This window comes from Apium graveolens, chromosome 4, assembly GCF_009905375.1.
Source record: "Apium graveolens cultivar Ventura chromosome 4, ASM990537v1, whole genome shotgun sequence".
NCBI classification, from domain to species: domain Eukaryota; kingdom Viridiplantae; phylum Streptophyta; class Magnoliopsida; order Apiales; family Apiaceae; genus Apium; species Apium graveolens.
Genome location: NC_133650.1, coordinates 301,043,583 through 301,115,088, shown reverse-complemented (window position 1 = coordinate 301,115,088; position 71,506 = coordinate 301,043,583). Strand labels below are relative to the sequence as shown.

The window sequence follows — 71,506 nt, the reverse complement described above, 5'->3', positions numbered from 1 at the left end:
ATCTTCTAACATAGCATTTCTATTACTTAAAAACAGATTGTTCTCTTTAATCCTACTATTTTCTTTAGCAAGAGATTTAAGAGACACACGCAAATGATACAATTCAGTAGACATGTCATTAAACGCATCATTGCACTCTTCTTTAGTAAGTTGTGTTACATCAGTAGTGATTACCTGAGTTGTTACCTGATTGCTTGATGAACTAACTTCATTTTCCTCAGAATCAGCCATGAGAGCTAAGTTGACATACTCCACATCTTCATTCTCTTCCTCTCCATCAGCTGCCCAATCTTTTTCTTGAGTAATGAAAGCCCTTTCCTTTTGCTTGAGCAGATCAAAATATTTCTTCTTGTAATCTACTTGGTCAAATTTCTTCTTTTCAGAAGTTGGCTTTCTGCACTCACTTGCAAAGTGTCCACTTATACCACAATTGAAACACTTGAACTTTGATTTGTCCACCATGTTCTTATGAGGTTTAGTGGCTCTAGTGTTTTTCTTAAACTTCATCTTTGCAAATCTCCTGGACAGAAATGCAAGATGCTCATCAACACTATCAGAGTCATCTTGACTGGAGTTGTCTTCATTCTCAGCAACTTGCTCTTTTCCTTTGCTTGATTCCTGATATCTTGTACCATCTTTGGAGTTTGATGTAGATCTCACAGTTTCTTGTCTGCATTCCCTCTCATTTTCAGCTACCAATGCAACTGAACTTCCTTTCTTTCTCCCCTTCTCCAATACCTCATCCTGTTCCAACTCTAGTTCATAAGTCTTCAAGATTCCATATAATCTTTCAAGAGTGAAGTCCTTATAATCCTGAGAGTTTCTTAAGGAGACAGTCATGGGTTTCCATTCCTTTGGCAAGGATCTTAAGAATTTAAGATTTGAATCCTTCACCTGGTACACTCTACCATACAGCTTCAATCCATTCAACAGCTTTTGGAATCTGTTAAATGTGTATTTAAAGATTCATTTTCTTCAAAATGAAAATACTCATACTGTTGAATGAGAAGCTGCATCTTGTTCTCTTTTACTTGTTCTGTACCTTCACACAGCAGCTGAACTGTGTCCCAAACCTCTTTGGCAGTTGAGCAATTTATCACATTATCAAACATATCCTTGTCAAGACCATTAAACAAAATGTTCATAGCCTTCTTATCCTTGTGGACTTCTTCTGTGTCTTCTATTGTCCATTCTGCTCTAGGTTTTGGAATGGATTGACCAACAGCAATTGTGGCCGTAGCAACTGTGGCTACTTTGTGGGGAATGTGAGGACCATTCTCAATACAGTTTACATAACCTTCATCTTGGGAGAGTAGATGAAGGTGCATTTTCACCTTCCAGTGGTGATAACTGTATCTGTCAAGAACTGGGATTTTTACTCCAATATCCTTCTTACTCATCTTTGTTAGATTCCAAGATCTTTAAACTCTTTGTTTGTCAAGAGCCTGCTCTGATACCAATTGTTATTTCTAGAGAACTAACAATGAGATTTACAGAAGGGGGGTTGAATGTAAATCTCAAAACTTTTTCAAGTTTTGAGCAGTTTATAAAGACTGTGTGTTCAAGATGAACAAGTGTGTGAATTGCTTTAAGCTGATACAGACAGATATATATTCAAACACAAATGTAAAGAACACAATAAACCTTTAAAAACTTTTCTGGTGGATTTGTTGTTCCACCAGAGATGGTATTTCAGAAATTCTGTGATCTAAGAATTTGATCACAGCTGCATCCTAGTACAAACTAGATAATTTTTCTCTCAAGATTTTTCTAAACAGCTCTGGAAAAATTCTTTTCTAATTACTAGCTACTACTTGGTTTATATATTACCAAGTTTACAAGTGAAGACAAGGATATATAAAATAATAAAGTAAGATCTCCACTTGTTTCTTCTCCAGTTCACTCCAGTACTTTGTTGACTTAATGTCTCTTTATACTAGAGTAGAACGGCTGCTTTTTCTGATGTTCCTGAAATTAGGCTGCCATATTTCAGTTATCTCTGTTCACCCACGTGCCTCTGTTTGTAGGTACAACTACCACTTATCAACGGTTAATCAACAGAACATCCGTTGAAGCTTTCATCCGTTGATGCACTCATCCGTTGAAGGATGTTATCCGTTGAAGCTTTAGAGACATCCGTTGAAGCTTAGCTTCTCATCCGTTGAAGGTCTTTAAGTCATCCGTTGATACCACTTCATTTATACAAAATTACAAGGCATGAAATATTTACAATTGGCCTTCCTATCTGCATATCTTCTAGTAGTCAACATGACTCATAGTTTCTCTCAACTTCTAAGAATTACATCTTAAATACAGAGACTGAAATATGCTACAACACTAGACTTATTTCTAAGTAAAGCTACACCATCAACGGATAGCCAAAGTGGTCTTATCCGTTGAGGCTACAGACACTGAATTTCTACTTAAGTGTTTTGTTAAACATATCATCAAACTAATGCACATATATTCCTAACACAAACTTCTTTAAAAGATCATATATATATTTGGTTTGACTAATGAATATTCCATCACTAACTTGCTTAACTTGTAAACCAAGAAAGTAAGTTAGTTCTCCCATCATGCTCATTTCATACTTACTTTGCATCAATTTGGCAAACTTTTTGCAAAGTTTTTCATCTGTAGAGCCAAATATAATATCATCTACATAAATTTGAACAAGTATACTAAAGCCATTAACATTTCTAAAGAATAAATTTTTGTCAACAGTACCTCTTGTGAAGTGATTTTCTAAGAGAAACTTTGACAAAGTATCATACCAAGCTCTAGGTGATTGCTTCAATCCATAAAGTGCTTTCAAAAGATAGTAGACATATTCTGGAAAATTTGGATCTACAAAACCAGGAGGCTGAGTGACATAGACTTCCTCCTCCAAATCCCCATTCAGAAAGGCACTTTTGACATCCATTTGATAGACCTTGAAATTGGCATGGGCTGCATAGGCTAAGAAAATTATGATGGCTTCAAGTCTTGTAACAGGAGCAAAAGTTTCATCAAAATCTATTCCTTCTTGTTCACAGTAGCCCTTAGCAACCAATCTGGCTTTGTTCCTGACAAATATGCCATTTTCATCCATCTTGTTTCTGAATACCCACTTGGTGTCAATTGGATTCTTTCATTTAGGCTTGGGTACCAGCTTCAATACCTTGTTCCTTTCAAATTGGTTTAGCTCCTCTTACATAGCTAGAACCCAATCAGGATCCAACAGAGCTTCTTCTACCTTATTTGGTTCGTCCTTTTAGAGAAAGCTGTTATACAGACATTCTTCTTGAGTAGCTTTCCTTGTTTGAACTCTAGAAGATGCATCACCAATAATGAGCTCAAAAGGGTGATCTCTAGTCCATTTTCTCTGTTGAGGTATATTAGCTCTGGATGAAGAGGCCTCATCATTGTCTTGATGTGTGACTGAGTTTTGATTTGAAGAAACTCCCCCTGATTTTAAGAATCTTTGATTTGAAGAAGGAGTTCTTTCTGTAAGTGATCTGTTTTGACTCTCAGATTCTCTCATTGTTCCGACGGATGATGCACTTTGTATCTCAACGGATGAAGCTGATTGTCTACCAACAAATGATGCATTATGTAACTCAATTGATGATGAATTATGTGCATCATTGGGGTAGTCTTTTCTGCATTATCCTTAGTCACTGTTTCTTGATCACTATCATTATCACTGTCTTCACAAATCATCTCCACATTATCAAATTTGAGGCTCTCATGGAAATCTCCATCTTGCAGTCCTTCAATCTTTTTATCATCAAACACAATATGTACAGAATCCATAACAATGTTTGTTCTAAGATTGTAGACTCTGTATGCTTTCCCAACATCATATCCAACAAAAATTCCTTCATCTGCTTTAGCATCAAACTTTTCATGCTGTTCAATTTGATTCCTTAGAATGTAGCATTTGGATCCAAAGACATGAAGAAAATTTAGAGTTGGCTTCCTATTCTTGAACAATTGGTAGGGAGTCATGCATTTTCTTGATTGATCAAAGAAATATTCTGAGTGTAGCATGCAGTATTCACAGCTTCAGCCCAAAACTATGTTGGTAACTTTGATTCTTCCAGCACTGTCCTTGCAGCTTCAATAAGAGATCTGTTTTTCCTTTCCACCACTCCATTTTGTTGTGGAGTTCTAGCTGCAGAAAACTCATGCATAATCCCATTCTCTTCACAAAATAATCTCATCTCAGAATTCTTGAACTCGGTTCCATTATCACTCCTGATTCTTCTTACTTTGAAGTCAGGATGATTGTTGACTTACCTTATGTGATTGATGATGATTTCACTAGCTTCATCTTTGGATTTTAGAAAATATGTCTAGGAGAACTTTGAGAAATCATCTACAATTGCTAGGCAATATCTTTTCCTTGAGATGGACAACACATTGACTGGTCCAAACAAATCCATGTGTAACAATTACAAAGGTTCTTCAATTTTTGAATCAAGCATCTTTTTGAATGATGATTTAATCTGCTTTCCTTTCTAGCATGAATCACATAATCCATCCTTTGTAAACTCCACTTGAGGGATACCTCTAACCAATTCTTTCTTGACTAGCTCATTCATGGTCTTTAAGTTTAGATGGGACAACTTCTTGTGCCATAGCCAACTTTCATCTTGACTTGCTTTACAGAGAAGACAAGTTACTAATTATGCATTTGTTGAGTTGAAGTCAGCTAGATACACATTGCCTTTTCTCACTCCAGTGAGAACCACTTTGTTACTCTTCTTGTTAGTCACAACACAGGCTTCTACATCAAAAGTAATTGAGTTGCCCCTATCACAAAGTTGGTTGATACTCAACAGATTGTGCTTGAGTCCATCCACCAGGGCAACCTCTTTAATCATGACATTATCTTTTGAAATCAAGCCATATCCCACAGTATAACCCTTACTATTATTTCCAAAGGTTATACTTGGGCCAGCTCTTTCCTTGAACTCAATGAGCAAGGTAGAATCTCAAGTCATGTGCCTTGAGCAACCACTATCCAGATACCAAAGATTTTTTCTGTTTCCCTGCATACATCAAAATCAAATCAAGTTGATTTTGGTACCCAAGTTTCCTTGGGTCCTGCCTTTTTAGCCTTTTTCTTTGGTTTCTTAGGTTTGATCTCATTTGACTTGGATATATCAGATTCATCCTTTGTCATTTGAGTTGGACCTTTGAAACCATTCATTGAAGCAGAATTATCATGCACATTTTGATTAACATGAAAAGGCATGCTTTGTGCAAACATGTTATTTCAGTAAGGCATGCTAAATGGAATTTGAGGCATACTAAATGCAGCATAATAAGGATTAAGTGCAAATGGCATGTTAGCATATTGTGCATTCAAATTTTATGCAGGCATAACATTAACAGACATTGTAGGCATGCTGGGAAATGAAGGAGGTGCAGACATAGGGGTAGGCATAGCAAGTTTGCAATTAACAGATAAATGATTAAAACTACCACACTTAACACATATTTTTCTTGGAGCATATTTAGCAGGTGTGTAGTTGTTATATTTGTCAATTACTACCTTCATATTTCTGTTGTTTTTTCTTTTTTATTCTGATATCACTTCAATTTTCTCCAATCTATCATTTAATTGCTTGATAGACAAATGACATACATTCACTCTTTTTTTCTTATTCACTTGACTTGTTTCTCTTGGAACAAAGTTCTTAGAAACTGATCCATACTTATCATTTAACTTAGCTAGTTTAGCTTTGCTAACAGGTTTTCTTATACTCGACGGATGTGGCTCATTGTCTCTCGACGGATAATCCTTTTGATTATTCGACGGATAATTTTCATCATCCGTCGAGTCCACATCAGTTAACAGTCCTTCAACCAAATTAAAATCAAGCTTCTCCTTGTTCTTTTTCCAGGCTGCATCATAGAAAGATTATATACCTTGAACTTTAGTGATTTGAGCATGGACGTCTCTAGATGATTTCCATGCCTTAATCACTTCCTGTTCTCGTTCAAGTTACTTTCTTAAAATCTCCTCTTTCTTTAAGGATTCAGTTAGTTCATCCTTAGAAACCTTGCATTCTAATTTCAATTTTTCAAACTCAATGAATTGAGTCTCTAGCACATTATTCCTCTCACTTAAAAACACATTGTTCTCCTTAATTTTACTGTTTTCTTTGGTGAGAGACTTAAGTGTAACACGCAGGTGATATAATTCAGTAGACATGTCATTTATGGCATCATTATACTCAGCTTTAGATAAATGATCTAGGTTTGTTGTGATTACCTGATTGCTTGATGAACTGGTTTCTGTTTCCTCTGATTTGGCCATAAGTGCTAGATTGACATAGTTTGTTTCTTCATCTTCATACAATCCATCTGCAGTCCAGTCATTTTCTTGTGTAATGAAAGCCCTTTCCTTTTGCTTGAGCAACTCAAAGTATTTTTGCTTGTAATCAACAGGCTCAAACTTCTTTTTACCAGAATCAGGCTTCCTGCCTTCACTTGCAAAATGACCTGCCAAGCCACACTTGAAACACTTGAAATACTTGAATTTAGACTTATCAACCATGTTTCCGTTTGATTTAGCTGCTCCAAAATTCTTCTTGAATTTGAGCTTGGAAAATCTCCTGGATAGAAAAGCAAGAGGCTCATCTATGTCATCCATGTCATCTTGGTTCAACTGTTCTTCATTTTCAGCTACCAGCCCTTTACCCTTGCTTTCACAGACCCTTGAATTTGATGTAAATTCAACAACTTCAACCTTCATCTCCTTTTCCTTTTCTTGTTCAGCAACTAGTGCAATGGATCCTCCTTTCTACCTTCCTTTCTCCATCTTTTCATCTTGCTCTATTTCAAGCTCATAGGTTTTTAGAATTCCATACAGTCTTTTCAACGTGAATTCCTTGTAATCTTGAGAGTTTCTTAAAGAGACTGTCATGGGCTTCCATTCCTTTGGTAGAGATCTAAGGATTTTAAGATTTGAGTCTTTTGTTTGATAGACTCTTCCATGCAACTTGAGAGCATTTAGTAGCTTTTGAAACCTACTAAATATATCAGTAAGTGACTCACTTTCTTCACAGTGAAAATGCTCATATTGCTGAATTAAGAGCTGCATTTTGTTCTCTCTTACTTGCTCAGTACCATCACAGATAATTTGAATTGTATCCCAAACCTCTTTTATTATTTTGCAGTTAATGATGTTGTCAAACATATCACCATCAACACCATTAAACAATATGTTATGGCCTTTTTATCTTTCCTGACTTGTTCAATGTCTGGATCAGACCATTCATGTTTGGGCTTTGGTACTGAAGGCTCATTTCCTGTAGCAGCTCTCATAGGAACATGAGGACCTCTCTCAATGCAGTCCACATAAGCTTCATCTTGAAAAAGAAGATGTATGTGCATTTTCACCTTCCAATGGTGATAGTTGTCTTTGTCCAAAAATGGAATTTTCACACCAACATCCTTTTTGTTCATCTTGTTGATTGTTGTGATCTTTACACTCTTTGTACTTCAAGAGCTTGCTCTGATACCAATTGTTAGTCCCAAACAATGCAACAAGAATTACAGAAGGGGGTTGAATGTAATTCTGGCTACTTTTTCTGATTTTAAGAATGTTCTTACTTAGTATATAACTGTGTTTGATTTGCAGTAGTGCGGAATGAAAGAATAATAGAAATCAAAACAGAAAGCAATAAAACACAAGGCTTTAAAACTTTCTGGTGGATTTGAACTTATCCACCAGAGATATATATAAAGATGAGAACTATGTGATGCTTGAATAGCACACATCTGCTTACAAGAGAACTTACAAACTTACAAATAGATTCTTAACAGATACAGCTTTTTTTATCTCTCTGAAAATTATGCTTGCTCAGTTATTGTTCTACTTGCTACACTTGGTTTATATATTACCAAGTTACATGATAGTAAGACAAGACAATAAGACAAACTAAATCTAGTCTAACTTCATGCTGCTACATTACTCTATCCAGTATCTTTAAATATCTTCATAATAGCATGGAAATGGTGATGCTTCTTTGTTCTCTAAATCATGCAATTAGGCTGCCACATTCCATTTGCAAACACCCGACGCATATGACTGTGTTGTCACTATCAACGACTATTTTGAATATCATCATCCTTCGGGACTATGTTGGTCATCAGTCGGGAGCCTTGTTGATTATCCGTCGGGAGCCTTTGTAGATCATCCGTCGGGAGTCTTTCTGTCACTTGATTATATTTCACTTATGCAGAATTACAAGACATCTTATATTTACAATTAGCCAACTTATTCTGCATATCAATCTAGTAGTCAACATGACTTAAAGAATCCTACAGTGTCTACTCAACTAATAAATTGTTGTTTGCAGAAATGTGTTGCAATACTTATTGTTACATAAGCTACACTCTCGATAGATGTTAAATTGTCATCCGTCGGGACTATAAAGTTCATCCGTCGGGACTATATTAAGACATCCGTCGAGTGCTACAAAAACACTAAGTTAAATCTACTTTGGTATTTTGTTCAACTTATCATCAAGTTCACAACATATTTCTAACATAATATTATCATTACCCCCACTAGATCTACCTATCATCTTTATCATTTATACCCAAACTAGATCCAAGTTTATAGTTAATTCGCGTCGTCCATCACATCTCCTCTGTTATCTGCTTTTTGCTCCTACTCTATAGTTATTCAATTTAATTCAATATTCTGATTTGACTAATACTTACTCCATATCCTTTGTTAATTTATAGTTGTAGAGATGACAAAAAGAGAAACAAAAAGAAAGTAACTGAAATCAAACAAAAGCAACGGAAGTTGTGGAAAAGATAAATAAAGAGGAGGAACAAAAAAAGAGTAAGGTCAGTTGGTTGTTAAAGTTGCATGTTAATTAGTATTAGATAAGTTTTTGGTTTTTTTTATTAATAAATGATAGTTGCACTTGTTTTAGATTTATATGTTTCGATTTGTGCATATTTGTGCAATGGATTATACAATTTTAAGTAAATTATATTTGTGTCACACAAGTAATCAAAATTATTTTATTCTTCCTCCTTTTCACATCTTATGAAGATGGACTAATGGACCAGAACTCTGATATATATTGTCTCATCAATATTTAGATTAATTTTTATCACAACATCGATTTTGTATAATATTGACACATAATTAGAACATTGACCTATGTGTACCTCGTGCTTAGTTGAGCTTTATTTACATTTTATAGACAGAAATGTTCATAATAGGAGCTACTTGAAGACACGAAAGATAATAGGATCACCCCCAAATTCTATATTACATCCAATATTGCAGCAGCGAAAGAGGACTAGGTTGATTAACATGATCATATGTTGATGGTCCGAAGAACGTCTTCCCTTTGTGTATTTGAATGGTCGGCCCTATGACTAGCTATCTTTTCTCTGTGGTTCAAGGTGAGTTTTGACTCTGATAATCTTGGTTTAAGGACTTAACCATCACGCTCCGAGATAATAGTTGGGCTTTGGGCCCACGATGAATACTTAAGGCGGTGATCTCAGTCCTATGAGCCTTTGGAGAAGAAAACCTAGCCCATCTAGATTTTTTACTCCCCAAGCACTAAGTTTAGCTTGATTCCCCATAAATAGGGGTACATAGGCACATTGTATGGGAAGAAGCAACCTATGCGAAAAAGAGAGAATTTAACATTCAATCTTAATTGCAAATTCGATCATCCATATGATCTCAGCCATCCCTAAACACAAAACTCTAACCACTAATCTACGTAGCCTACACTCTCAATCATCATCAATCACCACCATAATTCCAGCAACCATCTGAATTTGTTATCAACCAAATTCCTCTGTTAACATGTTAAAATATGATAATTTGTGTGCAGATGTACCTAAGAAGAGCAGATGAACAAAGGTTGTTCACAGATGTGTTGAGTACAATAGCCCTTTCATGAGTGAATAACTTTAACAAAAGAAATTGGCTATGCATTGATATTTGGACTATCATGACTGATGAATACAACAGGCCGGGGCAGGAGTAGGTAAACCAACATTTTAATATGCATTTCCTTGTAATAGATTGGAACTTAGAGAAATACCCGAAAACTGAAAACTATTTACTCTTTAATATTTTCAGATATGTCGTTGCATAATTTTCAATATGCAGTTAAAAAATCTTGTCACTGTAACTAATAAGAGTTTGTGTCGGTAAACATTTTGATCATGTAACTTATAAACTTATGGCTTGTAATTAAATCTTGATAACCCGGTTTTGTTGTCTAAATATCGTGGGAGTTTTTGTGTTTGATGTTGTAAGCCTGAGATTTGTCATGACATTTATATGTATGGTTTAGTTTTAAAGTTTTGGGATGTTACAAACATAATTTGTTTAAATAGTAATATTATCTAGTTTCAAACTACTGTCAGATGTTAAATTTGAATTCCATCAACAAAATATTACAAGTAAATATTTTAGTTATTTATTTCCAAAACAGATATGAAAGGATCATGATTCAAAAAATAGTAAAATATGAATAATAAGATAAAAAACAATTAAAAATGAGTTGTGTATTATACAAATTATAAGCTAATAATATTGTGTAATAAAGTGTAAATTTTAATACCTTTTCAATTAATTAGGTCATGTTTTTTTATAAAACAGATAATAATATTAATAAATGATGATACAGCTTCATAGTACAAGAATAATTGCAAACAAAAGAGCGATCATTACTGGAGACTTAGAATAAAATATTGGCAGAGAATTTCCAAACATTACAAGACGAACAAGACTAGACCATGTGACAACTAGCAACTAGAAACTTAAAAAATAGGACCAAAACTGAATAAAAATTCATTAGATAAGATTTCCATTCATCATACAGAGGTAATTTCATTTTCATATTAATTTTGATCAAACTGATAGTATCCTTAGTCTTGATGTAAGCCATCAAAGAGTACAAAATGTCCAATACTGCGCTCTCAGGTACATTTTTTTACTTAAATTTCATCACAAATGTCTCCTCCAAATCAATAGGCTCTTTGTTAAAGCATGGAAACAAGTTTCATAAAATTTAACTGTCTAAGATTTCAAAGTCTTTATGATTTTAGAGGGCATCACAGTTGAAGCGTTGAACGAATAAGTGTTGAGTCCTTTACCGTTCGACTTGACCTCTGACAAGCCCTCCCTTGTAAGTGTAATATCTAACCTTCACTTTAGTTTCTTGGAGATGATATAGGCTTATTGCTCCAAAGCATAGGCTTATTGCTTCAAAGCATTAAGGGTATGAATAGCAGCATGATCAATTTCAACAGTGCAAATAGGAGTAAAGATATAATTATCTAGTGTTGTGGGAGCCCTTATTAAGTCCTTGTCACGAGGTTCATTAAGAAAAGGAACAATTTCCTATTACAAGTAAAACAACGCCATCTCTTTCATATTTAAATTCCGAGGATCGGTTTCATGAGAGACTAGAGTAGGAACATTTATTACTTCTCCCAAACCAAAATCCTGAAGTACATCGAAAAGAACATATCGTCCAAGATCCATGTCAAAAAACTCTTGAAGGTCTCTGAAAATACCCGGGGTTTCAACGAACGATGGCAAGTTGTTCAAACTATATTACATCATGCACTCTGCAGTTCAATTAATCTCTATCGAGATGCGACCCTGCGTACAATAACATCTTCATCAAAGTAAATGGAAAAGAAGGATCCAAACTATTGCATTACCTCCCTAAGGTCATCATCTATAGTGATATGATCACTAAAGCGAATTTTTTGAAAAACCTGTGCAACCACTATTTCAATATGTGTACGTTATTCATACATCCTCAAGGATTGAATCACTCAAGATTAAATGGCCCACAAAAGAGCTTGAGACTCTAATCTCCCCGGCATAGGCCTGCATCACCCCAAATCTTATGTCAATAAACATCCTTAATGATAACAACAACTCCATTTTGATTACCATTTGGAATAGGAGCATCCACTTGGACATGATGGAAATTAATTTTCACAAAATCTTCATTTGTAGGAAACCATATTTCTGCCATTGAAAAGAAGAAGAGTTTTCTTTTCTTTTGTAGAATCAGAGAGAACTGAGACTAATGGATGAATAGATATATAAGTACTCTCTATGTAATGAATCTGAATGACATCGTTACAGTAAACGTTCAGTATCCCCCATGAGAAATACATCAGAGGTATCGACAAGGTAAAAACAAATATTGTCAGTCCATGTTCTGCTTCCGGAACGAAATAGTACAGTAATATCGATGAGAAATACACCTATCTAGCGTGTAGTTCGGGGGATAGTGTCAAAAATGAATAAAAGGTCAACATATATCTTTAAAAGATATATATCAATATGTAGTGGAAAAATTAAATAATTTAGAAATCCTAACTGTGTTAACTAGCCTAGTTTTGTAAGGGCCCAATTAAATAAAATCAAGAGAAAATCTAGAGATGAATTTTTTCATAAGTGCAAATATATTAGATTAGGAGTGGCCCAATAATTCACTATACAGGGCCTAGAAAGCCCAGTTTTAGCCAACAATTATGCATCTGAATTTAAATCTCTTGGGACATAATAAAGAAAAAAATAATGTAGCATAAGTTCATGTAGACCGACTCCACCAATTAAACTTTTTGCCATGAAGTGTTGAACTCTGTTGATGTTATCTATTGCCTTCATATAATTAGAACAAATACTTATTTTACAGTTCATGCAGTCATCTATCTATTCTATATATAATAGGAGAATAAGGGGATAAAATAATGAGATTAAAAAGTCTCATTGAAATGACTAATTTAACCCTGTATTTTAAATTTATATAAAATAGTTAGTTGGAGGAATTGAACTCAAGTCTTCACATTCACAAGCACATCACCTTACCACTACACCACACTATTACTTAAGTTTTTTATCATACACATAATATGTGAGTGTCATAAATAACGATAATTTATTTAACTTTAAACATGATTACTAATATATTTGTAGAGTTGGTTTTGAACAATTGAATTTGAGATATAAAGTTAAGTACAGTATATAAACGGATCATTATCTTATTTTTTAAATAATTTAGGTTGAAAAGTATGTCTCATATATTTTTAATATATATTTTTAATAAAAAAAAATAAATTGTACATATAATAAATTGTTTTATATGTTAAAAAGAGATACACTTATAAAAATAATATATATATGTACTACATATTTAGATAAGTTATAATTAGCGTATTTCGATTTATTTCGAATTCAAAATTAGAATTTGACCCATTTTTCAAAAAATACTCGAAATCTGACTAAATGGCATGCCCGTAAATACCATGTCACTACATAGGTTTAATTTGAATTACGAGTTTGACGAAAATATCTTACCAACAAAATTAATATCTTTGGGATCTTTATAGAATCAAGTAAATTGATTTATGTATCAAAATTACTAGCTTCAAAATCAGAATTTTACCCATTTTAAAAAATACTCGCAATTTGAATACATGACCCGGCCGAAAATACATCATCACTATCTACATTTAATAAATTTAAATTACGAACTCGACAAGAATATCTTACCAATAAGGATAAATTTTATAATATCTTATATTAATAAAAATTAATATTTTTGAGCTCTTTATACGATCAAGTCAATTGATATTATGTATCAAAATTACTATTTTTATACTATTTTACTTGCAGAACATATATGGACTCCCGTGCTGAACTAAAAACAAGGACTCCCATATATATATATATATAAGTAATTTGTAAAATTATATAATTCAATATTTTGAAAAATAAAATTAAATTAGCAAAAATAAATTTACAAAAAAAAAATTTAGTGTTGGAAAATATTGTACAACTATTTTAAATTATTTGAAAAAAAAGGTTAAAACTATAATGTATTGTACTGTTTGATTTAATCCATGTTATGTTATCTAAATAAAATAATTAATATTAGTCGATATTTTGAAAGGATTAACAAGTTCAACTAATATTTTAAAAAACATCGAATTGAAAATATTTAATTTTAGAAAATAGTATACAATGTTATAAAGTTACCATAAAATAAATATTAGTATCATAAATGAAATAAACTTTAAAATGATTTGAATGATGATATTAGTACAAATTTATCTTCACATCCATGGAAAAAAAATTTTCTGAATATCAATGGTTAGTCTTGACGATATATGAATTATTTTTATGTCAGATCCATGACTAATGCTCTGTTGAGTAAAAATAGATATTGTTTGATTTTCAGTGCTACCATGACTACGATATATAAATAATTGTAATTTATTTATTAGATAATTATAATTTTTGAATAATCATAAATACATGTTATTTGAGTAATTTACTGAATAACAATTAGATATATACACGACCAAGATATCTAGAATATAAATAAACGGGACCAACATAATTTACTCAAAAATATAATAAATAATAATTTACATACATACACACACATGTGGACTTTATCTTAACCAATATTAAAAGATTTAATTTTGATGTTGTATTTCAGAATTATTGATATATATACTATAAGAAAATAACAAAAGTCTTTTATATTCCGAAAATAAGAATGATCAATTAAATTTAAGTTTTTTTTCAATGTGTTAAAAACTAAATAGATTATGTCAATTTTAATTTATGAATTGACAATAATCTGACATCTTATAAAATTAACTTTATATAATGGAGATGATTAAAGCTAAATACATGGTCGAGCTCAACTGTAGTTAATGAATTAAGACATTAGCAATTAGCAATTATATTAAATTAGCATAAACGTTGAATTAAAGAAATAATATTTTTCTTAAAAAATAAACTTATATTAGTTGAATTGTAAATTCTACTTTGTTGAATATTACGATTGCAGCTCTTGACCACTTTAATTATGCATTACTGATCCTTTTAAATTAAGCAAGATAATTGTAAATTAGTAATGACTTTAGTAATAAAATACCTCATTACTCCGGGTTTATTTGACCAAAACTCAAAAAATTTACTCGACTCTGTAATATATATATATATATATATATATATATATATGTTAAATTTTAGTTTCTCTTTATATAAATATTGACAATATTTAATGGATTAATTATAATTTTTTTCTTTTACACGTACAGTACGGTGACTATCCTATTTGTATTTATTTAATAAATACAAATTACACGAAAAATATGTATCATAATTAATGAGATATATTTAAAAACGTTATGAATGTTATTAATGTTTTACATGAAATCATACATATTGATAGATACTCAACTTGTATTTGATATTTTTAGACGTTATACAATATTTATCAATATGATGTACAAAAAATCTAGAAAATTAACGTGAGGGTTATTTAACACACAACTCATATGATGAATAGATTTTAATTCTTATTCAAGGCCATTAAATGTTTGAACAACACTTGAGAATGTCTGTTTAAGGGAATCATTTTGGATTTCATCCCACCTCCAATCCCTCCATTAAAATAATCTTGATCATTTCGCCCCCACACTCCAGCTGCAGCTACCGGACATATGAAGTCATATAAAGTCAGTTTATATTTCCTGGAAACTTGATTGCACTTGTATAAATAAATAGTGATTGCTTCTGCCGGGTTAATTTTTCACAAGTCAACACTGTCAAAGTTCAGCAACCTGGATACTTTACCCATCGTTATTCGAAAAAAAAATAATATTCTCCGGGATTTGTTTAGAAATATGTTTATTTTGAAACACAACTTCATTCCTCGATAATCAAATTAATCAATTTGTGGTTGCCCGCTACTTTCCAAATTTATCATAATTTAACTTTTTTCAGCTAACAAAACAATCTCATACAGTGTTTATTTCCATTTTAATAACATATATCACTTCAAACCCTATCACTTTGCTATATAATCCGAGGCCCATTTTTTCTAACTGGAATTTCCAAAACATGTGATGTTTAGACTTATTTGGAATGTAACACCAAATTCAAGATATACTAATTATTCAAGAGATTTTTTTTGTTGAGATTATGTTCGTCGATAATATTTTATCTGGAGTTTTTAGATAAATAATACAAATTCAAGATATCCTAATTCTTCAAGACATTTTTTTTGTTGATATTATGTTCGTCGATAATACTTTATCCGGAGTTTTTAGATGAATAATATAATTTTTGGTGTGATTTTGCTTAGATCTTCATCTATATTTTTTTTAATTAAGCTGTGTTGAGATCAATTTCAATTATTTTTTCTCACCGACTCGAATTACGAACAGAGCCAGGTTTAAGTGAAATTAATTATCTATCTACACATCCGACCAAAAAAAAATCTATTTACACAAACTACTTTAAAATAACAAAACACAATCCAAACAATATTATTGCATAAAATAATTAATATCAATACATATAAAAATATAACTAAAACATGACATTAATTGAAAATTTAAAAAACAATTATTACAATAAAAACAAAAACATAAATTATCAAAGCAAGTAAATAAATAATAATAACATTAATAAAAATATCAAAGCAAACCCGACCCTTTTACATTGAAGTGGGCAAACGTTACGCCATACAGAACCCTCATATCCATCTTCATCATCATCAATCTTTCTTGTTTTAAAACCCCCAATCGTTCTTGTTTTAATTTAAACACTTTTAAACTCAATTGAGTTCTTTGTTAACATACATATATTTATATAAAGATGGGTGCAGCGGGTTATGGGCAGCTTAATTTGGAGGAATCGCCATCATGGGGTTCTCGAAACATCGATTGTTTCGAAAAATTGGAACAGATCGGTGAAGGCACTTATGGGTATTTTTCCTTTTTTCCCCCTTTTGCCCTTTCTTGATTTTCTTGTTTTTCTATATTTATTTGTTTGCTTTTGTTCTTAATTTGTGTCCCAAGATTTGATTTTTATTTAAAGGATGTTCAATTAAGAGTAGTTTAGTATATATTACTCATGTTTTTGATAGTTTTATAGTGATTGAAGTATGTATGATGTTGAATTCTCGAAGAATCTTTAGAACCAGTGATGGTTCTTTCTAGTTTAGGAGAGCAGTACTAGGTTTTAGATATTCTACAGACCTTAGGTCTTGGTCTTGGTGGTTCAATATGATAATTTCGCTGGATTATTAGTCTACCATTCTGGATTCAAGTTTACCCTTTGTTTAACCCTATACCTTCTTTTTTAAAATTAGGCAAATGCCAAAATGTATTTATTTCAAAACCAAAAGGGGTCATTTTGAAAAGAACGATAAACTTAGTGGCTGATGATGGTCGTAATGAAGTATGAAGTGTATACACGTGAGGAGCTTGGCGATTTGATAAGATAACGGGCCATATCTTAGGAAAATTTAAGAAATCTAAGGTTTAGGAAAGACAGTTAATGACTTGGGGGAAAACAATAAATGAGGAAAATTCCTAACGGAATGACGTGATTTTAGGGAAAGCAACTTTAATTCAAATATTGGTTGGCAGAAGAAAACTTAAATTCGGATATTTTGGCTGAAACGCTTGTCTTGCTAGATATTTTTTTAATGCAAGGGCTATAATTGCAGGGCACCAAAACAAATGCACTGTATTCATTTCAAGTTTCATTGTGCTGTACGATCCTTCTTTGATTATTCTGCAAAGACATGTGGTAGCTTATTGAATAGGCATGCCAATCGCACATATACATGACTGCATGTGTATTTCTATTTTGTAATTAGAATTCTACTAATGTTTCTAGACGTGTGATACTACAAACAATCTCAGCTCTGAATGCTTGCCACAGAAAATAAATGCCTGTGAAAATCACTTCTGTTGTATTGACGATAAAAAATTTGTTCTGTGTTTGTAATTTGTGTGATTCTGCTTCGCAGTCAAGTCTACATGGCCAGAGACATTAAAACAGGAGAAATTGTTGCTTTGAAGAAAATTCGAATGGACAACGAGAAGGAAGGGGTATTGTTATTTTTTAGCAATAGTTTGTTATCAGATAAATTATCTGGTAGTAGTTATATCTGCTGAAGCTGTCTGAATTAAAAATCTTACATTATTGCTCATTGCTGAAGTTTCCCATCACTGCAATCCGTGAAATTAAGATCCTGAAGAAGTTGCAACATGAAAATGTCATAAGGTTAAAAGAGATAGTGACATCCACAGGTACACACTTACTAATGATATATACAAATGCGATATTTACACTTGAGCTTGACTTTTTATTTGGTATTCTTCGTTAACAATATAATTGGATTCTTGTCAGGTCCTGAGGCGGATGAACAAGCAAAGCCAGGTTATTACAATTTTGCGTTCCATTTCCCTTTTTCGAGACTAAATCTTTTTTTTACCACTACCATCAATACTCCAGTTTTCAATTTTAGTGATATAAAATGATTAATTTTATATTGCCCTGATTGTTTTGTATTATTGTTCTTTTGACATGTGAATGCCTGACACTATTTATTAATGCATTTTAAAATATAGACGGTGACAACAAGTACAAAGGAAACATTTACATGGTTTTTGAGTACATGGACCATGACCTAACTGGGCTTGCTGATCGTCCTGGACTGAGGTTTACAATCCCCCAGATCAAGGTAATGTAAGATAGATATATTCAAATGGTGACATGTCTATATTTGTGACATTGAACTTGCTGGTAACTTGTGTCTGCAGTGCTATATGAAGCAATTACTAACAGGACTTCATTATTGTCACGTCAATCAAGTACTCCATAGGGATATTAAAGGTGATTGTTAGGCGAACATGTATTATCATTTTTCGAAGTTAATTATCTGTACAAAAAGTTCTGTGTCTAAGATCGGGTTTTCTAGGTTCGAACCTTCTTATTGACAACGAGGGAAATTTAAAGCTTGCCGATTTTGGACTCGCTCGGTCATTTTCCAATGATCACAATGGAAATCTCACAAATCGTGTCATAACTCTGTGGTATAGGTAAATCCTTGAACAAGATTTTTATATTCATTGGGGTTATGCTAACTCGTGATGTCTATTGTTGGTTTGAATCATTCGATTAAGTATTCTTTGTATGGAACAGACCTCCTGAGTTGCTTCTTGGTGTTACCAAGTATGGTCCTGCTGTTGACTTGTGGTCAGTTGGATGTATTTTTGCGGAGCTTCTACAAGGGAAACCAGTTTTACCTGGGAAAGCAGAGGTTAGCTTGTCATAACTTGGAGTGTATATCTATATGGTTGGTGGAAATATTCTCAATATTTGACTCGGTCTTTTACTACACCCTTGAAAGGTTAAATCTAATTCTTATGCATCTAAGGTAGTTGACGTCCAGAATAGGGAGTTTAAATTTTCTTCTATCTGTTATGTTGAGTTGTCCTAAGTGCCATAAAAGTATATAAATAATAACAATTGTAAATATCGTAGTCTGATTTCGTATAAAATTTATTAAATCTGCAAAAAAAAAAATGTTGAGAAAGTGAATATTATAAATGCAACAGAACTGGCTATAAATATTTCGTTAGTAATCATGGGTCAGTAACCAGTATAAATCTGCCAATGATTTACTTTGTTGGAAGATTAACTTAGTAACACAGGCAGAAATATCTCCCTGTCCTTTGTGGATAGGTGAATACTTATGATATATTTTTAATATAATATCTAGACCCATATAGTCCTATTAACAACCCTGCTCGGACCATTGTGGAAAGTGAACTAATTATGGTCTGAGACTTATTTTAAAGAGCTCTAAAATAAACTTATTTTAATCAAGGAGATTTTTGATTGTAGAGTACATGTAAATAGTTAGATTTTGATAGAGTTGCAACAGGGATATAACAATTTCAATTTTCGTCCAAGAGTTTGGAGACGATCTGGGAACTGAAGGACTTGAGATTCTTGTGAATAAGTAGCTGAGTTTCATAGCGTGAGAGGAAGCAATCAGCTTGGAAATCTTATGGCATAATTACAATACTTGCATTATTAAAAATCGTTTAGCTTTTAATTTATTTTTTAACTTTCAAAACTCTATTATTTCCATGTGGTTATAAGTTCTTTTTTAGATTAAATTTCCAATGTTTTCACTGATTTAAGTTAAGGTTAATTTTAAAAATCAAATACATGTTTCTACTAAAGTTAAAACACTTTTCTTGCATACTCCTAGTAGAAGATTAAAAAATAAGTTAAAATTAATATAAAAAAAAGTAACATTACCTATATAATATTTAATATATAAGTGAAAAGAAAGGACTGGATTGCACTTTGTTGGCCTCTAATTTTTTTTTTTGTACTTTAATGGCTAAATTAAAAAGTAGCCAATGTGATGGCTAGATTTACTTTTTTAAAGCATGTTAGTAGCTCTACCTGTTTGCCTTCAAAATTCAAATAAAAAAATTAGAATTATTGTAAATGTATTGACTAACGAGGATAATATAAGTTAAAAAAAATTAAGTAGCCCATGTGATCGCTAAATTTACTTTTTAATGCATGTTAGTGCACCTCCTGTTGTTAAAATACAACTATTGATGTTAAATATATTATAAATGTATGGACGATATGAGGATAATAAGGTATTTTTACATAAGTTTATTTAATTTAATAATTAGTAAAAAAACCATGCATCTTGTGGGATATAAGCTTGTCTGCTGGGCTGTTTCCCTCTCGACTTTGGATCGTAGCTTATGATGTTCAAACCTGCTTATGGAGATTACACTGTTGACTGTCCCTCATCTAATGGTGTTGCATTTGACTCTTATTATCCCATATCTATAGCTCTAGCTAGGCAATAATTCTATAATCTATTGTATCACACTGTTACATAAGGGCAATGAACATGTACATTTCACCTTGTTTGTCATGCACTTCATAGAGTTGATTTGTACATTTCCATGCAATTACTGTAGCCTGAACAATTGAACAAGATATTCGAGCTCTGCGGAACACCTGATGAGATCAACTGGCCCGGAGTGTCTCGGACTCCATGGTATAACAAATTTAAACCAGCAAGGCCTATAAAAAGACGAGTTCGGGAGGCTTTTCGGCAGTTAAGTGAATCTAATTACTGTATAATTGGTCTTATGGAGAATTTTCAGGTACTATAACATTCTATGTGTCTTGCAGTTTTGACCGACATGCTCTTGATTTACTGGAGAAAATGCTGACCCTGGATCCGAGTCAGGTATAGCCCTGTTTGGTTAATCTAATAGATATATTAAGCATATATTTATTATTTGTTCCTTATTGTCTCACCTTAACTTGTGTAGAGAATTTCTGCTAAAGATGCGCTTGATGCTGAATATTTCTGGACGGACCCCTTGCCCTGTGATCCTAAAAGGTAACCTTATGCATTAGTTAGATATTTTTACGAATCGTATATATAACATCTTCATATTTAGGTAAATGCTTTTTTTATAAGTTCAGCGTAGATGATTCTGGGAAGTTCAGTGTTGAAAGTATAGTTATTGACTTTGGGCCTTTTCTCCTTTTCTGGACTCTGACAATTTTTCTGATATGTTTTGTCAGTCTACCTAAATATGAGTCCTCACACGAGTTCCAGACAAAGAAAAAACGACAGCAGCAGCGACAAATTGACGAAAATGCCAAGAGGCAGAAATTGCAGCACCCACAGCAACATTCTCGGTTAGCTCCCCAAATGCAACCGGGACAAGCACATGCTCCGCAATGGAACGGTCCTAACCATCACATGAACAATTCCCAGCCTCCGCTGTCCACTGGACCTGGTCATCATCATTATGGAAAGCCTCGAGGTCCTCCTGGAGGGCCGAGTCGTTACCCTCCTGGTGGGAACCCTGCTGGAGGTTATTATGCGGATCGCGGGAGCCAAGGTGGTGGTTATGGTAGTGGGCCATATCCAACTCAAGGGAGAGGACCAGCAGGAGCTGCCTCTGGTTCTCGAGGAGCCTCTGGTGGCTATGGTGTCGGCCATCCAAACTATAATCAAGGTGGTCAATATGGAGGTTCCGGTTCAGGAAGAGGCTCAAATTCAATGCCAGGAAACAATCGCAATCAGCCATATGGCTGGCAATGAATATGTGTACTTGCGTAACTTGGTTAATGAGTACTTGTCCGAAAGAAAAGGAGGACAATCCTTTCTGAAATGAACGATATTATGAGGACATTTGGACATGTATAGTCGTTAAAGACTTCGAGCTTTTGTATTGAAGTGAAGATGGTTGTTCAGTAGCAATGTTATGTCTTGGTCTTGAGACACTTGCATTCTTTCCGAGATTTTTATGGCAACTTGTGTTTAAATTCCCTGTGGCTAAGACTTGGCCCGGATGCTTTCTTTGTGTTTAGAAACTTAGATGTCATCAGCTTCAATGGAGTGTGGTGGGAATGTTTGAAATTTATATATGTTAAATTGTTTCGCAATATAATTTTAGGTTGGTTCGTTATATTTTACAAATTAAATGTCTTGTTTATTCTGTTTTACAGTTTCTCTGACATTCTTTCTATGATAGCAGGTGCATTTCATTTTATTTTAAATTTTGTTGTAGTAGTATATTTGAATTGAAAAAATGTTTGAGGTCCATTTTTTTAACAAAATGGATCCGAAATGTCATGCGGAGTGTTAGAACAATTGAATAAGATGACTGTTTCATATTTCGTAAATATAACTGGCTTAAAGATCATCTCACCATTTACATAAATGTAAAAAATAAAATTGGTCTCAACTCTCATGTAATTTGAGAATTAATTTTGAGCGCCTTTGACATAGATATAAAAAATAAAATCTACAGTGGGCCTCGTGATTTGAGAAATAATGTTGGTATACTAGGCGCCAACTTTTACCAAGCACACTACTGACATTATCATTTTGTTTGGCTAGGATGAATGAAAATGAAATGAAATTTAAACCGTAATATGTATATTTGTTCATAATTTTCATTCTTTCATCAATTCCATTTGTATCATCCTAAACTAAAGTTCCAATACCCCATTTTGAAAAGCAATGCTCCATTCCTTACCATACCTATTTTGTTCACAATTTTTATCATAATAAATTTGCACCTTTTTTTTCTCAAATCATCCCTCCAACCTCTAATGTTCTCATTAAATCTATTTATTCCATTCCATTCTCCCCAACGAAACACAACATATTTCTTTCACGTCAATAGTTGAAGTAAATGGAGCTCAGAAAATATGAATCCTTCCTGTAACACAGGTGAACAAGCTTTCAGGATCAGGACAGTGACTTCTTAGAATTGGCTAAAATTGGTCCAGATACAAGGATAAATTGTGCATGCACTGCCAACTAAAGTTTGATATTTTAACTAGAGTCGGATTTTCCCAAAAACATTAGACACCTTTCAGCTGAGATTCATTTAAACCACACGTTAACCTAGATTAAATTACGTCTAATAAAATTCCTAAGATAGCCCATCTGAAAGCAAAAAGATTATGTTATGTTGAAAAGTTGATTTGTATAGAACCATGGATGACTGGACCAGGGCGCCTCACATCAAACAAGCTCAATCTTCATCACACTAATAAAATGTATGTTGACTATGACTCCACTTTAAGAACCACCTTCATGAACTCGTACACCAGGTAACTAATGGCAGCTGATGGTAAAACCTGTGCAAAAATTTTCAGAAAAAAAACATCAATATTCCCAATTTCTAGACAGAGGGAAAGGAAAATGAAAAAAAACAAAGCTTCTTTGATTGCCTTTCATACTGTGTTCACGGATATAATTAAAGGAGAAAAACATTTCCCTTCCAAACCTTTCCTTACAGAAGCAGGAAGCTTTGGAAAGAAGAAACCTACAGGCTTATAATTTTTTTACAATTCATTCCAAAATGTGCGTCGCTATCATTTCAACATATTCGTCAAACCATTTATATTCGTACTTCCATTTTCCCCGAATTACTTTCTTAACTTAAATTCGAAATTTTTAATATTGAAAAAAATCACTTCACTAAAATACAATTACATTTCAATCACATCCTTGTCTAAAATAACCGAATCCTAAACTACATTCTGGAATGTGCTAAATATTCGTCTTGTGTTACGTCCTCAAATCAAATAGAGTGCTACTGCAACCCCACGTGACATATTAGAATGGTTAAAGAGAAAAAACTTCACAAACATTTCATTTGATTATTTGGGATAAGTTTCTAGGGTATGCTGATTATAAAATTTTCCTTGGTATCTTATTGTATATTAAAGTCAATCTAGCTTTTTATAGCTCCTTTTTCTGCACTTTCTGTAAATAAACAATTTCGTACTTTTTCCAAGTTGCTAAGCTCAGTGTGCTTCTAGTGACATTCTTTATGAACTAAATCTTCATTGTCATTAGGAGGAAGAAAAAGTAGTCATCCTACAAGGGTGGTGATATTTCTTACTCAAGTAACCTGAGCCAACATTTCTTGTTCCTTCTAGTCATTTACCTAACCTGAACTTGTTTTATATCACAAGCAAATATAGGAGGTAATGTTTTATTTTAGCACATATAGTGGAAGAAGTACAGAGGGATACAGAGAGAACTTGGCTTAGGTGATTCGATACGAAACCAAGTAAACATTGACTTGATGCCTATACAAGAATACATTGTGATTCACGATGCTATTCATGCTAAATATAGCCACCTTAATTCTAAAAAGAGAACATCGAGAACTGGTGATTTTCATAGTTATACAAAATTTAATTTTTTTTGTTTTGCATAAAATCAGCAATTTTTTACCGAATTCAAAATTTCAACTTATCAAAAAATAACCAGTTTCAACTACAATATTCACCAGTTCTCACCCTTCTCATTTTAAGAAGTTCTCATTAGAGCGCGACCCTATATTTATATATATATATATATCAAATAAACTATATTAGTTTTCAATAAAGTTATACATGTAAGCAATTTTACAATCAAATATGCTACCATGATGTACTTAAAATCATCACAAGATTCATTTATTACCTGTAGTAAGCTGGGAGTCAATCCTGCATAAAGTGCAGGAATCCCGCCTTGCTCCATTATTTTGGCACAGGTAGCTACTGCACTCATCTTTGTTTCCCTGACTTGCATCTGAAGCTGTCTTCTCACAACTTCAAACGGGTATGTAGCAGCCTCCGCACATGCTCCAGCAATTGCCCCATACATTAGTGTCCTGATTGGACCCAACTCCAGTTGTTCAAAAGCATTTAGTTCCTGACCTGGTTGCTGCATATGTTGAATTCTTTGTCTCCCTTCAGGTGAACGTAGATAAGCCGACTTCAATATGTCATAAACTCCATAAAATACAGCACCTGACGGTGCCATGCTTACTATGGAAGGTCCTAGACCTTTGTATAAAGAGAAGAATCCTTCAGTCTGTATCATGTGGCGGAAAGCACCAATCACACCACCCAAGGCTTCGCCCCCAGGAGCTACCATCTTTGTTCTGATCTGAATGTTGTTAAGATTAGGAAGTCATGTCAAAAGATGATTAAATAGGAAATACATATAAAAAATATATCTAATTTAAAATAAAAATAGGGTATGCTTCCTGTATGATAATTGCAACATAAGGCAAACAGACTAAAACAATTCAGTAACTTAAAATATTAAACTTGACATCTATGGATAGAAAAAAATTCCTAAACATAACTGGCTAGGTGACAACCCCACTGGAACCTGGATACATTCTTATAATTCTAGCCTTTACAAGGTTTTACCAGAATTTGACAAACAATTTACCTCACTATAGTAATCCTAACTTCAAATTTTAGACTTTTATTAAGGATGCAAGCACTCCAAACTTTTTACCCCACTCCCGTCTAAAGCAGATTAATTTTCAAAGTTTTAATATAAACTTGAATATTAGAGACGTCATCGACTAATAATGAGTGAACTGCTAGACAGTGGCTGTAATTTACACTACTTTGGTGACTAAGTTTCAGTTGTTGCAAACCAGTCGCCAGAAATTGGCTATGCCTAATACTTCAGTGGCCACCAATCAAGCTTTTAATCACTAAATATTAATGTTTTGCTGAGAATTAGCACTTTCGAGTGCCACATGCAGAAAAATTATGCATGCCAATTTGATGTTTGAGTTCCTCCTAATATTGTATAAACAAGAAAAACTGGAAACCTATTTCATGTCTTAGCCTAAATTATCAACAGACTGGATGTACTTATTAGAAGGTAAGAAACAGGAGCCTAGTAGGCTAACGAGTAGGCAAGTGACTAGAAAGGAATTCCACTTAATGTCGTGAAGAAACTATAGACCTGACAAAATTATTATTGAAACTCCTCCTAGTGCATCCCTACATTCAAGGAGAAAATGAAAAGACAATTTCTATCTTCCATTTCTGTCCACACTACTCCAGTACCTCCCACGATAGCAATTTACGTTTGACAAAATAAAGGTAAAGTATAGTCACTGCATACAAAAATGAAAAGTTCTCCATTTTCTGTAAATTTGACATACTGTGTCCATGGGTATGCAGAGAACTGTTGCTGTAATTCCTGCAGCAGCGCCAGCAACAAACCTTTCAAAGTTTGTTGTTTCCTCGTTTCCTGTTATTCTGAGTAGTTCATTTCTGTATGTATCATAGGCGTAGAAGTTAATTGCCTTGAACGGAGCAGTGCGGAGGATATTGACAAAATTTCCTTTCCAAAATCCCCGCAAGCCTTGTGAAACTGCTATTGATTTGATAAGCTCAATAAGATTCTTCTGCTCACCCCGAACAATATACTCAAGCTTAAGTCTCTCAAGAGGAGCAACAAAAGTCCTAATACGACAATAATCAACGAATAAAGGTTATAGTGAGTCCATTGAAAAATCGAAAGTCGACAAAAACTAAATGAACCATTAATGGAATAACAATTGCGTCATAAACTAATTTGTCATAATGAGCAAAAGCAGTGACGAAAGATACAGATATAGGGATATCCGTACGCAATCATAGGTTCCCAAATATGTTTATTACTTTGTTTTTATATTAAATACTGAAAAAGAGAATGACAGACATGTTGAGCCTGTAGCATCCGCCTTACTCTTACACTCGTGTACGATAATCACTTAAAACAGTCTGGTCTGTCTGATAGTGATTCACAAAATCAAGCAAATTTCAACCTCTACTATAACTCTTTAAACAACAAGGTCATCTCGGGATGTAAAATTCATTGATCAAGCCATTTAACGAAAATACAACAGAATTTGCAACGAAAACTAAGTATTCCTGCAGGGCTCAAACACTCTTCAAAACACAACAAACTCCTCATATCGAAAAATAAACTACAGAAACATATAACAAACATTACAAAGTAATTGAAACATTACAGAAACATAAGCATTAGCGATTAGAATAAGTAATAACCTGGAAACCATAGCGGAAACAGCTCCAGACCAAAGATGCTTAGTAGTATTAAACGCACTCGCTCCCCCACTCAACTTAACCTTGTCTTTCTTCTTCTTGCTAACAATCTTATGCTCCTTATACTCCTCAACCACCTCAAACGACATCGTTTCATCCTCCGAATTACTATTAACATTATTATTATTATTGTTATTATCAGCGATATTCTTATATCTATTTCGACCAAACTCATCTTGATTACTATTCGCCTTGGAAGATGACAAAGTAACAGACATAAATCGGCCGGAGGAGAAAACCCGGTGATCTCTTCGGCGATCCCACGGAAACGAAACAACAGAATGTTCTAGAAACAATCCTCCTCCGGCGCTGCCATTTGTTTCGAAAACTGACGGTTCATCCGATGCGATCAAATCGTGAAACCAAATCTCCAGACCGCGCATACTGGACGTGCGTTACTGAGTGATCTAGGGTGAGTGATGAATGAAATGAAGTTAAATTGTTAAAACTAGTTGAGTTTGAGAGTAGGTTTAATAGAAACACAAAAGGTGTAATGAGAATAGTAAATTAAAAAAAAAAAAGAGGAATAATAATAAATTTAAGACATAAGTGAAGATGTGACAAGTAGTTAGGGATGCTTACATAAGATTAGCACATTGTAGGGGAAGGTGGTGGTGGTGAACACTCAAACACTTTGCTTGCACCGCCGCATTTCTTTATTTTGGAACAACCTAGACTACCTTGTTTGTGTTCGTGTTGTGTGTTGTTTATTTGTTTTTTTTTCTTTCTTTTTGTTTTGCTTTTTTTTGGGTGCGTGTGTTTGTTTTTTATTTCCTTACCTGGGTTTGTACCGGAAATTAATTACCTTCACTGATTTATCACCACCAATACAAATCACCTACTTCCTAGTTTGAAAAAAGAAAGAAAAATAGCACGGATTAGCGCGGTGCGGGTGGTACGGTTTTTTCCTCAAACCGTAAACCAAACCGCATATATGATTTGCTCAAATTTCCAAACCGCAACCGCACCGCGTACCCTCGAAAACCGCATAAACCACACCCCGAAAATGCGGTGCGGTGTGGTGCGGTTCACTGCGGTTTATACTTTACAAGTTAAAAAAATTAAATAAATACAAAACTTAAATTTAATCAAATTTCCGAAAATAGTTGTAGTCAATCAGGATGCAATATCTTAGTTCACTAGTATAAATACTTGGATTTTGGTTTTCCTAGTGAAGAAATACAAACAAGAGATTATTTAGTCTTCTTTTTATTTGTCAGAATATCGTGTGGTCCATTTGAATTACTTAATGAATTTAACATATAATTCTAACTCAATAAGAATGTTATGACCATCTGGTGAAATTCAGTTTAACTAAGAACATAAAATGGTTCTTTATATTACCCGATAGGAATATAAGTGTGTGCATATATATATATATATAATATATTAAATATTGCGGTGCGGTGCGATTTGAACCGCATTTCAAAAATTTAAAATCACAATCCGCACTGCACCGAGCGGTTTATTAAAAATTCAAACCGCAACCGCACCATGAAAATTAAAAATCGCATTTTGCATTGTGGTTTGGTGCGGTGCGGACGATTTTTGCGATCTGTGCGGTTTTCTGCTCACCCCTAAAAAATAGGGACAGATTTAAGTAAATTAATTTTATTTGCATCCATAATTACGATCTCAATCTTAAAAGAAACAAAATTAAGTGATAATAAATATAAATTTAACAAAATTTCATTTTAAAAATAGAACAAATATATTTTATTACCTTATCACTTACTTCTTTCCTTTTAACAAACTAAAACACAGTTCCCTTTCTTTAAATAATCGTATTAATTTGAGGTTATTAACAAAAATGCCAATAGTATACTGTGTTTGGTTAAGATTTATCGACTGAGAACGAATAAAATGAAATTTAAAATATAATATGTATGAATCTTAAAAACAATTATATTTGATCTATTTAATTCAAACAATTTAAATTATAATTCAACATTTTAATTTGGTGCAACAAAAATTCGGTGGTCCGGATTTTATTCTGATTTGAATATCATGGATTTTAAAGATCATGTCGGGTTTCATTATTTGAAAAATTGGACCGGCTCATACTTTTCTCTAAAATTTGAAGTTCTTTTTAAACAAGCGTGTCGGGCCAAAAAGGACTTTTGTTTTTATTTATATGTAAGTATATTTGATATTTATTAACAATATTATATATGTTTAAATTTAAATTAGAAAAAATCGAGTTTTATTCGATTTTACGAAAACTGTACTTTTATAGGGACTTTTAAAATCTGGGTTTAAATCGGGTGTTTTTCTGCTAAAAGCGGGGATGAATTTTCGAGAAAGTAGGAGCTATATTTAAAGTTAGGGTTGCACATGGGCTGGGTTGAGTCAGTTTCGACAATTTACTGACCCAACCCATTTAATTCGGGTTTAAAATTTTCAACTCACTAATATCAAAAAAAAAAATTATAACCCAACCATATTATATGAGTGATGGGTTGGGTTGAATGGATTGAATAAGAATAATAGTAGATAATAAAAAAATGCTACATACAAGAAATAAATGATCGTTCAAAATAAATATAAAGATATTTTATACCGCAAATATAAAATTAAAGACAAACGCAACTCTCGAAAAATAAGTGGAAAGTTAAAGATACGGTTTTAATTCAAGAAACATAAATTATTAATTTCACCACCTATCAAAATTTACTTTTAATCTGCATAAATATAGGATAAGCATAAATACTATGACCAATCAAATTGGTTTAATATAATAATTTGTGAAAGCACCTTGTTATAGTGCAATTCATTCTCCGCTTCATATTATCCACGTTCAATTTAAAAAGTTTAGTCCAAAATTATGATTAAATTTAAAATATATTATTGTTATTAGTTCATTTGTCTACTGCTTAGTGCATAGTAAGTTATTGGCAAAGACAAATATATCAATAGGTTAGGAGTCAGTAATATATACTGGAAATAAGTTGGAACTTAATAATTAGACCGAGTTGGGTTGGGTTAGGGTTTTAAAAAGTTAAAATCCGAACCAACCCAATATAATCGGCCCAACAAAAATCTAATTCAACTAACCCATGAGTTTGGATGGTTGGATTTGATCGACCCAGTTAAGAGTTGGTTTGAACGAATTTGCTAGCCCTATTTAAGGCTAGAACCGAAATAGACCCGATTTTCTCTTCAAATTGGACTTTTAGGACACTTTCCCGAATCAGATCAAATCAAATTTCAGGATTTAGCCTTTCTCAGCATCTCTCTTTATGTGCCCCATTTTATTCACATTTTTTATTATAACAAAATTACGTTACCTCTTTCTTCTTTAAAAAAAAAAAATTTCTCTTCGAACTCCACTTAACTTCTTTAATTTCATCAATTTTATTTCATTCATATAACCGAAGACAACTTTAAATTTTAAAACTGTGCAATTTCAAGTTCTTTGGCAATATTTTTTTCTGAAAACATTTTTAAAGTTCAGCATTTATTAATTTTAGAGCAATGCTACATTTCTAGTAATTAATCCCAAATTTTTTTCCAAATGACACGTGACCTATTTTTATTTATGAACTCATATTTATGCACAAGATGCTTATGACAATTTTTTTGAAACAACTAATAAAAATAATGATAACTAATTATTTGGGAACGGATTTGAAAACCATTTCGGGGATTATAGCATTTTTCTTAATTTTATCTAAACAAATAGGCTCTTGAAATTGAGAAGGAAATAAGATTTAGCAAACAACTAGAAATATCTTGAAAAGGGGCTCGTTAATTTTATTCCCTTATTCTTCATTTGATGTTGTTCCTGTTAGCAATGCACCAAGCCACAAACTGAATAAATGGACAACTTGTTAAACACGAACAAACAACAAAATTTACATGATCTCTATTCTCTACCGAATATGATTCGTAGATCAAACAGAGAATTCTCAGATAAGGAAATGTAAATAATGTTTGAGACATCAATAACATAACTAATGGTGTTAAGAAAAAAGCACAAACTTCTGATCAACTAAAATATGCCTATTGCCAATAACTTCAGTAGAATCAGTTATCAGACATAACTATTCTTGTAGCATCTGATTCCGAACATGGAACAGGGAACACCTTATTTGATCGTGTTGCGATAACATCAGATTCCAAGAGCTACGTTTGTATCGTTTACTTAATTTGTTCCTGGCCATTTGCAGGCGGTACAGAACAAGAGCATCTGTCCAGTGGTATTATGCTGTCTGTAAATTGGAATGATATGATACCAAAATTACTACCTTCCCGATATTTCTCGCAACCTGTTTCGACAAATTCTTGCTTTTATACCGATGGTTTACTTGACTGTGGTTAGAATATATTTAAGAGCAAAAACAAAGTTCAATGTAAATAGCTTATGTCATTAGCCATCCCATCAGGAGAGGTGCACTGCAATTTTCCAAGGTTTGCATCCCCGGACTTCTCCAATAGTTCCTTTATTAACGCTTGCTCCCGAATTTTTTAATGGGAATGAAGTAAGTGATTAGGAGGTAAAGTACTTTCACCCCATTTTTGGAGTGAAAGTTTTGGAGTGAAAGATTGTTATATTTGCATTCAATAACACTTGTTTTCGCTCCTTTTAAAAACTCGGGAGCACGATTACGGAGGAAAGTGAATCTATTTTATTTACCCTCCACTTGCTTTCCTTTCTTTTTAAAACTCGGGAGAAAGGCGTAAAAAATAATAAACCGTAACAAAATATATGATTCTCCACTCAAAAAATGAATAGAAAATGGATTTTCTAGTGGGGGATTTTAAAAAAATATATGATCCTCGTACGTTCAACTCTTAAAATCTTAATTTGAGGTTTTAGGAGAGCCGCTAAACGAAAACAACATAAGCTGATGTTCATGCTATTCTTAGCAAAGTGTTAAATTCTTAAATTATTATTGTCTTTTTTATTTCAAACCAAAAGCTTTAGGCCTGGAGAGACTGCAACTAGATTGGTGACTTGTGGTATTATTTAGTTCTGTATTGCTAGTTCTAGTTTCAATACAACAGTCTTCATATATTTTAAAGGCAAATTATTTACAGCCAACTTGGATGAGATACACCAGCAACAATGTTTTATTGCATCCCAGCAATGTTTTATTGCGGTCGCAATGAAATATTGCTGCTTGTGTATCCCATCTAACGATGACTTGAGATAAGTTCCTGTTTGAAGTTTGAATGAGGCGTGGGAGATGAAGTAAACCTTTGAATACATCTGAACATACTGATAGCATGACTGTTGGGCCACAGCCCAGCAGAAGGACAAGCCCAGTTAAATAAGCCTAACAATCAGGCCCAGAAGGAAAGCACCCGACTGAGTAACTGACAGGGCCAAGGAAACAATAGTACAACTCCAGGTGAGGTGTGTGTTTCAGGCTTTCAGCGAAGCATACGTATAACTGATATGAAGAACCCGTGAATGTGTTTTGTTGGTATATATCAAAAAAGACGGTGCCATGATAGGCTACCTTGCTAAAGCAGCTTCCGAATTTCACATGAAGCTACATGACAAACACATAGATCTCTGTCACCCCAACATCAATTATTTTTCTTCTTTACAATGCACTTTATTTTCTATGTTACTTACAAATAAATCAATTAATTCTTTGTGTTGAAAATTTTTAGATATCCAATTTTAAATTTTACTGATACAACTTTGAGATGCGATAGTGTACCACCCCCACTGGCACATTTAATGGTACCAAGTGTACTCTCAAAACGCAGCTCCCAAGTCCGGACCACGTTTTATATGGGAGTCGTTTATGAAGATTATTTACAACAAAAATTTATAACAGTTATTAGTAAAATTTTATATGAAAGTTTATGATTATTAGTGTAACGGAAGATTACAACAACCATAATAAAGGAAGTGTATGATGGCCGCTGCAATGGCGATGTCACCACGGTCGCTATAATAGAAGGCGATAACGAAGAACAAGTGTTGATAAGGAGTTAAAAATGGATGATTTTAAGTTAAGGGAGAAAGAGTGAAACAGTCAAGAAATAAAAAATGATCCGGGCTCCGGGAAAATAACCTGGGACGCGCCCCGCAAGGGTTGACTCAGTTGATTAAAGAGTGAATAACTATCTTCTTGGTCACAGGTTCGAATCCCGCAGTAGGAGAATTTATTTTTATGGCTCCTGAGTCCGAGCATGTCGCATAAATACGGTTTACCTTGGTTCACGTGATTTACAGGCTATTGCGTAATCTCGTGGGGTTTACCCAGTGCGCACCCGAAATTTAGTGGATGTGGGTTACCTATGATAAAAAATAAAATAAAAAAAATAACCCCGGACTCCCCTAGGGCGCGCCCCATGCTTTATGGTCGCACGAGGTAGCCGCTTCGCAACGCAAGTGAAATGATTAGAAATAATTAATAAGGAACTTGCTCCCACAACTAAATTGGGAAGTAAATGAAGCATGAGAATCATACAAGAAAATAATAGGAGCCCCGAATGAGCTCTTCATGCATGGGTCTCTCCCTATGCATAAAATATGCATCCGGAGGATTCCAATCCTTTCTATGGCACGCCCGAAGAAGGAAAAAGGCCCTCCGGGAGCCCGTTGTCGCGAAAAACATATTGAAGGTGTTGTTCTGTAGTCTTGCGAATTGTACTTGTACAGGAATGGTCATAAACACTTGGTGTGTGTTTTGGGAGTCATGTCTCTGCATTCGTCGGGTTGTCCTTGTCGGGAGACTTTGGGGTTATCTCGCATTTGACACTTATATGCTTGGGATCACTTATCTTATAGTCTAGTTGGTTATCCACATCGGGGGACAAGGATACGCTTGAGCATTTTGGGTAAGTCATGGCTATAGCTGCGGTTACGATCGACGAAAATAACAGTAGCGGATGAGATATCCTTGGGCACGGGAGTTTCCTTATCCGTGAAGTTCCGAAATCGTAACCGAGCCTTGGGCCTTTGTGACTAGGCTGCATCGCCGGGCACTCCTATAGCAAATCAATGGTCGAGTTATAATAAGAAGTCGGTTCGATAACTCCAATTAGGTCGTAGAATAAGAAACCAAGTCTATCTAGATTTTTTGTTCCCAAAAACTACGTCCGGTATGATCCCCTATAAAAAGAGGTACGTATGCACATTGTGAGAGGACGTGTTTGAGAGATCTGAGAAGACAAACATAAACCCTGATAATTTTAATTATTTCTTAAGCACAAATCAACGCACTCTATTGATATCTCTGATTACCGGTCACCGCTGTAGATCTTGATTCCGATCGTGAATCTCAAATCTTTATCGACCAAATTCCTCATTTGATAATAAATTTAAGCATGGTATATATATTTCGGGCAACACCGTGACAAAATAGCATACCATTTATAATATCATGATAATAATATGATAAATATCGGTTGTAAACTTGTCTCTATAAAGAATTCAAATATTTTGTTGATACGAGAGGTTAAATTTTTTTATTATAATTTTCTAAAGAATTACTTTATGTAAAAGATGAAGATTATTCTTTATGTATATTGTTGTACAAATCCGATATAAAAGAAAACAAATCAGGATGTAAAGATTTTCTTCTGAAGAAAATATTATCTTGAAAAACATGTTCCTAACACCAGAAGAGCTTTGGTTGGGGGCATGGAAAACATTTACTTAAATGTAAACATTTAATACTCGTTTAAATACTCATTTTAGTGCCACAGCAATTACCCCACAGCCCACTACTGATTTAGGTACATCATAAATGTAATACAATTGACTTTTCTTTCTACTCCAACATTTTATGATGCTACTTTTTTTATACTTCCTCGGTACCTATCGATTGTTATCTATCATCTGTCTCTATCAATTGTTATCTTCCATCCGTCCCTCTCAATTATAATTATTTATCGGAGAGTATCCGACACACATTTTAAGATGAATATAAAATATAATTTTATAATTTTTTTAAAAAAAATTCCTTTTCTGAATAAAAATAGAATGTTTTTACTTTTATTCAGGAAAATAAAAATTTTAAAAAATGTTAAAGAACTATATTTTCTGTTTATCTTAAAATACGTGTTAGACACTCTCCCAGAAATGATAATAATTAGGAGGAACGGAGGGATTATAAAATTAAACTACACACTTACACGCCACTTAAATTATGTTCAATACTCCCTCCGTCACTAAAAACTTTTAGACACGTTTGCCAATGCACACTTTTGATTGTTAATATCTTTAATTTTGTATTAATATTAAATATAAAAATTTTATTGTATTAAAGTATTTATAAATACGAATCAACAAGATCACTCGTGACTATATTTGATTTTATTGATTAGACGTAAATTAATTGTCAATCGCTTACGCTGAATAGTGTCAAAAATTAATATAGAAAATCTATTATGGGACGGAGGGAGTATAAGAATAGGAAACTTTTAAATTTTTTCACCAACCACTTCTGTGGTGTAACAAACAAATTGGTGGAGTGATTAAGGTTTTATCTAATACTTATTAAAAAAAAAGGTTTTATCTAATACGAGAAAAAGAAAAACTTCAAAAATTTCAACACCAAAAAAAGGAAAATTTAGAAATTTAAAACTTAAAGTGAGATTTTATTTATGACTAGTGTTATTGTATGCTAGTACAATTATGTTATTGGAAAATGCTCAACTATGAACTACCACAATATATAGAATTAAAGAAATTAAAAAAAAAATGTATACGAACATGTACATGTATAAATAGGTGGGAAAGTGAGTTGGAGGAGAGAGGGGGAGATAATTGTCGAAATGTTGTAATCAGAGTCTTTCGTGGAAAACAGTGCCCCACTGTAGCATTAGCATTATTATAATCCCCAACTCCTCCTTGTATGTCTTCGATCTACTCCCTGCTTTTACTAAATCTTTATTTCAACCTTCTCTCTCCCTCTTCTACCAACTCCAACTCTCTCTCTCTCTCTCTCTCTACATACATGGATACATCTTATGTACGCATTTGTCTGGAAGCGAGACTTTCATCTCTCTAACTTCAGCTTCTCTCTCGCCTCATTTTTACTGCAATGGCTGTATTTCTAAGCCAACAGGTGCTACTCAAATTTCTACTCTCCCTTTTACTTTTATCATTGCCTCCATTTTTATGCTATTATTTCATTCTATATTCCTTTTAATCTACATTTCCTTGTGTTTTAATACCACTGCTCTTCTACATTTCCTTGTATATTTTTATTTTTTATGAAATGGATTGCATACTGAATCTCAAGCATTGTGTGTGACTGTGTGTAGGTTTAGGAAATTTAAACCTCTCTTTTTTAACCAGTCTTAGTGAATACGCCCTGTCAATTACAAGTACAAATCTGTAACTTCAGTTTTTCTTATTTATTAAGTTGTTGTATAGCTCACATTGTTAATCATGTCTTAATATTGGCATTATTAGCTGTCATTGGTAATTATTTGCTAATTACAGCCTACCCCCTTTTGGATCAGTGTTCTCTGCCTTCAACTATTTGATTAAACTGATTAGTGTATTACCATAGAAATCGACATTTTATGTTGTGTTGTTCGGTTTAAAATCATTGAGGTTGATTGTCATCATAAGTTTGTCTCATCTTCAAAATCTTTTGGTCTACCCTTGTTGCTCTATATAGATTAAGTTAGCTTTTGGTATGAAAGTTATATTGATATTTTTCAGCTGCCTTCCCTTTGTGCAGGACCAAGATTGCGTCGCACTTCTGCCTGATCAAGCCCCTAATATGCCTCTATGTGAAACAAAAGTTCCGTTCGTAAAGGTTTTACAAGTTCCACGGCCATTGAAACATGCTCTATCTTTGGATGCTGTGTTAATCAGTCAAAACAAAGTAAACCAGTATATGGACGATGTAGATGTTATTTATCCATTCATTGCAGATGTAGATCTCGAGAAGGGAAACTCAGAGAAACCTAAAACCAAAACTGAACCTACTACAAATGTCAAGAATGATAATCCTTTCACAGTAAGCTTCATCAGGAACACTAAATATATATATCATGCTATCTCCTAAAGTAACATGCCAAGTTTTGATTTTAATTCATTAGAAAACCTTGGCGTGTCTTATCAAGTAACTCTTCGTAGTCTATATTTTGTTTTCAGGCTCCTTATGTTTGTTGATACTATAACAAGTATTTCAGTTAAATTCGACAGTTAAATTCATTTTGCAGAAGACAATCCAAAGACAAATGAGTGTACCAATGGGAGAAAAAATTATGCAGGTGTTAATGGACCACAGTCTTGTATCACCGAAGTTCAGTTCAAGAGGTGATTACTACTATCTTATACTGCGACCATGTGTCTGTTTTGTACATAAATATTCCTTTTTTGTTATCTAGTAATTTTGTGTTTGATTGCTTTGTTCTGGTATGATCTGACAAGTTATCACACACCAAGTAATTACTCGGGTTGAATTTAGCAAAAATAATAATAGTAATAACGTTTCAACCATGCAACCTGATGACAAGACCATTTCACATTCTTCTTTCTGATAGATTGTCATTATTCAAGTAGAATATATTTGCATCTTTTGTATCATGTAAGTATCTCAGTCATGCTCATCCAGTTTCACCTGAAATTATTTGAATAATAAGAGATCCGAGAAGATCATGAAACACTTCTAGAACAACTTGTAAACACTTCTAGAATGTGTATGCTTTTGTCTTTGAATTTTGACCTTTGAGCTTATATAATTCTGCAGAGAAAATTGTTCCCGAAAACATAGGTGACATGCCCAGTAACAGGCTGAGAAAATATAAGCGGTCTGCCTCTTTCAATTCAAGAAAAGTTGTTCTCCTGTTCTCAGTAATGTAAGATATGTATCTATCATGTCATGCATTATGCTAATTCTCTTAATTATCCTTTTTATCTAAATAACTATTGTTTCTGTTTATGCTAAATACAACTATTTCGATCATGTTCATATCGAAACTTGATAATATAATCCTTATTCCTTGGTTAAGTTTTTGATAGAGATAATGGACCGAGGAAGTGCAGGATAACTCTAATGATACCCAGAAAGGATTTTTTGAGATTTTTATCGTTTTAAATTGAATCAATTAGTCAATCCAATATATCTGAGTTCTTTACTCATCTCTACTCAGAGCCATGATGAACGTTACTGCTCTTTTACCGGTGACGGTTAAGCTGTCTCTTTCAATATGTTGTAAAACCAGATTTAGTAGTAAAGATAACATCAGAATGTGCCACAGAATTTGGGATTCTGTTCAGATAAAGCCATCTCATTGAAAATTAAAAAGCTTCTTAATAGAATTTAGTACCTTGTATAGGCCTATACTTGTAAACTTACCTGTGTTTTCCAGTAATGACATTGTTTATATTCCTTTCAGGTCATGTTTGGGAACAGTGATTCTGATAATGCTCACCTTGAGGGTTAGGCAGATGGCAGATGGATCTCACCATGGGTGAATAGGCTTCAGTTTGGATAGTCATTTAGTTTTTTTTTTTTACTTTTTGATTGTGCAATCATGGTCAATCTTTTGCTAGCCTCTTCAGGGATGATAGTGGTTTCTATTCTACTTTGTAAATTCAGTTGAAATCACTTTTTTCTGACTAGTCTTATATCCTTTTTTTATAAATATCTTTTGTTTAATTGCCACTGTTTAGCTAAGGTGGTTAAAGAACTCAGCAAAGTAAACGAAATACCAATAAGATGTCGATATCGTTCCCAACATAATAATGATGTCAAAATTTATAGATACAAATCCAAAAAAATCAAGACTGCATATAAAGAGGAAGCTAAATTACCTACAGTATTTTCATCTTACATTCTGAAATGAAACTGATATGAAAGTCATTGAGGAGACCTTGATTGGGGTTTATGTAATGCTATATTGCTCCTAACAGTTTTCTCTAGCACGGAAGTTATGTAATTCAAGATGCTTTCTTCTTGCACCATTGCTCCCAACTGCTTTCTCTAGCACGCACATCCTCCTCCGCCTTCCTGCTCTGACTTGGTAGTTTTGGTACTGGGCTTCAAACTCACGTCGACCATGCCATCCTGCTTTGCTGCTGAAATGCCCTCCATCCCTGGCAAAGCAGCAGCAACCTTCCGAAAGAGGGGCTGAATAAAAGTTTGCATCAGATCATCAATCTTACGATACACTAAGAGGACATAATCTTTGTTAGTAGGCCATAGAGATTTCAGACAGAGGACTGCTAAAGCATTCTTTCTCAAGCAACTGGAATTATGAATCTATATATAATAACTGAGATTGATGATCTCGACCTTGATATTGAATCCAGCTTTTGCACTCGTCTCCATGAACATAATGCCAGCCTCGCGACTTTTAGCATCTCCGTCTTCAATTGATACTTGCCTAATCGGTTTCCAGCAAAATCATCATTTGAATTCGTTAGGCAACTTATACAAAATCTCCACAAAGTATATAAATCTATTTCGCTCAAGGGAAGAGTAGAATATTTTGTAGGGCAGCTATTTTCCTACCTTTTCTCAGCAAGATCAGTTTTGTTTCCAACAAGGACAATGATAGCTTCAGATCCTCGTTCAGTACGTACTTCCTCGATCCACTTAGTCGTGTTCAAAAATGATTGTCGATCTGCACAGTGAGAACATAGCAAGCTAAATATGAACAATACAGAGCGAATCACATAGGCTTCACTTGGAAATATCTTTGTAACCTCAAAGCACAGAGAATTTAAAAAGAATGTGCATGCAACATAAACACCATGTACTAATAAATTTATCTCTGTTCAAGCTGCTACTCACTTGCAACATCATAGACAATCACTGCAACAGAAGAATCTCTGATGTAGCTCGGGATGAGACTCCTAAACCTTTCTTGCCCAGCCGTATCCCTACAATCTCAAAGCAATATACGTAAATCACTTGAGCATATTCTTTTCCAATGAGGGCGGTGTTGGTGCAGATAAGATATTGAAGAAGAAGAAGAAGAAGAAGAAGAAGAAATTGCGAATAATAAAGGCAAGAGAAGGAATAAGAACAGTGGATCAATACTCAAATTGATGGGTTTATCTCTAATTTGAACAGGTGGAAATGAAATAAATGGATGAAAGAATGAAATTTACAAATGCAGATATAATCGGGGCATGAAGATTTAGGAACACATGAACAAGCATCAAGGGAGACATACCAGAGCTGCAAGCGAACTGTTCGATCTTCAAGGTACATTGTTTTCGATAAGAAATCAATTCCAATTGTAGCCTGCATTCAACAGATTTCTGACTTAAGAATCAACACTACAAAATTAAACACATTATTGGTGTCTGATATGTGATCCATGCATCATGTCCATTACAACCTTGAAGTTTTGCAGAAATTATTTTGTTCTAAATTCAGATCATAAAACCGCAATGCATAACCTTCGGATCAAATCAATATGACCACACACATGCACTCACAAAGCGAAATGCAAAATAAATTTTGAGAATATTGACGACAAATATACATGTGTTATGAACAAAATGAGGATCACTGTGAGGATTAGTACCTGATAAGTGGTATCGAATTTATCGTACATGAAGCGAGTGATAATGCTGGTTTTACCCACGGATTGATCTCCCAAAAACACAAGCTTATACTTTGCCAATGCAGATACACCACTCGCCGAACCTGACATGTTTCTATGCTATTGGATTGTTGCTGATCAAATGTTCTCTTTCTTGTTTCTATTTTTTTATGCAGAGAGAGAATTGCAGAGAGAGAGTTTCGGAAGAGAGAAGGACATAATAGAGAACTTCTACATTTATATAGGATCAGCAATTGCAAACACCAATCATATCCCACGCTACAAAATTAAAAAGCATGTACGACCATTTTTTTTACGTCGTGTGTTTTTGATAAAATTCGAACTCTCAATATTATGTAACAAGTAATCATTTTTGTTTAGATATGAAAAAACACTCCTTAGAAGCATTTTAATATAACACTTTGACAACGGATACTTTCTAAAATTTATGTTTTTGTTAAAATAGAATTTTGTTAAAATTTATATTATGGAATTATAGGATGCTCACTTGATCATTTAAGCTAAGCGCATAACTTCAAGCTGTAAATAGCACAACAATTTACAAAGATGTGTAAAGTTAAAACTCTTTAAAGTAATAGGGTTGGAATCAAGAAAAAATATTACTTTAGCGAGTTTATTACTTTACCGAGAGTAAAAATACACTTTGTCCATTATGTTGGAACCGGAGAAAAATATTATTTTAGCGAGGTTATTACTTTATGGATTATTACTTCATCGAGGTTTAACTGTACAAGTTACTGCATACATTTACGGTTTTGCCAGAAGTAATGTGCAGAAAAATGCTTCAAAGGACTCCGGACATTGTTACTGCAATCTATGAAAATGAAGGCTGGTCATCAAGGCATTTCCGAACAATGCAGTGACTTGGCTACAAGTATAGAAGATTCTTTTAAAGCCACACATGATCAACTGGTTTATTCCGTTTTCAGTATCAACGTGGTCTGAACAAGGCTTGTCATTAACATAATTTCTTCGCTACACAGTGCTTGAAGTGATTTGGATGGCAATGATCAAGATCATAATCATAGTAATGATCATAATCATAATCAGTAGCGGTCAAAACACAAATGCATAAAAACAATCATAAATAGCGAACTAAATGTTCGAAATAAAGAATGCCGCTGTTTTGGCAAGTCAAAATGACTCAAAACTCAAAAGTGTATCGACTCATTCCATGAATCACTATAGTCACAGATCCCACATCCAGTTCTCCCATTTGCGAATCCTCAAAGGGAATGACGGAACGCGCATTAGTAACTAAGATCTCACCATCAGCCAACACCTCCACTTGGCCCTCACCTTCCAAGACCTCCTCAGTTTTGTCATCTTCACCCTCTTGTTCACATTCGTCCGCTGACTCCTCCTCCTCGGTAGGACTCTCCTCGCTAGGATCTTCATCCTCGCTAGGGTCCTCCTCCAAGCTAGCGTCTTTCTACTAGGCCCTCCGAGCTAGGATCATCAGCCACGAATGTTTCCTCGACATTCTCAAAATCCTCCTCCCACGAAGTCCAACACATGATAATCAACTGTGATCCATAGAAGTTCGACAAAGGAAACAAAAAGAGATTGGTCATAAATTCAGTCAAAACAATATGTCGAAGCACAACCCAAAACCTAGTCTGCAGGATCTTAAACCTAAGCTCTGAATACCATACACTGACCCTTTGAGAAGAAGTGTATGTAGTGCATGTATTTTGGCTTTGTTTTTTTTTTCTTTTTGGAAAATAAACAAGTGCAGCAAGATTTTGTGAAAATATTATTACTTTTAAAATTTAAATTTTATTTGCAAAAATATGTATTTTGGTTTATTGTTTTGTAAAAAATGATTCTTATGCAACTGCAGTAACCTCGAATGCAACCAAAAAATTAGCCGCCGTATGGATGGGAAACATATGTTTTTGTGTTTTTCAACGAACTGATATTGTTTCATCTGTTATAATAATTTTGTAAAATTTACTTCATATTTAATCATTCAAGCTAAGTAACTACTGTCTGAGTATGCCAGAAAATGTTCTACATTTGACAAGAACTCAGCACCACAATTCACAAAGATATGTACAGGTTACTGCATTATATCATTGTTAGCAAACAAAATTAACCATCTGAACAACTCCACAAGCTCACGTCAAAATGTTACATGGCGCATACATTTAACGCTTTGCCAGAAGTAATCTGCAGATAAAAAACACTTCAATAGGCTCCTGACATTATTACTGCAATCTATGAAAATGAGGGCTGGTCATCAAGGCATTTCCAAACAACGCAATGACTTCGCCACACATATAGCAGCTTCTTAAAGCCACACAAGATCATCTGGTTTATTCCGTATCAACGTGGTTTGAATAGACTTGTGTTAACATTCTCTTCGTATTTGTGGACAACTCCTGAGTTGTCTATATATCCAGAAATGAGGTATATGTGACGGTCAAGTGTCAACTCATATTGAAACATAAGAAGTAACTTCCTAACAACCCGGTTTATAACACTGCCTTTCTACCACAAACTCCCCTCTCACACATAACTGTACTTCTGCCCCACTCTTGCATACTAATATGTCAAAATTCTGCCTTATTAAACATTTGATCTAATGCAACAAGAGAGCATAGAATATAATCGCAATGTTTCAGTCCATTCCAATGACACAACAGCATGGTACTGGAAGTGATTCGGATGGCAATGATCAAGATCAGAATCATAGTAGTATTGTACTTCCTGCCCCTAAAGTTGTCGGGATCACGGATAGCCCTGAAATCAAAGATCACCCCTGGTAACAACACCAGACACCGCCTTTCCCTCCATCTTATTGCTAAGCAGATTCATAAGTTTGCAAATTAAAAACGTCGCCAAGTTTCTTGGGATTGAATATTTTCTTCAACAATAATCTGATCATATCAGTTTTTCGTCTAAAACTTGTACATTCCCTGTTGGATACAACTTGATTTTCTTACTACTTTGTGCACTTCACAGGTACATTAGTTCTCAAGTCCCAACTGATCTATTGGTTCAAGTCCAAGGAGTCACGTTTGCTGTTCACAAGGTAAACAACAGAGAAATAATTACACTTCTCTTTTTGTCTAAATCACATTGATCTGTTCAACATAGGGGAAATAAGCATTTCTGTTAATCTTAAATATAGTTAAGATATGAAGATTATAACTTTTCATTTCTGTCAATACACAAAGAAAGGCTCAAACAATCACTACAGCTCATCCAAATACAGATACAAACAACTAATATGTAATAATATATACAGTGGCGGAACCAGAATTTTACATGATCCGGTTCTAAAATGCATAAATGTAAGCAACACACTTTACTTTTCAAGATAGTGATGATAAAAAAATTATTAACTTTATTTTACGAGGTCAACCGGAACTTCACCTTGCCTTGTTGCTCTCGGTTCCTCTATCCTCGATTCCTCTATAGATTTTGTATGATTATATATAAGATTAATATCTAACAATCCTTTCCAATATAGATATAATTACTTTTATAGTACTATTCAAACTCATGATCAATAAATTTAAATATGACAATGACTGTTTTGCTTGCGTGTTCGTAATAAAACTATATTCCATCTGATCTATTTCTCCAAGTACAGCTTTCACTTATTTCAAAATGTGGCTACATTGGTCGAATCGAATTGAACCTTTCAAAGTCCGATTCAGGCTACAACATTAAGCTGGAAAACTTTCCAGGTGGATCGGAGACTTTTGAAACCGTTTTGAAATTTTGTTATGGGTTCCCAGTAGGTTTGAATCCAAGCAATGTAGCTGCACTTAGATGTGCAGCAGAATTTCTAGAGATGACAGAAGAATTAGAAGACGGAAACCTGATATATAAGACAGAAGCCTTTCTCACATTTGTAGTCCTTTCTTCTTGGAGAGATTCCATTATTGTCCTGAAATCATGTGAATCATTGTCTCCGTGGGCTCAAAACATCCAGCTAGTGCGAAGATGTCGTGACTCTATTGCTCAAAAGGCTTCGCGGGAAAATCCAAACAGAGGAGATATTGTGAACAACGAGAGCTGGTGGTTTGATGATGTGGCTACCCTATGCATTGATCATTTCATGAGGATCATAACTGCAGTTCGGGCTAATGGTACAAAACCAGAAACTATAGGTTCTTGTATCATGAAATATGCAGAGAAATGGCTGCCTAGCATGGATGAAGAGATTGGAGTACGAAGATATGGATCTGGAAAAAATGAGCTGAAATGGAACATTTCGAGTGGTGGGAAGCAAGGAGGCACTGCACATCATAAAGAACACAAACTAGTGATTGAAAGCCTAGTTAGCATACTGCCTATTCAAAATGAAGGCGTTTCCTGTAAGTTCTTACTGTGGATGCTAAAGATGGCGACGATTTATTTGGTATCACCTGCCCTAATTTTTGAGCTTGAGAAAAGAGTCGGAATGACACTTGAAAATGCCAATGTGGATGATCTCTTAATTCCAAGTTACACGATTGGTGATCAAGGGATGCCAGTGTAGTGAGTATTTCTGTCTTCAACTAGTATATGCCTTTGAATTAGTTCAGTGATAAGGTTTCATTTATATGATAACTCATTCCTGGCAACAGCAGCCCTGGCTTCACAGAGGAGTACACAGCGCACAACATAGGTGTGGTGCAAAGGATTTTGGAACACTTCTTGATGCATGAACATCAGCAGCAGAAACCGGTCAAATCAGGGATTAGTAAGCTCTTGGACAACTACCTCGCAGAGGTAGCGAGAGATCCCAATCTCTCTGTTTCCAAGTTTCAGGCTTTGGCCGAGACCTTGCCAGAAAATGCTCGAACATGTGATGATGGACTTTACAGAGCTATCGACATATATCTCAAGGTCTGCTGTAAATTTTTTTATTGCCTGCTGTCCCATATATCAAGTAGGCATGCCCAGGTATGGTTTTAAAGGATAATATTTCCAACGCTGTTACAGTCTCATCCTAAGCTGTTGGAGCACGAGCAAAGAAGGCTGTGCAAAGTCATGAACTGTGAGAAGCTGTCACTTGATGCATGCATGCATGCTGCACAAAATGATCGATTGCCTTTAAGAAGTGTGATCCAGGTAATGTTTTAAGTTTGCATACTTCTTAAAAACACACACATATCCTTATAAAATATGCCATATACTCATGGCATAGCAATGTCAAAGTATGTACAATTTCAAACCTTTACACTCTAATGTAACTTGAAGAGATATAAACAGGTACTGTTTGCTGAACAAGTCAAAATTAGGGCAGTAATGCAAGGAAAGGACCAGACTGGAAACGCTGAGAACATGGATCAAGAACACAGCTGGTTGTCTACATCCACAGAAATTACAACTCTCAGAGTAGAATTAGAGAAAGTAAAGCTGCAAATGGTAGAGCTGCAGAGGGATTACTCCGAACTGCAGATAGATTATGACAAGCTCCATAGCAAGCAGAGGAGTGTACCAACTTGGTCTTTTGGATGGAAGAAGATTAAAAAGTCATCTATCTTCCACAAAAGTAAAGATATAGAAGAAAGTGAAGATGTAGAACAAAGATCACCCCCTGATAACAGAGCCCGCTTCCGCAGAAGGAAATCCATCTCCTGAACTATCAAAATGTTACTTTGTTCAAGTTTTTTGAAGTTTGAACATCAGTTGTTATACACTTAACATTAACACCCTCCATATATAGTAGATAGTAGAACGAAAGATCATGTAAAATTAGATGCATCATATTGAACTTTAACGCCAGTGGTCTTGTCTTGACCATAGTTTTTTCTATTTCATACTGTGGACACAAACTGTTTCTCCCAGGAACAGAGGTGAATTAATAATCTTGAATAATATCTGACAATATGGCAAGATTAATTTCAATCCATAATCTAAAACCGTGACTAGAATTGCGTATAGAACATTTGAAGGGTTGAATAGATTCTTGTATAGAACGCTGGAAGCATTCACACAAAAAATGCTGCGCTCTAGTTCATTTATTCATGCATTTCTCTTGAGATCTTTTAATAATTTTGAGCATATTATTGTTACTACGAGTCAGAAATAACCAAGAATACGAGTCATCCGAATGTCCGACATGACAAAATCCTATTAAGTGTGCTACTCCAAGTTGGTTGTTTGGGTTTAGGGTAGAAAATCAAACAGCATAAAGCACCCAAACCATCATGTATCACCAAAAATACTGGCCAAGAAAAATATACAGCCGGCCATTGCATATATCCACAACACAAGGTGACGGTCATTCAGCTCGCATGATTAGTTTCATTTATTACTTAGTTTCATTTATTACTTGTATATACAATACTTCTGATTAGGTACATAGAGGGTTAGCATCGAGTCATCAAGTCCTGAACATAGGCTGCTAATAGCATTATGCTTTGTCACAAATCATTGAAGCCCTTTTACCAACGGCATATACCTGGAGCCTCCAGCCGCAACAAAGAAACCATCTCCTCATATTTGGTTGTATACACAAAACCCCACAGCTGCACAACGCAAGAAAGAATGCATGAATTAGGCTTATGGCTTTGTAACAACTTCGATGTACCAAGGAATCAAACACTATAATTAATATCACACACAGACACAATCACACAGGGAGAGAGCTCCGTGAGCACCTCAATTTCCTTTACTTCAAAATCTTCCGTGTGTGCCAGACATGGGTTACCATAGGTTTCAGAGGTGGAACTCGAACCACTTAACCTTGTAAATAGAAATCGAAGAAAATATCCAGGTCATACATTCATGAAGTGATTTTTGAGAATGTTTTAAAGAGTAGTAGTAGAGTTCTCACAGATCACTGTCCAAATAGAGTGCAAAGTGACTACCCCCGCCCAAGGCCAGGTAGTCAGTCGAGCACAAAGTGAAATAGCGGTTCATACCTGCATGACGATATAATCAAACATCAAAACTATAATTTACTTGATTCAAACTGTTAAACAATCTTATAGAAATCTTAAGGTCTGAGTCTCCTTCAATCTTATATGTTTTTTTAAAGATATGAAGTTATAATTATAAACTTTGTAAAAAAGGAATAAAAATTTATTTATCTCTTCTCAATTCTACTTTACTAATGAAATGTGACTTGTTGACGTGGTAGACACCTACATGAATTGCATGTCTAAGTGGCATCGGAAGTAGTTTCCGATCGACCAAGTTGGCAACTAAACAACTTTTGTTTGTTTACGAATGGAAAGTTCACATGTAGAGAAATTGCATCTCTATGATTTTAAAAATATGAATTTTTTCATCATCAATTAACTAAACACTAATAGCCCATTAATTACACTAAACTATCGCTGCCTAGGACCATCAGCAGCATCCTTCCAGGAAGTAATGTGAACACTATACAACCACTAGCAAGAGAGGAACGAATAACAGCATAAGTGACTCTCCAATGGCTGACCACCAATATAATTAACATAAAGATGAGAAAATTATAAAGAATTGAATTTTAAGTAAACAATAGCCAGCACTAAGTAAAAACCGCCATCGGCCCCATGGTCCCAGACTATTAAGAACCCAACACAACCACACAAATAATCTTGGCCAATTAATCGAAAACTCCAAAACTTGAACGTAACAGTCCGTCGTCCCCACATAAACCTAAATTAAATTATCGAACCAATCATATCCACTGACCAGATATATTGAAAAAAGTGACAAAAGTAGACCAGGTTCCTATAAGATGATCATTAACTTGATTCCCACCTTTGCAGCTAATATAACTTCTAACACGGATACAGACATGGAAGTCATGGTCCTGGACTTTTGGATGGTCTGAATAATACCAAAGTCGAGAAAAAAGGGATGGTAATTCTGAAAATATTTAAAATTAAACCAGAGAATATAAATAAAAGCTTGATACATTTTACTTCCTCCATTCTATGCAAAAAGTCGCTTATACCAAAATTGTGAACAACAACAATAAGGGATTCATCTTTCATCGATGTTTATGCTAAAAAATTAAGTCACACCAAAATTATGGCATGATATATGTATGACATCAAACTCAAGAAAGTAGTGCCATTTCATACTACCATTTCAAGTAAGAAATACTAGTTTATGGAGACATTTCTGAGAATTAAGGTAGTAAGTTGGTTATCTCTGCCGTAAGAAATTGTTCTCATGATAGCTAGTAGACTGAGTTTTCCACGTTCTCAGTTTTTATATGATGTGGCTCAAGTGGTATGCAGAACACTTCTACTAAGAAAAATTATATATCACGTCAGATTTTGGATATAATGAATAAAGCAATCCAAATCTTAAATAAACTTTATACCTATTAAAATGTCTCACTCATAAAACTATAAGCGTTTTACATTGCCACAATAAACAAAAGATGGATGCAGACTAGAAAAGTTGATAGGAAAGACATAAACAGACATTTAGTAGTACCTGTGGGGCGAAATATAACTGGAAGACCAGATGTATTTGTGAAAACAAATGTACTATTAGTACCCTGAAAATATAGCAAAGGGTGAGAACATGAAACAAAAATGGGGCAAAAAGCTATCAGAAAAGGTACTTGAGTCACCTGATATCTTCTCTTGAGTGATGGTCTCAAGGGTGCTTCAACATAACCACCAAATACTGCACCTCTACGATCTCCAACAACCTAAGAAATAAATGGCATAGGTTGCCAGATAACCCAGAAGGTCAAAGAAATTCAACCAAAACAAAACGCACCATTTGCTAAATAACAGACGATAGCACACATACAGATGACACAAACAATGGGCTTTAAAACGGTATTTTCTTGTGATTCCAAACTTCATATGATCGACTCAACCAAGAATGTGGAAGTCAAACAAAGCTCTTGACTCCTGAGAACTAAGTATTCAGTGGAAATAGAAAAGAGAAAAACATAAAAACTGCAATTAAGGAAAGAACCGCGAGGAGAGCTCTTATGTAGAGATTGGAGGAGTTCACTTTTTAATGTGATCCTCATCTTGATATTAATGAGTCTGTATAAGGTGTAAACCACCCCCGCCCCCAAAACCCCCAAATAATAATAAAAATAACAATACTTACAGCAACAATAATAAATATCAGAGTGCAGTTCATTGTTACTATATTAGTAGCCGCCACACACTCATTAACTACCAGCCTACCCCTCATTTTCCAAGTAGATATGATACCTTGCCCTTTTATAAACCAACCGCCCCAGCATTTATTTATTGGTCGATGTTTGAAAAAAAAAGTGTCGTTTACTTTTTACAAGTACAATAGAGTGACCATTAAGGATTTCTCTCTTCTAATAAAATTTCTTTAGTAGCTCTTTTGGAAACCAAAGCTTAGCAGCAATTTTCTTCTTTTATAGCTCACGCTCTAGCACCTAGATTTAACTGGGTGTTTAATTATGATTATCATCACCTTGAAAAAATATGGGTGCCCTCTTTGTGGTCAGTTTTAATTATCTCCTCTTCCACTCAATTCAATCAACTACTCCATGTCCGAAGTGGTCTTATGCTGTTCGGAACACTCAACACTCTTTCTATTCCAAACTGTTCTTTCCTCCTTTGGTTGGTTACTTGGTTCTTAAAAAGATTGCTGGTACAATGTAAGCACCAGAGCTCCACTTGTGTCCTTTGCACTGCAGCTGATGAGACAATGGGCCATCATTTAAGTAGTCAACAACTTGTCCTGTTTCTCTGGAAATTCTCCGTATTAGCCCCATCTCACTTCCGGTGGAATAAAATTCTCTATGGTATGCCATTACTCTTACTATCAAACTCCACTGTCAAGTTTTTTGGCAGTTGCTTGTCACACAATCTGGTTAGGGAGAAATGATTGAGTTCATAACTTTCTTCCTCATTCAACTGGCCAGCTTATCAAATCAGTAAAGGGGACTCTTAGAGATTGTATATTTACTTGTAACAAATTCCAGAAGTTAGCATCTACAGACTATGCTCTTATTTCCACCATGTACTAGTTTTGAGTTTGATTGACCAGCTTACTAACTTAGTAAAGAGAACTGTAATGCTGCTGTTATGATTTCCTAGATTGAGTATTTGTCTTTTTTACAGTGTTATGTTCTCTCAGCAGGTCGAGTAGGATCCTCTACCTCTCACTTGTTCTGCCTAGGGGATGTCCTAGTATTGTGTAAATATATTTTCTCGGCGGTTATAATATATTTAATTACCAAAAAAAGTCACAATTTGATATATGTGGTAGACTAGTATATTAGATTAAACACTTTCAACTGATGATAACAAATGCCGCAGTTTCTAATCTACGTGATAATAAAAATTAAGACGTCAGGCAAATGATAGAGATGTCGATAGTAACTAATTATTTACTAGAACGGGAGATTTTCAAATCATAGAACTATACTCGGGAAAGTACATTATTGTGCTCAAAGATTTGTCTCCTTGGTTGGGTGAAACACAACCAAACACACACACACACACATTCTTTTTTAATGGACCAAGGAAATGATTGCAATACTATCATAGGAATAGCACATAGACTAGATAGTTAATAGTTATCCATAATAATCATCACAAAATTATAGTAAAAGAATTGTCTGGGAAGACTGTAAGGACTCCTTTTGTGTAAAATATCTTACTGAGATACAAAACTTGTTAAGGGAAGACACTATATAAATTTTTAAATCAAGAATCATAATCACATAACCATATTTAGGAAAACAATGGGACAAAAATGTACCAGGAGGCTCGGACCAGGGCAAAGCATGCTTCTTCGGTATAAAGTCGAAAGTGAAATGCCATGCCTCCATGTACTGTAAAAAAATTACAACCAAGTGAGTCATTTTTCAGATGTCTGACGTTCAGTTTTTAAATAATAAGAAGCATAAAACTTGGCATGCCCAACCTGTACAGCAATACCCATTTCCTTCCCTGTGCAACCGAGGGTAGCGAGACATAAAGAGCACTTCGTGTCTTCTCAGAGAGAAGCAACGACTTCTCAGAAGCTTCAGGAAGAGTATCAGGAGGAATAGATTCACTTAAAGTTTGCATTAAAATTCCATCATCTGTTAGAAACTTGGAACTGTTTTCTTCATCAACCGGTGTATTATTGCCCTTTGTAGAGGCTTGATTGCGGTATCCACTAAATTTAGCAGCCTGATAGATAGCTTTACCAAGGGACTGTTTACCCCTTGAAATTAAGCTTTTCTTTCCACTGCTCTCCTTCCTGGTCATATCATCTAATGCTGCATTTTCACTTAACCCGTTGAAGTTCAAATTACTCGATGACTCTGTAGGAGATAGCAGTGAATAAAGGAATGCAGAAAATGAAGATGTATCGGGGCCTTCAGTTGAATCCCCTGGACTCTCCTCTGAAGGAGGCTCTAGCTGATTTCTATTTGGCTCACTGTTAAATTCCTAACATAACAATAAGAATCATTACATAAAATTACAATGTGAAAAGAAGGGCCAATAAGGAGGCATAGAGTTTTCATTAAATCTTAAGCATTGACATTTCAGACTTCAGAGAATAAAAGCAGATAGGTGCAATTTCTAGCATACACTCCCTTTACAATTTGACTGTTAAAAGACATGAACTAAAACCTAAGATATTTTTGTAAAGACCTTATTATATTTTATTATTGATCTAACAGGGGGAACAATGTGCAAAATGCAAGGAAAATGGATAACATCTACAGGTGAAAAAGGATAGCTGATAAAAACAACATGCAGAAGAATATGAACTATATCCTCTTGTTGACATAGTAAACCACAAATTGATACATGGATACCAAAGACAATAGTCCAGCTACCAAAAATCAGTATGATAGGCACAACATTAATAGTCACCTCATCAAAGCTATATAAAACCTCCCTTAATCTACTGAGACTTCCTTAAAAATAAAGACTCGCCGAATGATAGGGTAACAAGTATGTTACTAGCAAATAGCAAATTGGTGTTTTAATGTCTACTGTTATAAATCTAGGAACACTGTCGGCATAAAGAGTTGCCTAGTTTCTATAGCAGCTAGTAATAAATATGTTTGAAACCTTATGTCTACATTTGCAAAGGTATACAAAAGTTTACATTTGCAAAGGTATACAAAAGTTTGCACTAGAAAACATAATTGAGCTAGGCTTATACTGGCAAGAGATTAAATATTAATTGGTAAAACTTCTAGCATGAAATTTGATTAAGAAACTTTGTGTTGACATAGAATAACTTATTTATATCTATTGAGATAAAAGTAGCATAAACAAGAAACAAGAGTGGTCAAGAACCAAAACTGCTCCTAATGCTAGTACAAGTCTAAATATCGATTCTTATCAGTGTAAAAACTGAACAAGAAGGTAATGTAGCAGTATCTCCATATCTACAACATAAATACAAAATCATCAAAAAACACGAAAACACCTAAAATAAAACCCCAATAACACATCAAAACTCCCAAAATCACCCAATATGCAGCTGAAACATCACATTCAAGAACAGGGTATTTCATAAAAAGCCAAACCCACAATTAAAATCAAGAAAATCAAACATCCAAATTTAAATTACCAGCTTACTAAAAATACCAAGAAAAAAAATACCAAGAAAAAAAATACTTACAGCAAAAGAAGATTTATTAGTATTATCAGAGATGGGGTTTAAAATAACAGTAGTGAGATCAGAAACTAAATGGGCTGCTTTAGTTTTTAATGATGATGAAGAAGAAGAGGCTTGTGTCTGCTGCTGTTGTTGTCTTTGTTTTCCCATGTTTTTTGTATGTAAATCTTCATCAAACTGCGGTTTAACTGGTTAAACACTGGAAGACAAAGATACCCAAACTAAATTCATGTAAGTATATGATGTATGTATAACTGAGGAGGACCCTATTTCAGGGGATGGATACAAATTTAATCGGCTGGTGAGGAAGAAGATTAGTATGTCAGAAAAGTGAACCCTTTTGTCTTGGTTTGTTTCCATATTATTTATTTATTTTTATACCAGCACTTCTCGGAATATTTCATGTATTTTAGGTGTACCTACAAATTTAGGAAATTTAATCGGATAGGTTCCAAAAAAATCTTTTGCAAATATTTTATTAAATTATTAAATAATATTTTGGTCACTCAACTGATTACAAATTTTTAATTAGGTCATCAGATTGAAAAAATTTCGGTCAGGTCACATAACTAATAAAAGTATTCAATTTAATCTTTATACACACTAAAACTTTCATGGCCGTTAAATAACATTGATTTTAGACATATTTCCGTTAAATTGCACCAGATCAGTAGCTACAACACACAAAAAACCCGCCCAATTATAAAGCCGCCCTGTTATATAACCCGAACCAATTCACGTACCCCATATATCCTAAATTAAAATTCACATATCTATAACCAAATCCCTAAAAGAAAAACTACTGTAACTCATCCTAAACCCTAATTGTAAAGATTGTACAAAATTGATCGACTGCTAGAGATTCGTGTAACTCAACCAAACATTGATGAATATAAAATTGTCAATATCGAATATAAATATAATGTTTGCTCTGATTGCAAAGATGGTAAGAACTCGATCGGGTGTTAGAGGTTCGTGTAACTCAATCAAACAATGAAGAAGATGAAATCTTAATTACTGAATATGAAGATAATATTTGTTGAAGATGATAAAATTCTACCATCGAATTAGAGTAAAATGTCTCGTTACTTTCCTATTAAATTGTGTGGATATACCTGTTTTTATGTGGTAAAATTAGGTTCTTAATTTGTTTACATGGGAGAAAGAAAAATGGAGAGGAGAATAGAGAAGATGGGGAATTTGAAAAAAAGGAGTTTTATGAAATTAAAAGGATTAAAGGAGAAATAGACACATTTGGTTAAATGAATGGGTCGGGTATAGTGTTTAATGAGTTGCATATGCCAGTTGGAGAAAAAGCAGCCAAGTCAGCATACTGATTCATCTTTCCGTCCATTACTTAACGTTGGTAACGACTAATGACCAGATTGAAACTTTTTGCTTGTTTAATGAGTTGAATGAAAACTTTTCAAGTTCGATGACCCAATTGAAAGTTAGTGGTCAATTAAATGATCAAAATGCCACTTAACCCTTTTATTGGCTAATACATAATGAGTTTTGAGGTGGATCTTCTCAAGAAAACCCTACTATACTAATAGGGTCTGGTTAGGCATGGGATAAAACGAAGGAAGATGGCATAAAATCGTCTATGAGAAGGACTTAAGGTATTGTACGTCTTGTTCCAAACAAGATCATGCAAAGTAAAACCGCAAACTTCATTCGAAAACCTCCAGTGCAACTGATGCAGCCAACAAAGAGAAGTCCAACCAGCAGCCGTCAGCTCCTAACTCGAATGCCTCTAGGAAAAAATCTGCACAAGGTCACAAAGAGGAAAAGCTCCCCCACGTCAAGTCTACAGGCCAACGGGGGCGCATGTATAGGCACGCGGGTCCCATAATATTATTAGGAAAGTCACTATTTAATGCATGACACAGCATGTGCAGACATTTTTCGAGAATTTTTTTGGTAATATAGCAATTCTCTTACTCGATTGAGTTATTAGTTTAGGGTAAATGGGCAAATTCATCACTGTACTTTTCGAAAACTTTCACTTGGGTCATCAACCCAAAAAAGCTTTCAGTCACATAACAGTTTCATACAATATTGTCAATCGTAACACTTGATTTCAAATTATTTTCACGTCCGTTAAATCACCATTGACTTTAACGGTGTGTCGTTAACTTTAACCACGTCGGTGCCACTTCAGTGCCACATCTGTGCCAGATGTAATAACCCGACCCGTTCCTAATTAACCACCCATATCAAATTAACCCGATTTACTAAAGAAAATTAAGGGTTTATTATTACTTACATCTAAACCAACACATACGACTGGAGAAAGGGGGCGATCGATCAATTGAAACGGACGACAGATGTGATCGAAGATTGAAGGCAACCTAGTAATCATGTAAGCTTCGATCTTATGCTCATATTTACCCTATTATTTATATATATGTGATTTATATATGTAAGTTTCGATCTTATTGTGATATATAGGTTAAACCCTAAATTGGTAGTTGTTACAATTCTGAAACCCTAATTTGTACTCATTACCTAATTGGTAGTATAATTATGAACCCTAAATCGATATACATGTGTTTTACAGGCCTCAAGATCTAGTAATATATTATGGTGGTCATTTTATGACTTGCCTGAAATATCAATATGCTGGACCTAAGTTAAAGTGCTTTAAAGAAATTGAAGTTAAAGAATTGTCTGTGAAGAAGATTAGGGAGATGGTGAATGATGTAGTAAAAGATTATGATAAGCTATATTATGCCAAAGATGGGGTTACTCCTGACCTTGGTTTTAAAATGTTATTGCGTGATAGTGATGTATTAGAGTTGGTAAATATAGCTATGTCAAATGGTACTGGAGTGCGTAAAATACATGTGTTTCATTCATGGTCCAAGGCGACACCACCAGTTATGGAAGATGAGGGTAGTTAATGGAAGGTGACTACAATGTGGATGAGGAGAATGAAGGTGATGAAAGCAGTGGAGTGAATGCAGAGAATGAAGCTGAGAAAAGTAGTGGAGTTAATGCTGAAAATGAAGTTGAGGAAGACATTGGAGTTTCTAAGAGGAAGACTAAACTGACTGCTAGGAAGAGAGTATTTAGAGGTAAAGAAAAAGTTTTTGAAGTGGACTTTAATAAACTGGGTAGTGACTGAAGTGAAGAGAATGAGTGTGCAGATGAGAGTGAAGAATTTGAAGTGGACTTGCGTAGTGACTGGAGTGATGAAGAGTTTGCTGATTTTAGAAAAATAAGAGAAGAAGTTAGAATGGAACATGAGATGCTTGAAAGAGAAAAAAGCCAATTTATTAAAGACAGTTTGGAGGGCTATAGAGTCACTAATGAGGAGTTGTTGAGAGAGATAGATAATAATTCAATGTTATTGACAGTGAGGAAGAATCTGAGGATGAGGACTTTGCTTATGCAGAACCTAACATGTCCACTAAAAAAAGGGTAAATGAGCCTTTTAACCCCTCTACAGCTGGAAAGGACATAAAGTGGAGGCCTGGACTCATTTTTGGTAGTAAAAAACAATTTAAAAATGCAGTGAGGGAGTATTCTATTGCTACTGGGAGACCATTGAAATACCGTGTAGATGACTTGCACATGATGCATATAGTGTGTACTGAGGGGTGCCCTTTTAGGCTGTGGCTATCATATATGGTGGAGTATGGGGGATGACAAATAAAGACAATACATGATGAGCATAACTGCATTTATCACTACAAAAACAACCTTGTTACGACAAATTATCTTGCAGATCTGTATGGGGATAGAATACGGAGGAATCCAAACTGGAAGCTATCTGAAATGCAAGAGGAGTTCAAGAGAGTTTTGAAGGTGGAAGTATGTGATGCCAAATGTTGCAGTGTTAGAAAAAGAGCTTTAAGTGGGATTGCAGAAGAGATGGTGAAACACTATGCTGGTTTGATGAGGTTTGGTGGTGAGATTTTGAGGAGTAACAAGGAGAATACTGTTAAAATATCCACAACCAGGATGAATGAACAAGATTCTCCTTGTTTTCAAAGATTTTATGTCTGTTATGCAGAGTTGAGAAAGGGATGGAAGGAAGGTTGCAGACCTATCCTTGGTTTGGATGGATGCTTCCTGAAGACAGTATGTGGGGGACAACTTTTATCTGCTGTAGGGAGGGACGGAAATAACTCCATTTTTCCTATTGCAATGGCTGTGGTTGAGACTGAATCATATGATAGCTGGGAGTGGTTCTTAATGCTTGTTATTGAAGATCTTGGATTAGGGACTGGTTATGGATATACCTTCATTTCTGACCAACAAAAGGTACATCAGTCCCTTCATTATTTTATTATGTTGGATAATTTTTTGTTGGATAATTTTTTGTTGGTTATAGATCTTTATTTTGTTGGATAATTTTTTGACAGGGGCTAATAAAGGCTGTGAAAGAACTGCTACCACATATAGAGCACGGGAATTGCACAAGGCATACATATTCCAACCTTGGAAAGAAACATGGAAGTGAGGCTGTGAGGAATGCTTTTTTTGATGCTAGTGATGCCACACATCCTGAAGCTTTTAAAGCTGTAATGAGGGATCTTGAGAAGGCATCAAAGAGGGCTTGGGTGATAATGAATAGGTTTGAACCACAGGTATGGTCTAAAGCTTTCTTTGGAACACATTGCAAGACAGATAACACCGAGAATAACATCTCGGGGTGTTTTAATTCATGGATTCTGAAATCCAGATTTATGCCATTAATTGACATGTTGACTGATATCCATGATAAGATTATGGAAAGATTACATCAGAAAAGAGATGTTATGCAAAATGTAGATTGTATTATTCTTCCTAGAACTTAGAAAATTTAAAATGATGCGGTTGTAGCAAGTTCTGAGTGTAGCGTGCTTTGGGATGGGAGACATAATTTTCAAGTGAAGTGGAGAGGGATTGGATTTTGTGTAAACTTAACAGAACCGACATGCTCATGTAGGGTCTGGGAGTTAACAGGGGTACCATGTTGTCACGTTGTTGCTGCTATACAGAAAAGTAGGCTTAATCCAACTGATTTTGTGTCCCATTATTTTAAGAAAGAAACTTACATGAAGGCTTACTCTCACTGTTTGGAAGTGATAAAGGGTGAGCCTTTTTGGGAAGAGGTTGATGGAGATACTATTATGCCACCTCCAAGAATGAAGACATTGAGAGGAAGGCCTAAAAGGCAGAGAAGGAGAGAAGGTTGGGAAGGATCAGTTAACAGGGGTGAGAATAGTAAGTTAAGCAAGCTAAGTAGACAAGGCAGGGTGATGCACTGCAGTAATTGTAAGAAACTGGGAAATAACATCACCAAATGCCCTGAAGAAACTCAGAGGACCCCTTCAACAAAGAAACAAAGAGGGAAAAAGAAGAAGAAAACTCAAGAAGAAGAAGAAATTGCAAGTGAGATGGATGACATTGAAAAAGAAACAGGGGAAGATGAGCTTATGGAGGAGGCAATGAGAAATGAGGAAATGTTTTTAAGTCAAAAACCTAACACACCAAGGAGAAGCCAGAGGCTTGCACAGTCCACTCAAAGCACACTTGAAGATGCTACTCCAAGCACTCAAGTCAACCGGCTTATTTTTGTAAGATCTTAAAGCTTTCTATCAAGTTTTGTTATTTCTTAGCCCATTACTAATGTTTACTATCTTATTATTGCAGATGCCTACACCTGGTTTGGTTTACAATGGTGGAACTAGTGGCACTCCAGATGCAGACATGCCAGGAACATCAAGAGTGAGAAAGGGGAAGAAAAGCAAGGGTCCAGTCAAATCATTCAAAGCCCCAAGGAAGAAGTAGTATTTATTTTTATCAAAGTCATGTCTAAATTTAAGTTTAAACTAAATGACAGTCATGCTTAGTTTAAGTGCTTTTGTAAGCGTCTATGAACTTAGCTTATGTCTTTTGTATGGTCAAGGAACCTATTTTATTACTTTTGTAAGCTCCAAGTGGGGAACCATAGCTGTCTTTTGGTGTTGGATTTATGATCTTGTAAGGAATCTTTCATGTTATGCAATGACGGAAATCACCCTTTCTTTCTTTTATCTTTCACAAACTAAAACAATCAAAATAAACCAAAATATTGTATTCACTTGCACTTAATATCACCATTACAACCAACAAACTGCTACTTCAATAACCAACTACTCCAACTACACTAATAAAACTACAACTACAATCATCCTATATCACCAACCAAAATATAAATACAAATATTACTGCAACTGCCAACAACTTCTTCAAAATACAATTTGCTCTCATCAATTTCTTTAACAACTCTTCTGCCTCCTCATTTTTGCGATGAAGTTTGCACACTTCTTCATGTAACACAAGCATTTTTCTTTCACAAAAATTGACATCAACTCCAGCATTGTTCAAAGCATCTTCCTTCTTCTGCATTTTCGACTTTAAAATATTGATCACCTCTCTAGCCCTTTCCGAGTAGGGTGGATCAGCCCAAACGAAAAAATTACATTTCTTACTAGGATTCTACCAATAAAATAGAAAAATCATCACATTCAACAATCTCAAAAGTTTTAAATTCTAAAAAAAACTCAATGTTACCTTGTATTGTGAACACCCAAAAAATCGCCTTCCAGGATCTAGTGTGCCTTCTTTCCACGCTTCTTGACATGGTGCTGGCAAACCGCATTTACACCTCACACCAAGATATTCAAACTCGGAGTTGTTTTTTCTACTAGTATAGAATGTATTAGAACTATTACCATAAGGGTTCCTAACTGAAGAAGATGAACTTTTCGAGCTAGACATGGAAGGGGGAAGAATGAAGGGCTGCATCTTCTAAGAATGAAATGGAGGATAGGTGGGTTACTTAAGAAGAAGGATAACGGGTAGTTCATGCCATGTCACTCTTCCACATAAGCGTTCTGTTACTTTTTTTTAACGGAAGTAACGGGAGAAACTCAATTAAAATGTATATGTAGTACAAGTGTTTGACTGAAAGCTTTTTTGGGTTGATGACCCAAGTGAAAGTTTTCGAAAAGTACAGTGATGAATTTTCCCATTTCCCCCATTAGTTTGTGATTTATAGAAGTCTGAAGTTCTAAGAACAAAATAAAGGGGGTAACTCTCCATCACACAGTCCTCGATCCCCCTAAACACCTTATAGAAAAAGAATACGACATGAGTCAAACGCCAAGTACAGATTTGGAATACAGTTTATTAAATAAGAGATTATAAATAAATAATTTGCAGCTTGCAATAAAACAATACTTTTAAAAAACAAGTTGTTTAACTCAGTATACCCTATATCATTAAGGGTTCAAATAAAAAATTTCTCGCAAAATTCTAAAATCACCTGAGACAATTAATTCAGATTTTCAAAATAGAGGGTGTCTTAAATAATTTTTGAAAACCGCATAAATAGATATATAAAATTTTCCAAATCAATTTTAAAATAATTTCCGGAAGTCATAAAAAGTCAAATCAAATATTAAATGGAATGGGCTGGATACAGAACTGAACGAATCAAATATATTTAAATGTTAAGTGGAGTAGCGCTGAATAGAAAGGAGACAAAATGCGTACCTCGCAAATCGTAAACTCTAATACTAACAAAATCCCAAATCTTCAAATGATTCGCTAAATTTCCCAACCCCGATCTAAATACAAAATATAATTTATTGTTAGCGTAGGTTCCTTTTTATGATATTAAAATTATTTAATAACTCATTTATTACTCGAACATTAGGCTTAAGCGGTCTTGCTTTAATATCAATATATAACTTAATTACTAACATTCTAGTATCCTTGACTTTACTCTCTTAACTACATGCCGCCACAAAATAAATTAGAATATTGATATAAATATATACCACTACCTTGACTTAGCATTAAATATTAAAAGTTAAGAAAATTAATTAAACTTGAATACTAATCCTACAACATCATTCTAGACTCATGTATCATTTAGTTTGTCATTTAAAAAAAATTAATAGCACGACCAATATGGAAGATTTAAAATAAAATAATAATATAAAAATAACCTATTCAAATGAGTTCATAAAAAATGAAAAGTAATAAATTATTATAAATCGAACTTATACAAATTAACATAAATAAAGACCTTCGAACTCTATAGCACATAATTGCAAATTAATTGTGAAATTTATCCATGAATATTACTTTAATTTATAAATCCAATGCATATAAAATTAAAGTACAATAAAAGAATTAGACCTTAATTTAATATATTTAATATTCATCGACTTAAAGTATCATAAACTGAACTTGGTGATCACTGGCCGAAACTAACTAGTGTGTGCTCTGTCTGTACAACTAATCACTTCAGCTGAACCAAACAAATAAAATAAATAATATTGAACTACATATTGTACTTGGTATACATGACATAATAACCTTAAAATTAGTTCACTGATATGACAAAAGAATAACACGGGGGTACAACAACCATATCATTACGACACCAGTGATATGACACTTCCGTGACAATGTGATTGGTCATGATGTATCTTTATGTTAGCTATTGGGAGCATCTTTTGGCCATTTGATATTTGTTTTGGATACGTGAGTGCAATCAGAGTTTGATTTGAGATTTAATTTATGGTGACGTTGTATATGCCGTACACGTTATTCGTTATGTTGCACGCATTAGGTACCCTATGATGTGTGTATTTGTATTTATTCTGATCTCGGTAGGAAATATCCTAACTCCTCATTGCTTCAGCCTTACTTGTTTTAAAACTTATTATTTTATTATAAACTGCAAATTATTTATTTTCGATCTGTTTTATAAACTGTATTCCAAATCCGTACCGAGTAATTGACTTATGTCGTATTCTTTTTCTGGTAGGTGCTTATGGGGATTTCTGACAGTGTAATGGAGAGCTTCCCCTTTTATTTCATTTTTAGGATTTCAGACTTTTAACATTATTTAGACTTAATTATTTATTAGAGATTTTAGAATTTATATTATTGGTTTAAACAGTTTGGAGATTTAATATTATTTTGGAGATTTTTAGACTGGTTAATTATTGTTTAGAAATATATTAGTGCTCTTTTTGCAGGTTTATATATTATAATTAATATTTCTCTTTATTTTAAGAAGGGGATTGATGCTAGTCAAATAGGCATATGTAAATTAGTGTCCAAAGTTCTATCTGAACAACTGAATACTAAAAATCAGGTAAAGGTAAGTCTCAATATCACTAACTTTATGTTGGAGAAATTTAATACTTACCCTTATCTTATGCATGGCATGAGGAGTAATTATATTGCTAGTACAACTATGGCTTCTGGTCTCGTAGACGCACAAAATCAGGACAACTCATAGGGCCTACCACAAATAAAACCATTTCTTCTTAACCCATAGATGCTAGAAAACCACCTGCTTCATCCCCTAAAAAGGGTGAAGTTAGTAAAAAGAAGAGAAAGCAAATAAACCTTACAGTTATTAATAAGAGTGGAGAGGAACAAAGTGAGGTTAAGGGTCACCTGGTCAAGAAATCGAAGAAGAAGAAAATAGAGCTGACTACTCATTTGACCACCTTTGTATCTTCTCAACTTGATGTATTTATAAATAAGGGATTAAAACAGACTTTGGTGACATCTTCTCAACAAGATGTCACTATTGAACAAAGTACTCTCTCAAGTGCATCATGTATAAAGTTTGCCCCCCTTCTTGAGCACTCTCAAGAAGGTGAAAGAAGTCATGAGGCTGGCACACACAAAGAGAACACATCTATTGAAACTCCCTCTTCTACTCAGGGGAAATTGCCAGCACTCAATTCTAATATCACAAATCTCGTTTCTCAAATTTCTTCTTCATTTAATGACAGAATTGAATCCACCTCTTAGGTCCTGCCAAAATCAAGTGACACGGTTCTTGAAACTGTGCCTACTACTCAGAAACCACAGCCAAATGCTGAGTTGGACCTTGATGACACCATCACAAATATAGGGGTTTCATCTATTTTTACTGAAAACACCGTGACATCAAATGCACCTTCATGTGCACAACATCCTTCACAGGCTTTAAGGTTTGATGGTAGTACTTTTAAGGGGGAGCTACTCAAATTCTCTCCAATTCAATTGGAGGTTCCTCTAGAAGGGATAACTCCCCTCAAAACCCTAGTTGAAATTGCCTTGAAAATTGATAATAAGAGTCCAATTGCCAATGATCCATCAAATAAAGAGGCAAGAGATCAAGTACATTCAAGTGCCAGTTCTTTGTACGAAGAAAAAGGGTTTGAGGCTATGGTACATGACAGTAACCTAGCTAACTCCCCTTCAATTCAAATGGAAGATCACTCACAGGATGATCAACACCCTGTCACAACCACAGTTCCCACTGTGAGTTCAACTGTGACTATAGTCACAGATACTACACACCAAATCACCCCAACCATCTCAACCATAACCACCGACCTACCATCTACCTCTACCTCTACCTCCACACAACCATCTTCCCACCTCCTAACTAAATGGCTTCAAGATACCCAAGCTCAACCAAATTCGGTACATAAGATGCTTGTGGATCAAATTGAAGGCTTTTCCAACAAAACTCAACAATTTCTCACTTATGATATGAGAAATCAAGACTATCAAGCAATTCTACTATCTTACAGGGAAGAAGTTGAAGATCAACAAGCCAAGATAGTAGATGAAGCTGAACAAGATGGCAATGTTGATGTTTGGCTCTCAAAGACCTTCAGTGTTAACATGAAGAAAGCTCTTTCAAGATTTAGGGAGGTGTATGTCACCATCTTAGGTAGCAGTGCCAAGGTACTTACTCCTCAGAAAGTATATAATGTTGTTACAGAGGTCTACAAAGCACAACTCAAAGCTTTCAACCTCATTGGAAAAGCTCTAGAAAAGACTATGGACAGTCATCACAATGACATACAGAAGATGGTGAGTGACAAGATTCCAGAGCTCCCACCCACTCAAACAGAGATCAAGAACAAATTCATCAAATTTACTGATAAACTGGCCACTTTCAATCTCTCACCTGTGGAAGCCAGCATTAAACAGCTCAAGGAGTCCCTTATAGCTCTTCATACACTAATCCATACTCAAATCAACCAGAAAATTTGACAATAAGGTTAAACTGGATCAACTTCACAAGGCCATATATTAGCTATTTGCTTCGATGATGGAAGAAATCAAGAGAGTGGTGCAGAAAAGTTTTGATAGTGGGGTCTCTATAAGTACAACTTTTGCTCCCCCCCCAACTCCACAAATTCAATCTCTTCAAGCACAAGTGGCTAAAATTTAAGCTTCAAACTCAACTCTTATATCTCAAGTCAATCAGCTCACAGCTCAGGTTCAAAGCCAGCAAAATGACATCAAGTCATTGATAAACTCCCGGAATTGTTTTCAAATGCAGAGTGTGTCTCTGGGAGCTATCATGAGCGCACTAGAGGTTCCCCTATAAGAAACTCTACAAACTGTCAAGGCACAGATATCTCAACATCCCATTCAACCTGATAACAAGTCTAAGGGGAGATAAAAGCCAAGTTTAGATCTTTACATCAAGCAGAGGTTGGTATGTAAGAGAGATTCGAGATGGAAGCTAAAGGTCCTTATTTTAACAAGGAGTTTGGTAAATTTCTAGAATGCCTAAGAGTCTCAGTGAACCACAACCACCATACATACAAAAACTTATTGATAGAAACATCAATTTCTTGAGGGTGCTTTTAGTCACCAAGGATATGCTAAGGGAGAAGAGAATTGTTGTTAACATTAAGGACACTGGAGTTGATAAGTGTATGCAGGTGTAACTAGCTTTTCTCAAGTCTAGGAGAGCCTCAGAACTGGACATCCTCATCAATAAAGTTAAGATGATGACTCCAGAAGACACTCAATTGCTAAGGGAACTCAAAGTATGGCAAGAATGAGCCTTTCCTGAAGCCTATCTCAAACTGGGAGTGGATTACATATGCCCAACTACCAAAAAATGCATATGTTTTCTGATTCCTAAGCATTGTGTCATTAAGAAAAAAAGGTAATGATGGTGATAAAGACAAGATTGAAGGTTAAGAAGAACAAGCATAATGATGATCTTGAAATGATCACTATCTTGGGGAGATACATTCAAAATGTTGAGACCATGCTACCTGTTGCTGCTATAAATGACAAAGATGATGAGCCAAAAAAAGATGAAAACAAATCTTTTGGCTCAAATCCAAGTCAATTTAGCAAAAGCAGTGGGCGTTATAAGAATGGAAAAAGTAGCAAGGGTGATAAAAAGAAGAAAAGTGATGGAAAAAGAGGAAAGAAGAAGAGTCAAGGTGAAACAGATGGAAGAGATACAAAAAAACACCAATAAGCCAAAAATTTACAATTCTACAAACTTCAATCCAACTCCCTAGCCAATAAAACACTTCAACCATTCAAAACTCCAAGCCTAAATACTTCTACAAACTCACAGCCAACTCTCTATTAAAAATATCTATACTAGCCAATCAAACCTCCTTGAAGAAACTAACCAAACCTCCATCATTCAAGCCACCAGTCAAAACACACTTCAAGTCTACTGGAAGAAAATCAAAGAAAATAAAGAGTGAAGTAGAAGCACTATGTAATTGCTTTAATCAAGAAGATTTTCTACCAATTTCAGAAGAAATCTCAGAAGATGACTACAATGATCAACAAGTTAAATTCATAGCCAGAGACTCTGTTAATAATCTGGGAAAGGTGAGAATTTACTTCAAAGATGGCTCATTCAACCTACTAAACAAAGAAGTAAAAGAAGATTACTCAACAGTGGAATTTGAGAGAGTGATTAGCTTAATAACTGCGAATGATGCAGTTACAAAACTAAGGAAGGTGGATCTGGCAAAGAGGTTGAGAGAGAAAGATGAAAGAAGAGAAAGGGAGAAGGATGAGAGAGAAGCAAATGCTATCAAAAAAGCATTAAAGTTAGAAATGATGGAAAAAAGATCAAATTAACCGAAGGCTAGAGGATTGAGAAGAGTTTCTAAAAATAGGGTATTTCTTAATATCAAGACTCACATATTTTCAAGGTTCAGAATTCAGTATCTTGACAGTTACTCACTAAATGAATGGCTAAAGCTTGTGGAAGCACTAAGAGGAACTGAGATCATTGAAGAACTAGAATGCCTTGTTAGGCTGAATGACTTGATTAGATCTTAGTCAGGATATGAAGATTTTAGCTGATTCTGTAAACTCAATTTTCAATTGTTAGATATATGTTGTAGGCTTGATGATATTTTACCAAAATACCTTAGTAGATTTAATTAAGTATAATTGTAGCTTTCAACGGATAATCTTACTATGTCATCCGTTGAAAGAGTTGCTTATGTTTAGATAAGTTTTTGTAGCACATTCCTGTATCCTGTAATGTCTTAGAGAATAAGAAGTTGTAGAATATTCTAAGTCATGTTGACTGCTAGAATGATATGTAAAATAGGTTGGCTAATTGTAAATATTAGATGCCTAGTAATTTTGCATAAATGAAATTGAGTCAACGGCTATGGAAATACTTTCAACGGATGTTTCTCCAAGGCTTCGATGGATGACCCAAGTCTCATTCAACGGATGATTCAATAGAATCTCGACGGATGATCCAACAGAGTCTCGACGGATAACAAATTCAAATAGGAGTTGACAGGGACTTGACAGTCACATGGGTTGATTATATACAAAAGAAATTGGCAGCCTATTGGCAGGATTCCGAGAATAAAGAAGCATTTCCATTTCCATGCTTACTTGAAGAAATACAAAGATGCTGGATGGAGAAATGAAGAAACATGTGATTAGACTTAGACATTTTGTTTTATTAGTTTGTCTTTTTCACATGTAACTTGGTGATATATAAACCAAGAGTAGCAAGTAGAAAAATATCAATTGAAGAAATGAGAAATAGATAAGGCATAATCTGTTAAGAATTTCTTAGTTCTCACTTTGTAAATTTACTTGTAAGCAGCTGTGTACATTCTTGCATCGCAAAGTTCTCAATCAATATATATCTCTGGTGGAAAGTTCAATCCACTAGAAAGTTTTTAAATCTTTATGTTTAGTAACTTTGTTTTTTGAATTCATATTTCATTTCACAAACTTGCATATTCAAACACTGATATATTTTGATAAAGTATTTTCTTAAATTTCAAAAAGAAACCTAGAATTACATTCAACCCCCCTTATGTAATTCTATTATTGGATTGTTTGGGAATAACAATTGGTATCAGAGCAAGCTCTTGACACACTAAGAGTTTAAAGATCAAAACAACTAACAGTATGAGCAGGAAGGATGTTGGAGTAAAGATCCCTTTTCTGGACAAAGACAACTATCGCCATTGCAAGGTGAAAATGCACCTACATCTTCTCTCTCAAGATGAAATGTATTGTAAGTCATATGTCATAGCCTATTTGTATATTCGAGGATTCAACTCAACTCAAATAAGAATGTAATAAGTAAATAGTGGAACTACCATCAGAGAGATCTCGCAAAGTAATATCTGTCAAAGGATTCAGAGACAAGGTTCATCTACAGACTTGAGGAATTAATTCACTGGAAGAAGTTCAAGAAATTGATCATGCCTCAGTGATATAAGTCAAGATCGTGGATTTAATCAAGTGACAGAGATCTCGTCAGAGTATCAATTAATTACAAGGATTTAATCTGAAGAAAATCAAAGTGTCAGAGTCAAGACATGAAGAAACGTCACGGAAGTTAGTCACTCATGAACCAGACAGTACATCGAGTGTCAACGTTGAAGTGGTGGAATTGATTCATAATTTTCAGTGATTTTCAGAAGATTTGCAGAAGAATGGTTGCTGCTCAAGACTAGAATTAATTCTCTATTAATTAATTAATTCATCTAATTTAATTAAGAAAATAAATTATATCTGCAAAGAATAATTTATTTATTAATTGAATTAATTGATTAATTAATTCTGAATTAATTTTAGGAATTTTCAGAAGTTTAATTGGATTAAATTCAAATCTTAAATCAGCAAGACAAATGGAAATGAACTAGCATGACAATCTGGATTGTCATACCGATTGTCATGCTAGGCCATTTTCCATTGTCATACCGAAAGTTACTCTAGGAGGATAATTGTCTTGCTAGTTCATTCTGATTGTCATGCTAGTTCATTCAGATTGTCTTGCTAGTTCATTCAATTGTCCTACCGAAAGTCTTGCCAGCTATAGGATTGTCATGCCAATTCAATTCTATTGGTTTGTTGATTAAAAAGAAGCAGAAGACCTTCTTTCAATTATCTATCATTCAAACAGAAGAACAAAGAACAAGAAAAGCAGCCGCCTTGAAATATTACATTCTTCATCTGCTTAATTCAAGATCAATTTCTAGTTTGTTAATGTTAAATCCAAACCACTAGAATTATTTATCTTGTTCTTGTGTAACAATCTAGCGGATCAAAATCCCTAGAACTTAATCTCAAATTGCGTTTAGCATTTGAATCTTTTTTATTACAAAAATAGAAAAAGTTCATGTCGAATTTATTCTAGATTTGTGATAATTAATTTGAGATTAATTCCTTGTAATCGATACAGTTGTTGTAACACCTTTCAAGTTTAATAATATTTTTATTTAACTTGAATTTTGTTTCACATTTTTTATTCCGCATTTAATTCGATTATTCGGTACTGTTTGTATTCAACCCCCCTTCTACAAACACATTGGGACCTAACAATTGGTATCAGAGCTTCTGATTAACGAACAAATCAAGATCCTAGACTTTTGTGATTTTTTCAACTCCTTGAATTTTTATTTATTCAAAAATTCATAATGACTTCACATAAAGTTGGAACCGTTAAAATTCCACAATTTGATAAAGAGAATTATATCATGTGGAAGAAGAAGATGCTATTATTTTTACAAGTTGCAAATCCCAAATATTCAAACTTGTTAAAGAAGGGTATAAAAACTCCGATGGTTATTGAACCGGAGGTAATAATAGATGGTGTGGTGACTACTGAAGCTAGAACCTATCCAAAAGAGCCTGAAGATTTTACTCCTGCTGAGAAGGAAGAAGCCTCCTTGGATGCCAGCCTTCAATTAATATTAATTGATTCCCTTGATCCCTTGATGAACAGACATGTGATGAACTGTAAAAATTCCAAACACATGTGGGAAACTATTGAGGTGATTAATGAAGGCACAGAGGAAGTTAGGGAGAACAAGTTGGAAATCCTAACCTCTGAATATGAACATTTCAAATCAAATCCAGGAGAAGGAATTACTGAAGTGTTTGAGAGGTACAATGCGTTGATCAACAACCTGAACATCAATGGAAAGTATTATTCAATCAGGGAGGTCAACAAAAAGTTCCTTTTAACACTGCCAGCTCATCTTGAACATAGAATCACTGCCATTAGAGAAGCTAGAGATCTGAGTGAGATTTCTTTGGACAGGCTCTATGGAGTGTTAAAAACCTATGAGTTGGAGCAGATTCAACAGAAGGAAGTCTACGGGAAGGATAGAATGGTCAGCACATCTACTGCACTTGTAGCTGAAGGTCAACAACAACAGCAATCTCAACAATTGGAGAGAATGGTACAGTATTCCAAGGCTGAGGAAAATATGTTAGTAGCAGAATATGATCCTCCTACTACAAATCAATCAAGTGATGATTTTTATTCCTTGGAAGAGCTGGAGCAATTGGAAGACGAGTCAATGGCCCAAATTGTCAAGAGATTCTCCCATGTCAGATTCAAGAGGAATCCCAAGCTGAAGTACAAGTCCAACTACAACAAATTCCAGAAAGGTGGATCTTCATCCTCTAACACCAGCAGTGGTGGATACCAAACAGGGATGGTTGATCGGAGCACCATTAGATGCTATAACTGCAATGAGTTGGGACACTTTGCCACAGAATGTAGGAAGCCAAAGCAAGTAAGAAAGAACTCTGAAAGGGCTTATCTGGCAAAGGGAAGAAGCTGGGATGATACTGACAGTGAAGATGAAGATGAAGGAAATCTTGCTCTTATGGCTATTGATGGAAAAGCTTCATCGTCAAGAATAGAGGTAAAACTTTCTGATGCTGAAATGGTTTATCATCTAAGAGGTAACTTAGATTGTGCACGTCGTGATAATGAACTGTTAAGTTTACAGATCACAGACCTTGAGAAAGAGGTCAATGAATTAAGACTTGTGCACATTAATCAAGACAAATTAAAAGAACAGGTATCTTTTCTAGAGAATAGAGTTGACTGTTATAGAAAACTCGAAACTATTCTCAAAGACAAGATCACCGGTCTTGAGACTAAGGTTAGAGCCTACTTCAATTCTTGTTCGAAGGCTAAAGAGTTCTACAGTAAGCAAGCTGTTAATCAAACATCTGGAATAGGTTATGATTACAATGCTGCTATTGGAGAATTAGGCATAAACTCCCCTCCTCATGTATGTGCTAAAGGGAGGGAAGTACCACATGTGCTTAAGGGTGTTGATGAACCCCTCTATAAAGCATCAATTGCTGAACCATTTGATGCGACCTCTTCTGTTATTCAAGAAGAAATACGTGCTGAGGATCATGCTTATGAGAAGATTGTTTCCAAGTCAAGTGAGTCGAAAGTTCCAGTCAAAGTTGTGAAAGCAACTGAGACTAACTCAGACACACATGAGTTGGATAACAATAATGCCATGTCTACCATGCATAAATTACCTGCTGTTAATCACTCTCATAAGGCATGTGGTGTTGCTAATTGTATGTCTTGTGCTTTTAATATGATGTATGCTTATTTTAATGGTAAGCATGTGTCTAATGATAAGACTACTCCTCGTCAGCATGTGAATAACAAGAAGCATGATAGGTCTAAGACTGCTAGTCCTTCTAAGGCTAGAAAGGAGACATTTGTGCCTAAGCTTAAACAGAAATTTGTTAAGGCTGTTTACAAGGTCAAATGTTCAGTCATTGAGAAAGTTGAGACAATTAAAATTAAAAATGTTTTTTTGTCTGACAAAGGACAGTTCTACAAGTATGCCGGGCCCAACCAAGTTTGGGTTCCGAAGAAGGTCTAATCCATTTGAAGTGCAGGGCAGTATACAGGTGTAACCGGTAGTGTGGATTCTTGACAAGTGGATCATCAAGACATATGACCGGAGATAGAGCCCTGCTATCAAATGTGGTTGAGAAAGCTGGCCCCATGGTTACCTTTGGAGATAACAGCAAAGGTTTATCCGAGGGATATGGCTG

At 34.5% G+C, this 71,506-nt stretch overlaps 6 protein-coding genes across 8 annotated transcripts; 3 read left to right on the top strand and 3 right to left on the bottom strand.

Annotated features, from left to right (window-relative positions):
- Positions 1-16,521: 16,521 nt before the first annotated feature.
- Positions 16,522-22,344, top strand: LOC141721407 (cyclin-dependent kinase C-1-like). The gene is made up of 12 exons (XM_074524332.1): positions 16,522-16,803; positions 17,856-17,937; positions 18,048-18,138; positions 18,239-18,268; positions 18,460-18,572; positions 18,652-18,724; positions 18,810-18,930; positions 19,034-19,151; positions 20,851-20,990; positions 21,068-21,125; positions 21,211-21,281; positions 21,470-22,344. Exons 1-12 carry the CDS (start codon positions 16,694-16,696, stop codon positions 21,993-21,995), a joined length of 1,533 nt encoding a protein of 510 aa, XP_074380433.1. The 5' UTR covers positions 16,522-16,693; the 3' UTR covers positions 21,996-22,344.
- A 723-nt stretch (positions 22,345-23,067) lies between these two features.
- LOC141721405 (putative mitochondrial adenine nucleotide transporter BTL3) lies at positions 23,068-28,066 on the bottom strand. The gene is made up of 5 exons (XM_074524331.1): positions 27,908-28,066; positions 27,269-27,732; positions 26,377-26,680; positions 24,885-25,352; positions 23,068-23,545 (listed from the first exon to the last, which is right to left on the bottom strand). Exons 2-5 carry the CDS (start codon positions 27,706-27,708, stop codon positions 23,474-23,476), a joined length of 1,284 nt encoding a protein of 427 aa, XP_074380432.1. The 5' UTR covers positions 27,709-27,732; positions 27,908-28,066; the 3' UTR covers positions 23,068-23,473.
- Positions 28,067-36,048: 7,982 nt separating this feature from the next.
- On the top strand, positions 36,049-38,913 carry LOC141721404 (uncharacterized). Of its 2 annotated transcripts, none has more exons than XM_074524329.1 (5): positions 36,049-36,360; positions 36,985-37,266; positions 37,472-37,568; positions 38,002-38,110; positions 38,651-38,913. In XM_074524329.1, the coding sequence occupies exons 1-5, from the start codon at positions 36,337-36,339 to the stop codon at positions 38,727-38,729; spliced, it is 591 nt and encodes a 196-aa protein (XP_074380430.1). In that variant the 5' UTR covers positions 36,049-36,336; the 3' UTR covers positions 38,730-38,913. The 2 variants fall into 2 exon arrangements, with proteins under 2 accessions (XP_074380430.1, XP_074380431.1); XM_074524330.1 differs by lacking the exon at positions 36,049-36,360 and adding an exon at positions 36,428-36,622.
- Positions 38,914-39,222: 309 nt separating this feature from the next.
- On the bottom strand, positions 39,223-41,023 carry LOC141721403 (ras-related protein RABH1e-like). Its single transcript, XM_074524328.1, has 6 exons — positions 40,793-41,023; positions 40,436-40,506; positions 40,051-40,139; positions 39,769-39,880; positions 39,550-39,640; positions 39,223-39,384 (listed from the first exon to the last, which is right to left on the bottom strand). Exons 1-6 carry the CDS (start codon positions 40,919-40,921, stop codon positions 39,238-39,240), a joined length of 639 nt encoding a protein of 212 aa, XP_074380429.1. The 5' UTR covers positions 40,922-41,023; the 3' UTR covers positions 39,223-39,237.
- A 2,352-nt stretch (positions 41,024-43,375) lies between these two features.
- On the top strand, positions 43,376-46,588 carry LOC141721401 (BTB/POZ domain-containing protein DOT3). 2 transcript variants are annotated; one of them, XM_074524326.1, is made up of 6 exons: positions 43,376-43,598; positions 43,799-43,868; positions 44,433-45,325; positions 45,418-45,676; positions 45,773-45,901; positions 46,043-46,588. In XM_074524326.1, exons 1-6 carry the CDS (start codon positions 43,450-43,452, stop codon positions 46,412-46,414), a joined length of 1,872 nt encoding a protein of 623 aa, XP_074380427.1. In that variant the 5' UTR covers positions 43,376-43,449; the 3' UTR covers positions 46,415-46,588. The 2 variants fall into 2 exon arrangements, with proteins under 2 accessions (XP_074380427.1, XP_074380426.1); XM_074524325.1 differs by having other exon boundaries at positions 43,378-43,598; positions 45,415-45,676.
- Positions 46,589-46,863: 275 nt separating this feature from the next.
- On the bottom strand, positions 46,864-53,709 carry LOC141721402 (uncharacterized). The gene is made up of 8 exons (XM_074524327.1): positions 53,360-53,709; positions 51,656-52,167; positions 51,491-51,563; positions 49,356-49,436; positions 49,217-49,280; positions 47,613-47,700; positions 47,437-47,521; positions 46,864-47,304 (listed from the first exon to the last, which is right to left on the bottom strand). The coding sequence occupies exons 1-8, from the start codon at positions 53,504-53,506 to the stop codon at positions 47,221-47,223; spliced, it is 1,134 nt and encodes a 377-aa protein (XP_074380428.1). The 5' UTR covers positions 53,507-53,709; the 3' UTR covers positions 46,864-47,220.
- Positions 53,710-71,506: the final 17,797 nt, after the last annotated feature.

Bases quoted from the DNA above. Each gene is read 5' to 3' on its own strand.
- LOC141721407 (XM_074524332.1), top strand. From the start codon at position 16,694: ATGGGTGCAGCGGGTTATGGGCAGCTTAATTTGGAGGAATCGCCATCA. The intron at 18,139-18,238 runs GTACACACTTAC...GATTCTTGTCAG, and splicing joins AGAGATAGTGACATCCACAG to GTCCTGAGGCGGATGAACAA. The intron at 18,725-18,809 runs GTGATTGTTAGG...CGGGTTTTCTAG, and splicing joins ACTCCATAGGGATATTAAAG to GTTCGAACCTTCTTATTGAC.
- LOC141721405 (XM_074524331.1), bottom strand. From the start codon at position 27,708: ATGCGCGGTCTGGAGATTTGGTTTCACGATTTGATCGCATCGGATGAA. The intron at 26,681-27,268 runs GTTATTACTTAT...TTGTCGTATTAG, and splicing joins GTTTCCGCTATGGTTTCCAG to GACTTTTGTTGCTCCTCTTG. The intron at 25,353-26,376 runs GTATGTCAAATT...AACAACATTCAG, and splicing joins TCTGCATACCCATGGACACA to ATCAGAACAAAGATGGTAGC.
- LOC141721404 (XM_074524329.1), top strand. From the start codon at position 36,337: ATGGCTGTATTTCTAAGCCAACAG. The intron at 36,361-36,984 runs GTGCTACTCAAA...CCCTTTGTGCAG, and splicing joins CTGTATTTCTAAGCCAACAG to GACCAAGATTGCGTCGCACT. The intron at 37,267-37,471 runs GTAAGCTTCATC...TTCATTTTGCAG, and splicing joins AGAATGATAATCCTTTCACA to AAGACAATCCAAAGACAAAT.
- LOC141721403 (XM_074524328.1), bottom strand. From the start codon at position 40,921: ATGTCAGGTTCGGCGAGTGGTGTATCTGCATTGGCAAAGTATAAGCTT. The intron at 40,507-40,792 runs GTACTAATCCTC...TGTTGAATGCAG, and splicing joins AATTCGATACCACTTATCAG to GCTACAATTGGAATTGATTT. The intron at 39,881-40,050 runs GTGAGTAGCAGC...CTCACTGTGCAG, and splicing joins GATTGTCTATGATGTTGCAA to ATCGACAATCATTTTTGAAC.
- LOC141721401 (XM_074524325.1), top strand. From the start codon at position 43,450: ATGTTTCAGTCCATTCCAATGACACAACAGCATGGTACTGGAAGTGAT. The intron at 43,869-44,432 runs GTAAACAACAGA...CTCCAAGTACAG, and splicing joins TCACGTTTGCTGTTCACAAG to CTTTCACTTATTTCAAAATG. The intron at 45,677-45,772 runs GTCTGCTGTAAA...ACGCTGTTACAG, and splicing joins CTATCGACATATATCTCAAG to TCTCATCCTAAGCTGTTGGA.
- LOC141721402 (XM_074524327.1), bottom strand. From the start codon at position 53,506: ATGGGAAAACAAAGACAACAACAGCAGCAGACACAAGCCTCTTCTTCT. The intron at 47,522-47,612 runs GTGAGAACTCTA...TCTATTTACAAG, and splicing joins CTCTATTTGGACAGTGATCT to GTTAAGTGGTTCGAGTTCCA. The intron at 47,305-47,436 runs GTGCTCACGGAG...TGCGTTGTGCAG, and splicing joins TTGAAGTAAAGGAAATTGAG to CTGTGGGGTTTTGTGTATAC.